The sequence below is a fragment of the Primulina huaijiensis genome, chromosome 13 (genome assembly GCF_012295235.1).
Source record: "Primulina huaijiensis isolate GDHJ02 chromosome 13, ASM1229523v2, whole genome shotgun sequence".
Taxonomy (NCBI): domain Eukaryota; kingdom Viridiplantae; phylum Streptophyta; class Magnoliopsida; order Lamiales; family Gesneriaceae; genus Primulina; species Primulina huaijiensis.
This window is the reverse complement of record NC_133318.1, coordinates 16,354,933-16,409,387: the sequence shown is the minus strand read 5'-3', so window position 1 is coordinate 16,409,387 and position 54,455 is coordinate 16,354,933. Positions and strand designations below refer to the sequence as shown.

General features: G+C 35.9%; 3 protein-coding genes across 8 annotated transcripts; 2 read left to right on the top strand and 1 right to left on the bottom strand.

Annotated features, from left to right (window-relative positions):
* The first annotated feature begins 12,849 nt into the window (after positions 1-12,849).
* Positions 12,850-25,363, top strand: LOC140956284 (villin-4-like). Of its 5 annotated transcripts, none has more exons than XM_073412994.1 (24): positions 12,850-12,941; positions 13,073-13,135; positions 14,521-14,618; positions 14,843-14,942; positions 15,884-15,952; positions 16,038-16,274; positions 16,361-16,538; positions 16,621-16,753; positions 17,038-17,200; positions 17,637-17,784; positions 17,956-18,056; positions 18,375-18,530; positions 19,140-19,208; positions 19,308-19,376; positions 19,470-19,607; positions 19,729-19,857; positions 20,652-20,799; positions 20,921-20,931; positions 22,381-22,521; positions 22,640-22,765; positions 22,830-22,895; positions 23,692-24,022; positions 24,382-24,587; positions 24,668-25,362. In XM_073412994.1, exons 3-24 carry the CDS (start codon positions 14,566-14,568, stop codon positions 24,779-24,781), a joined length of 2,886 nt encoding a protein of 961 aa, XP_073269095.1. In that variant the 5' UTR covers positions 12,850-12,941; positions 13,073-13,135; positions 14,521-14,565; the 3' UTR covers positions 24,782-25,362. The 5 variants fall into 5 exon arrangements, with proteins under 5 accessions (XP_073269095.1, XP_073269097.1, XP_073269096.1 ...); XM_073412995.1 differs by having other exon boundaries at positions 12,861-12,941; positions 13,066-13,135; XM_073412996.1 differs by lacking the exon at positions 13,073-13,135 and having other exon boundaries at positions 12,858-12,941.
* A 665-nt stretch (positions 25,364-26,028) lies between these two features.
* Positions 26,029-29,198, bottom strand: LOC140956402 (uncharacterized). The gene is made up of 6 exons (XM_073413135.1): positions 28,868-29,198; positions 28,548-28,630; positions 27,978-28,139; positions 27,115-27,225; positions 26,712-26,778; positions 26,029-26,639 (listed from the first exon to the last, which is right to left on the bottom strand). The coding sequence occupies exons 1-6, from the start codon at positions 28,983-28,985 to the stop codon at positions 26,362-26,364; spliced, it is 819 nt and encodes a 272-aa protein (XP_073269236.1). The 5' UTR covers positions 28,986-29,198; the 3' UTR covers positions 26,029-26,361.
* A 13,893-nt stretch (positions 29,199-43,091) lies between these two features.
* On the top strand, positions 43,092-47,293 carry LOC140991753 (protein LSD1-like). 2 transcript variants are annotated; one of them, XM_073461892.1, is made up of 7 exons: positions 43,092-43,254; positions 43,395-43,585; positions 45,039-45,149; positions 46,106-46,215; positions 46,412-46,492; positions 46,734-46,805; positions 46,895-47,293. In XM_073461892.1, exons 2-7 carry the CDS (start codon positions 43,474-43,476, stop codon positions 46,934-46,936), a joined length of 528 nt encoding a protein of 175 aa, XP_073317993.1. In that variant the 5' UTR covers positions 43,092-43,254; positions 43,395-43,473; the 3' UTR covers positions 46,937-47,293. The 2 variants fall into 2 exon arrangements, with proteins under 2 accessions (XP_073317993.1, XP_073317992.1); XM_073461891.1 differs by having other exon boundaries at positions 43,092-43,585.
* The last annotated feature ends 7,162 nt before the right edge of the window (positions 47,294-54,455 follow it).

Below are 54,455 nucleotides of genomic sequence, written 5' to 3'. Positions count from 1 at the left end.
TATTTATTTTTTAAATTTTTATTTGTTGTGTAGTCACTCAATATTTCTTATAACACAAAAACTCTTGTGAGACGGTCTCACATATCAATTTCGTGGGTCGAATCTCTTATTTGGGTCATCCATGAAAAAGTATTAATTTTTATTTTAAGTGTATTATTTTTTATTGTGAATATCGGTATGATTGACCCGTCTCACAGATAAAAATTCGTAAGACCGTCTCACAAAAAACTTACTCTTCTTATAATTATATTTTTATAATCATTTAAGTATAAATCAAATAAATTATAAAAAAATATTATATAAACATGCAACACGTACGTGATACATTAATATATATATATAAACTTTACGTGACTACCAGTATATTATGGCAGTTAATGGCGGTTGTTGAACATCAAAATCCACCCCATTTTGGTTTGATTAGCTAGCTAGGCCCAGTGTATAGTACAAGTTCCGTTCAATCAACTCATAAATTTGGTAAAAATAAATGATTTTATGTCAATATCATAAATTTACATTATGTATATAAATTTTTCATCGAGGGAAAAAGATAGATCACCTCGATCGGTTTTACTTTTCTCCCCTACAAAGTCTGTCCCCATGTTCATTATGTGGTGATTAATTAACACAAGTGGGCATGGTTACACTCATATTAAATATTTGACAATCGACTCTACTCCTACAAAAAAATCATCGTGTTAGAAATAATAATTGTCTATATATATTAAGTGACGTTTGAGATATAATACGATTTTAAAATATTTGAGTTACAATGTTATCACAAGCTATGAATTTCGGTAAAAGCGACAAACATTCGATTATTAAAATTATATCAAACTCAAGATCACTTGATCGATTGACATGAATTACAATCATTGAGAAGGCAGACTATTTGGAATCAATAATTATCCAAGCTATGAGAGCCATCGAAATATGATGTTTGAGTTCATGTGCGTTTTAAAAAATTTGAGTTGCATTGTTGTCATCAACTATATATTTTGGTAATGACGTTAGTGCTCGATTCTATGTCCAGTATTTTAAATTTTTTTTCTTTTGTTTGCCTGTCACAACTTAAGTTTAATATTAGTAATATATAGAAAATGATAGATATTAATTTTTTTTTAAAAAGAAATCATCAAGAATTACTCATGCCTTGGACAAAAAAATGATGGACTTAGTCGCCATGTGTGCTGCTAATTTTACTAAGCCACATGTTAGAGTTTGATATCTATCAGGTATCTTATTTGATATAGTTTGTTTGGTATCTCGATTAAAGAGATTTGTGGGAAACCATATGTGACATACCAAAACTTCGAACACTGAAAATCTCATATCTTCATCTCATATTCATAAAACAAAAATTCGTGTGCCGTGAAATTATCGTGAGTGTTCTCGTAATACTCATCTACTACGAGTATATTTTTTTCGTGGTCGAGATACTATACGAGTATCGGTCAAAAGTTATGGATCCACGTAGATCTGTATCATACGCTTCCAACAGACAAATATTGATGAATGACTGATGAATGACGATAAATCACCAGGACACCAGATGGATTTAATCCAGCATTTTTCCACAAATTCTGGAGCATGGTTGGACAGGACGTTTACCAGGATTTCAATAGCTGGAGAAGTAGAGGAGCCTTTCCAGATCATTTGAATGACACACATATAGTGCTTATCCCAAAATGTGCCAAAACAAACAACATGAAGGACTTGAGACCCATCTCCCTGTGTAATGTCCTTTATAAAATCTTTGCCAAGGTCTTGGCTAACCGAATGAAACCGTTGCTGGATAGAATAATCTCAGAGTTTCAGTCTGCCTTTGTTCCGGGAAGATCGATAATGGATAATGTTGTTGTAGCATTTGAAATTATTAACAACTTAAATGCCAGACAAGAGGAAAGGATGGTTACATGGCTTCAAAACTTGATGTGAGTAAGGCATATGATTGACTAAGCTGGGTTTTCTTGGAAAAAATGATGATCAAGATTGGCTTTCACAGACAGTGGTTAGACCTTCTTATGCTATGCATTACAACTGTCTCATACTCCGTCCTGGTGAACAACAGAGCTGTAGGCCCCATCCAACCCGACCGCGGCTTGCTCCAAGGCTGTCCGTTATCACCCTATCTCTTTATTATCTGTGCACATGGCTTGTCATCTATGTTTCTAGATGCTGAGAGACAGGGACATATCCATGGTTGTCGAGTTAGCAGAAGTGGTCCAACCATTTATCATCTGTTATTTGCTGATGATAGTCTCCTATTCTGTAAAGCAAAAGAGGGGGAATGGGAGGTGGTTAAGCAGCTGTTACGAGACTATGAGGAAGCATCAGGCCAGGCGATAAACTTCATGAAATCTGGCATTATGTTGAGTGGAAATCTGGAGCCGGACCAAAAGGAGCTACTAGCCAGAAATATAGGAATCACAAACGACATGCGGTCCGGAAATTACTTGGGACTTCCTTCTCTAATTGGAAAAAAGAAAAAAGACATATTCAACTACCTGAAAGAAAAACTTTAAAAGAAATTTCAAGGTTGACAAGGTAAATTTCTTTCGAAAGCAGGGAGATAAATCCTACTTAAAGCAGTCGCCCAAGCATTACCATCTTACTGCATGAATGTGTTCCTACTGCCGAAATCTAGCACAGAAGAGCTACAACGCATGATGAACTCGTTCTGGTGGGGCTCTAATGCAAGTGGCAATAGAGGCATCAAATGGATAAGTTGGGAGAGCCTATGTGCTAGGAAGATAAATGGGGGGGTGGTTCAGAAATCTGCAATATTTTAACTTGGCTATGCTGGGTAAACAAGCATGGAATCTCATTACTAAACTTGGCTATGCTGGGTAAACAAGCATGGAATCTCATTACTAATCCAAACTCCCTCATGGCCAAAGTCTTAAAATCCAGGTACTTCTCCAATTCGAATTTTCTGGAGGCAAATCTGGGTCACAATCCTAGCTTCATATGGCGTATTTTGTGGAGTTCAAGAGTCATTCTAAAAAAAGGAGTCCGATGGAGAATTGGAAATGGGAAAAATATTAGTATTTGGAGAGATCCCTGGTTACGTGACCCAAGTAATTTCTACATATCATCACCTCATATTACAAAGCTTTACTCACTGAAGGTTAGTGAATTATTCATCCCATTCACTACTCAGTGGGATCATGAGCTGTTGTACGACCTATTTGAAAATCAAGATATACAAAAGATATTGAACATCCATGTACACACAAACACAGGAGGAGACAAACTTATTTGGCACCATGGAAGTAATGGCAAATATACGGTTCGGTCAGGATATAAAAGCGCACAGGAACTATTAGATGTGGGAGAAAGTAATGGGGTCTCCGGGGACTGGAAAAAGTTATGGAACCTGAAAATTCCACCAAATGTGAAGGTCTTTATGTGGGGTGCTGCGAGAGATATTCTACCAAATCGTGGAAACCTCCAAAAGAAACAAGTTACGGTCCCCATATCTTGTGCAACATGTGGAAATGAATGGGAGAATTCATGGCATCAATTCATTTTCTGCCCAATGACAAAACCTTGCTGGGAAGAGCTTGGCAGCTGGAACCAAGTGTTCTCATTATCCAATGAAGCAGATGGTTTCGTCCAATGGATGTTCAAATTGTTTCAGAAAGTAAATGTTAGCACTCTTGAAAATATAGCAATGGTATTATGGGGCATATGGAGGGCTCGAAATGACAAGCTATGGAACAACATTGTCAAACCAGCTGAATCAGTGGTTAGCTCAGCGTTACAACTCTTGACGGATTGGAGAGCGGTACGTAACATCGAAGGAACTCAGGATAGAACAAATCAGCAGGATGGGGAGATAGTTACCTGGCAAAAACCACAAGCTCAAGCACTAAAATGCAACGTCGATGCATCGATACAGAATGGCTCAAGGAACATCGGGGTGAGAATGGTCCTTTGAGGCTCAGATGGACTATTTATTTCAGCTAAAACTAATTGTTTCTCTGGAAGAGAAGGAATTAAAGATGCAGAAGCAATGGCATTCAAGGAAGCCCTTAGCTGGGCAGAAGACATGAATGTTCAAGATGTAATCTTTGAGTCTGATTCTAAAATAGTTGTTGAGGCAATAAACTCGGAAAGAGAAGATAACTCAGAATTTGGTACAATTATCTCAGAGTGTCGAGAAGTTCTTCGTCGAAGACCATCGTTCAATGTCTGTTTCACACGTAGACAAGCAAACAAGGTTGCCCACAATCTTGCTAGTGCATCTTGTTTCTATGCTCGTCCTTCGATCTGAAATACTCCTCCAGATTTCATCCTTGATGTTTTGAATAAGACTGTAATTCTCTTGATTCTTAATAATATTTATGATTTCCGTTCAAAAAAAGATATAGAGGTCGAAAGATATGGAGGGGTGGTTTGGTAATTTCATCTTTTTATGGGCTTTGTTGAGAAATAGAATTACAGTTAACTGGATCCGAGAGTTGGGCCAATTTGTGGACCGGAAGGGTTTGGATTCTACCATTAGTCCAGTGCTAAATCTGAGAGATTTGGATCCAAAATCCGTTTCAAAATACAACCTCCGAATATTCAATCCGACATTCCTACAACCAACGACCACACACACAATCTCTCCTCTAGGCTTCCTCTTCTTTTTTTTTTTAAATGAAAAATATAATAATATTAAAAAATACTTGATTCGTATTCAAAATTATGAAATTTCATTCAAATCGAATATGTTGTTTCTTCCTAGCCGAATTCGAATTCAAATTATTTTATTTGATAATTTACTAGTCATTCATGAACGATGCAATGGATAAATACTCTTACATCACCGACACGCAGCACAGGGGGTGGCCAATAGTGGCTACCGCCTTTTCCCTCAAAAAATTTGTTTAATATGTTGTAGGAGCTCAATTTTTTTTTAAAAAAAAATTGTTTAATTTAAAATAAAGTGAAATAAAAAAATATTTTAAAGTTTTTTTTTTTATTGTTTCAAATCTCAAATTCTAAATTAGAATAAAAAAAATCCAAATCCTAAATTTTAAGTCCTATTATTTTTCATGACTCTAATAGACTATCTAGTTCAGTATGTTGGTATTATTTTGATTTTTAATTCTCAAAGACAATGTACTGTTATTGATAATCGATACATTGCTGGCAATGATCTTATCCAAGAAAATTCTACATTCGTATTGTTTTTGTTTCCACTGCTCTTTAATATCTTTAAGCATCTATTTGCATTGGAAACATTTATATTTAACTTGGCTTTTCGCTCTTGATATGCTCATTTGATCTCTATGCTCTTTTTTCTTATCTACAACGTCCATTTAGCATTTCATCTTGTGATTTTCCTTCTTGATTTATCTTTCTTTGTAGTTCTTTATCTTGTACGACAGATTGTACTTCTTCAAGAGTAATAGATTGTTCTCTTCCTTAGAATCTGATGTTGCTAAAATCGGTGATGGTAACTGGGAGGTCGGATATTCGCTTGGAGAGCTCGGATCAGACCTTTGAATGGTGGCTGGGAGGTCGGATCTTCCCTTGGGGAGCTTGGATTGGACCTTTGAAATATGGCAACACGAACAAGAACGTTAGAAGGGGGCCGAAAGGTTGTTCTGACGTAGCCCCTCCGACGCTCAAGTCATAGAATAGAAAACTGAGAGAGTAATGTGTGTGATGAGAGAATGTGAATATATGAATTCATAAACAATGAATGAAACCTGGTATTTATAGGAGGATGATAGAGTCTTGATTTGGTAGATTTAGATTTTCAGAATCTTGTACAAGATTTGGTTTAGATCTTGTTGGGCTTGATTTATGTTGGCTACCCGTTAATATCTAGGTAAGAGCTCTCAGAGGCATGAGCCCGCGAATGATCTCAGTTTCTTGGGAGCTCGGCGTGGGAGGTCGGCCAAAGCATTCCCAATCGACGTGAAAGCACCCTCTGGGAGGTCGGCTCGGCTTCGCTCTTGGAGGTCGGCGGTGGAGGTCGGCCATCTCACTAATCGACGAGATTGTGAATATGGGAGGTCGGTCTAGATGACCTCCCACCGTCTTCATGTGAATGAGGTGATCTCCTGATGGGCTCTGTCACGAAGATGACCTTCCGAGGCTTTCCGAATACCTTTGTGGACTCTCTCTTTTTGGGCTACCGATAGTGGGCCTGACCCATCTCCGTTCCGCGGGTATCAGGATCCTTGAAGTTATCATAATTCTTTAGTAAAGAATTCAGTAGAAGAATTGATGCCTTTATCTTCATCTTCCAACTTGACTTCAAGATTCTCAAGAGCGTGATGAACTAACTCATCTATTTGATCCATAAGGTTCTTTTCTTCTCGGATCTTGGAAGAGTATAGTCGTTGTTTCATGCATAGCCAATTGTCCAGGGACTTGGTCATGAACAACTTTTCAAGTTTAAGTCACATAACGACCGCAGACTTTTCTTTGGATACCTCGCTAAGAGGTTTATCTCCGGAACACAAGATAATTGAACTCTGTGCCTTCTCCATTATGACGGGCTCGATCTTCTCCTTCACTTTCTCAGAGGTCGAAGATTCATCCCCTCCGTTAAGGACCTCTAACAATCCTTGTTGAACCAGATCGCTCATCCTTCTTCCCATTGAATTTTTTGATATCGAATTTCATTGATCCCATGGTGTATCGATTCCCACATTCGACACCCATTAAATAGTTTTGACCTATTTATTGTGAATAATTTTTAATAAAAAAAAACAAAACTATATTCATTTTTTAAATTTTTTGATGATGAATTATTTTGAAAAAGAAAATATTTGTACCCCTCATAAAGTGTCTAGCTCCGTCCTCGTACATGACATTAGTAAGATCCGGATAATCAGCTAATCTAGGTCTTCAGTCAATCTAGGTAGCCAAATGATCATTCAACACTCCTCACATGAAAGTTTTGTGGTTGTTACATGCGTTACGAACAACAGTAGAAGTGTTAGATCCTCCGATACTCAAGTCATCAAACACCTCAAAAATATACATAAAAAACAATAATGATTTAAGAGTAAAAATGATAGAATATCTTAAAATGTGAGACTCATCCATATTTATAAGGGTGGTCAAATATTTTTAAAAAACGACCTAACCGAATTGTATTACACCGATTTTTGTAATTTATTTAAATTACCAAGATTAAAAAATCACAATGCATTAGATGGTGCAGTACCAATTTTTTTGGAAAACCACATTGACTGCACCACTTATTTAGTTATTTTATAATTTATAATTATATTTATCTTTATGTAATATTTAATGGGGTAATTATTAACTAAACATACAAGTAAGGGATCACTAATTTACTAGGTATAGTTTGATACACTAGATAAGAGAGGGATTGATAAATAATCCTCCTTATCCACGTTTCGCACCTTTTTAGAAAGTCCGTGATAATATCATGGACCTATAAATAATTTTATACAGGGATAAAATATCTCTTTTATGAGATGTGATACTTTTAATTTAATGATTAATGATAAAAAAAACACCACAAATGATTTAATTGTCCTCAGTATATTAAAATCCTAAACCCATGATAATAAACATATGTGCTAAATTAGTATCACTAGATGATAATTATATAAATGATTTTTATAAATATCTGCTAGTAGTTAGAAATTAAAATCAAATAAATATTTTTTTATTTATTTTTATATATTATATAATATGATAATTATATAAATGAACTCGAGATAATTATATAAATTATTTTTATAAATCTTAATAAAATTATTAGTATCACTCGATTAACCTTAAAAATTGATATTTAACTTGACTCACAAAATCAATGACTCAATTATCATATTATATAATATATAAAATTAGGTAAAAATAAATAAATCATGCAAACAATGTCGGCGCATGAACAGAAAAGAAATATGAACTCAAGCAACAACTTTGAAATTATAAAATTTATTATGATAATGTTAATTTTATCATTACAATCTAATATATAAATTTAATCACTCTTATTAAAATCATACCAAACATTAAATATAATATCCTACATCTTATTTATCTTAACTTATCATTATATTATATATCACATGTTTATCCTATCATGTGCACCAAACTATGCATATTGCATAGTATATAAAATGCCAAAATTAAAACGAATGATTAATTGGTTACAATAATTTTGGTGAATTCTTTGGAAAATCGCAATTTTCAAAAATCTTTTTAATCGAACTGCACATGACAATTCAGTTTCGATTTTTTGAAAAAAACCGACCAAATCACGTCGTGATCACCTTGATAGGCTCATAATAGTTGGTATTTTTTGTTGTCATATCTCTCATTGTTACCATTTTCAACATGCTTAATTGACACATTTTTGTGTGATTTTATTGTAGGAGGAAGTTTTCTTCTCGTGAGATAAATCTGTGCTAAAAGGGTGATTTTATATCATAATTAAAGTTGCGAATATAATCTTGGTGGAAGACTTGAAGCAGAAAAAAATTCAGAAGAGGTCTTTCCACAAGGCGTGATCACGCCTTGTGACTATTCTTCATCTACCGGCATAACTAAATCTGAAGTCCGAAAATTGCAAAGATAATATCATATTTTAGACTCCTAATTATGTTATTTGATTTATGGAAAATAATTGGAGAGATATTTTTCTTATTGGGAGAAATAAAGATAAGATAGAGTTTTATTCCAAAAAAAACTAAATCATATCTTTGGTATGATTTTTTAGAGATTATGATTTAAATTAATGAGTTTTTCTATCCTTGATATAACCTACCAAACGTAAGAATAAGGAGGCGGCTGATTACACAAGAAAGAACTCTCCCAATCACCACTCTACAACTCAAGAAGAGAGAAGAAGAAAAGGACTCAAGAATTTCTCACCTCCTCTCCACACCTTTAGGCTAAGTTTTATTTTTTATTCAAGGGATATTTTTACTATTTCGATTTATCACCGTGAGGCTTTTTGCACTTTAATTTAATATTCGTGTTTTGTTCAAGTATTTGTTGATTTATGATTTATTTATATGAAAGTTGTATATTGGTTAATCTGACAATTTAATTCGATATATAATTTTCTACTGTTATCCATGAATTCAGTGATCCGTAATTGTTATGAACGATTGGTACATGAGTAGCGATAGATTAGGTGTGTTGTGATATCATAGCATATTTAATCTAAACAAATCAACGAAACTCGATCTATCAATTGCAGCTATCTCGATTGTTAGATTTTAGGATTAACTGTTTTCACAAAACGAAAATGCTATTTTTAATTTATATGGAACGCTATCGTGCCCAGTTAATTATTAATAAGTTTTGACTGGATGCTGGGTTTGGTCAATTAAATTAGGAAAACGCAAGAATTTTAGTGGCTATCCCTATAATTCTAAGGTTAATTGCTTGTAACTGCATGAATAAATAATATGTTAGCCGATGAACAGTGATATAATTGAATAGTGAAAATCCCTTGAATCAGAGTTTGGTAATTTAATTCTCGTTNGGTGATAAATCGAAATAGTAAAAATATCCCTTGAATAAAAAATAAAACTTAGCCTAAAGGTGTGGAGAGGAGGTGAGAAATTCTTGAGTCCTTTTCTTCTTCTCTCTTCTTGAGTTGTAGAGTGGTGATTGGGAGAGTTCTTTCTTGTGTAATCAGCCGCCTCCTTATTCTTACGTTTGGTAGGTTATATCAAGGATAGAAAAACTCATTAATTTAAATCATAATCTCTAAAAAATCATACCAAAGATATGATAGAGTTTTTTTTGGAATAAAACTCTATCTTATCTTTATTTCTCCCAATAAGAAAAATATCTCTCCAATTATTTTCCATAAATCAAATAACATAATTAGGAGTCTAAAATATGATATTATCTTTGCAATTTTCGGACTTCAGATTTAGTTATGCCGGTAGCTGAAGAATAGTCACAAGGCGTGATCACGCCTTGTGGAAAGACCTCTTCTGAATTTTTTTCTGCTTCAAGTCTTCCACGAAGATTATATCGACAACTTTAATTGTGANCACCTCTACCTATTTATAGAAGTAGAAGGTCTTGTAGGCTTGATCAGTCGGCTTAATGGGACTAAGAAAGTATTTTCAATTGGTTCCTCATCTAATAATAACCCAATCTCTTCTAAAATCTTCTCATATACGATATTCTCATTTCTCCCAAATTGAATAACCCAAGGTTGAAGCACAACAAACTTAATGAGCTCATTCACAAGCCTTGACGACATACTATTGAAGAAAAACGACAATCAAGAAGGGCGAAAATTAGTACAAACCCATATTAATATAATATAATTATATATTAAATAAATATTTTTCGAGATTTAAATTTCGAACAATANGTCTTAAACTCGGAAAGGATTGAATATACACTGACTGAGTCGCCCCCTGTTGAGGCTCCGACTAGCTGCACTCCTGAGAAATTGCAGACCTACAAGGATTGATGTGACCATGACTTGAAGGCCAAGTGTTATATGCAGGCTTCTATGAATGATGAGCTGCGGAGGCGTTTTGAGGATGCAAAGAGTGCTGCTAACATTCATTTGCACCTCAAGGAGCTCTTTGGTGAGCAAACTCGGCCTCTTAGGCATGCTACCGTTAAGGAGCTAATCACTTTGCGCATGCGAGACGGGGCCTCGGTCAATGAGCATGGCCTAAAGATGATTGGGCTCGTGGATAAGCTCGTTGGCATGGATCTGATTTTGCCTTCGGAGTTGACCACCGACGTATTGCTGTTGTCATTGCCTAGCTCATTTGATCTTTTTGTGGTGAACTTCAACATGAACAAGATGGAGCCGACCCTTGAGGAGTTGGTGAACATGCTTGTGACCTTTGAGTCCACCATCAAGAAAGAGAAACCGGTTCTTTATGTAGGCTCTTCATCTGGTACGAAGACCGGTCCACCTAGGAAGGGAAAGAAGCGTTCTTTCCAACGTCCCAAGAAGAACGTGCCCTTGAAGAGGCAGACTCCGAGTTCCGCTGTGGCAGCCACACCAGTCAAGGCTGACAAGACCGTTGATATTTGTCATCACTGCAAGAAGCCTGAACATTGGAGGCGTAACTCCAGGGAATATCTTGCCCAGAGAGTTCTGGAAATGGTATGTTCTATATTGAAGTAAACGTTTCAATTAACTCTACTTCTTGGGTATTGGATACCGGCTGTGGCTCACATCTCTGTAATGATTTGCAGGTGATGGGAAGAAGTAGGAGGCTCAGGGAAGGTGAGACCTTCTTGAGGATGGGCAATGGAGCAAGGGTTGCTGCCAAGGCCATAGGAGATGTTTACTTGTTATTGAACAATGATTTTAAGTTGATTTTGAGAGATGTTTTGTTTGTACCTGACTTGGTTAAAAACATTGTTTCCATTTCTATGCTAGATAAAGATGGATTTTCTTGTTTATTTAGCAAAGATGTTTGCAACATTTACAAGAATGAATGTTTAATTGGTACTGGAAAACTTGAAAACGATCTCTATAACTTAAAATTCAAAGATATTCCACTAAACAATGTTAAAGCAATAACAACAACAAACAAGCGAAAACAAGATACTCTAAATTCGGCACAATTATGGTATGCTCAATTAGGAAATATTTCCCTAAGAAGGATGAACAAGCTAGTGGGAGTAGGCATGTTTGATATGTCTGATATTAATGCTCTCGCGACTTGTGAATCTTGTCTAAAAAGAAAGATGACCAAAATTCCCTTTAAGGGCCATGTGGAGCGAGCCAAAGGGTTATTGGATTTGATCCATACCGATATGTGCGGTCCGCTTAGCATCACCACTAAGCATGGACATGCCTACTTCATCACCTTTACCGATGACTTTTCGAGGTATGGGTATGTGTATTTGATGAAATATAAGTCTGAAGCATTTGAAAGGTTCAAAAAATTCAGAAGTGAAGTAGAGAAACAATTGGAACGAAGCATCAAGACACTTCGATCGGATCGAGGTGGTGAGTACTTGAGTGCCGAGTTCCAAGAGTATCTTAGGGAGAATGGGATTCTCTCGCAGTGGACTCCGTCCGCTACACCGCAGTTGAATGGTGTTTCAGAGCGTCGTAACCGAACTTTGATGGACATGGTTCGGTCTATGATGGGGTTCACGGACTTTCCGCCATCCTTTTGTGGATATGCGCTTGAGACAGCGGCACTGTTGTNATCTGAATAACTCAGATACATGCTCAAAATATTTTAGCTTGATCGAGCTTTAATACAAGCAAAAATGTTTTAACTACTTGAGTTTCCCATCAAACTCAAATTCGAACCTTAAGTTTTTCTTCATATTCAGTTCGGTTCAATTCCTTATATACTTTATCAATGAGAGCCCCCACCATTTTTTGAAATACCATCTTTGGTTTTACCAATGAGTAAGTAATTAGAGCCACTTTGACTTCGACGTGGGATGCATGGGAAATGGCCGCTCATCTCATCCGATCTCTCTCTTTCATTCCCTCACAACGTTAACTCCTTAATCATGGAATTCAGCCAATTCCATTTCTCTAATTAAACCTACATTTTCTTTTTATTTTAGTCTCAAAAAATTTAATACCAAAAAAAAATTTACCTTGCAGAACAGTTCAAATGCTTGGAAGTAAATTATTGCAATATATAATGTAACGTATTGTGTAATCGATGATATTTATTATTTTTTAACAATGATTTTTTCTACTTTTTTTGCTTTTGTGTTCAAATTATTTCAAATGACTGAGATTATAAGTTATTATGTTATTTATGTATTTTGACAATCATTAAGAATTTATGTATCAAGATTTAATTATTTATTGATAATAAATAAGTAATTTTAATCATTGAATTTTGTTTCTATATATATTACTAGGAGAGGTATACCTTTTTTAGCTGTGTAGTGATAGACACGCCTGCCTAAGAACCCAAACTCTTTTCCACACCACTCTGTCATACAAACACGACGTGTAAGACGCATGCTTATTGTTCTATGTATGTCGCTCTCTTTCTTACATCATAGAACTTCTGTCTTTTATTTTTCTTCTGGTTGTTCAATGTATATTGGGAATCCACCTTTTTCTTTTTCTTGAAATTTATGTTGTTGTTTTTTGTTGAGTGATTAGACTGGATCTGTTTGATTTATTCTCAAGTGGGCTCGAGGACCTGTCTATTTTAAGGAAAAAGAGGTGACTGTTTCAATTACATTCGCATGCTTGTACTTTGTTGTGCGTGTTCCATTGTATGGTTGGTTGTAAAATTTGATTTATGCGTCGTATGGTTTCCCGTGTTTTGTGTTTGTGTGAGTGTTGATGCGTTTATATGTGTAAAAAATGAATCTTGATCAAGGGAAGAACCCGTTTTTCATTTTGGAAATGTGGTGATGTATTGGGAACTCAAAATTTCGAGGTTTGTTGTGTATGCATGTGGAAATGCAATGGCCTTTATTGGTGGATCCTGCAATTGCCGTAAAAATTTGTCTTTATTTGTACAAGTGATAAGATTCAGTTTTTATGATGAATGGCCTGGCCCCGATAGATTGGGAAAGCCTACACAATCAGTTGATCAAAGAGAAATGAAATGGACACAGATTTTCTCATGTCATGTAATTTTTTGATTTTTTCTCCATTCCAGTGAGCGACAAGGTAGTTAATCGGTGCAAAGTGGATGTAGTCTCTGTGCCTTGGATCAATATGGATTTCGGGTGGTTGTAGTTGGTACATGAATTTAAGGAATTGTCATTCTAGTTGTTTAATCCAACCCGTTTATTACACAGTTGGGACACTGTAACAATCGCGTTGTGAGTTTGTATATCATTGCTAGCTGGGAAAGCTTGAGCTTTACCCAAATAAAAAGTGAAATGGCTGCACTTTCGTGCCTTGTGGAATTTTCTTTAGCTGTTAAGATATGGAATTGAAGGCTGCTGGACTTACCTAGATACGTGTGGACATTTTAATGGTACAAAATTGTAATTGGGAGTAAGAGTTTCCCAGTCTGCACATAGCGTGAAGTGGTCTAAAGGGGAGTTTAGTCTTCTTCCTACATATGGGATGGACTTATATGCTGCTGCTTTGGACGTACTTATGACACATTCAATATTGTTTTGATCATCTACAATCTCATCCCCTACCGAGATAGATTTATGGGAATTTCAGCCCTTGCTCGGGGCAGTCATCTACATAGGCCAGAAACTCTTCTCGTCTTAACAGTTCCTTTTACATGCAATTTGTGATCTGTCCCAAGGAAATAGTTTTATTGGTTGCTAGGTGATTTCCGTGAGTACAACAGGGAATATCCTAGTGATTGGAGCTGATTATTGCATTGGAGTTATATGGATCTAGACTGTTGCTCGTTATTTCTTTCAGATATACATTGATCTTCTAGTTGTATGTCACACATTTCCTTTAGTAAGTCCTATATATATGGCGCCATGCATTTCATACACACCGTCTTGTCTCCTGCATCTATATGTCAAAACTTGTATGCTGTTTCTGCTTATTTTACCTTTGTCTTTTCTTTTTGGTTGTGATTACTCTGTTAACAACTACTGAACATATTCCTTGTCTTGTTTCAGATTAATTTTGAAACTGGATAGTTTTAAAAAAGCTGAGAGGACATTATGTCCATTTCAAAAGATTTGGATCCAGTTTTCAAAGGGGCAGGACAGAAAGTGTATCCTAATGTTACTATATCAAACTTATCCACATGTTATTGTGCATCATCATTTTTTTTGGGGAAAAATTCACTTTTCATTATGATTTTAAGTAGAGCTTGTTACACAATAGAGATTTAGATTCCTAACATAGAGAATCTCAGCTGTAATCTTAATGGTACATGCGCAATTTCTCATTGTTTATCTAGATTATTTACCTGTTTGCTTTCTTGACTTAGTCCAGTGGCATCGAGATATGGCGAATTGAAAATTTCAATCCTGTCCCAATTCCAAAATCTTCACATGGAAAGTTTTTCACTGGAGATTCATATGTGATTTTAAAGGTAATTTTTGAGTTTTTATTATAACAGTTTCCTTCTGTACCTATGTTGATTAAGTTGTAGAGGACAAGAAGCCAACTTTAGAGGAAATGTGGAGCATTCCTATTTTTGTCCGCTCTTCTTGTATTACGTATTTCTTTTATGGTCACTTTTTGTTGGGAATTTTAAGCTATGTATTGTGGATTCTGGAATACTTTATACGATTGTGTTTGGGTTCACAATATGTAGTAGCTGCTATCTGTGATTTGTGGTCTTTCTGTTTTATCGCTTCATGTTCAATTTACCTTTTCCAGCAATATCCTTTAGAACTTCATGTGTCCCCAGTCGCTATCTTCTTGATATTCTTCAGACAGTTGCTTGTAGATAACCGTGGAACAAGTATGCTACACAAATATGGATACTTGATGGGGTGAGGTGAACCAGAATCAGCTGTTAAGCCCAATACATCTATCATTTCCATTTTGATTCAGTAAAATAATTCGGAACCGGTGTAATCCAGTGAGATTGGTCACAAATTGGAAACTTTTAATGAACTAGAATACCAAAAACCATTCATTTGATATATTTTGGAGATATTGTACCATTGTCGAACTGTAGTTATTCAATTACTCCCTCTCCTCTGTTCTGCTGTTCTATATGTGTTGCACTCACTCGCCATGCTTCGGAAAATATGAGTTTTCCTGCGATGTACAGAGTAAAGGGAACTAACATCTTTTATTTTTTTTGTACTCACTATATGTCATTTGCCTCTGTTTGGTTTTGCAGAACCCGTAACTTAGTTATGACTATTGGTCCCTTGCCCAAGTGTATTTAAACAGGCAGTATCTGGCAAAGTTCAATTAGCATTTTCGAATGCCAGTGGCCCATTCCAATCTTTATCATATTATTTCTATAAGATATTGAAATGGTTGTTTCATTCTAACCCTTGAAACTTTTTTCCTTAGACCACTACCACAAAAAATGGTGCTCTGCATCATGCTATTCATTATTGGCTAGGTAAAGATACCAGTCAGGTATGCCTCTATGTTTCAAACTTTTTAAAGTGAAGGGTTTTGGACATTTTATTATCTGATTGTCTAAATATTTTTCCTTATGTAGGACGAAGCCGGCGCTGCAGCTATCAAGACTGTTGAGTTAGATGCAGCACTTGGAGGACGCGCTGTTCAATATCGTGAAGTACAAGGCCATGAAACTGAAAAGTTCCTTTCTTATTTTAAGCCATGTATAATACCTCAAGAAGGTGGTGTTGCCTCAGGTTTTAATCATGTTGAGGCCGAAGCACACCAAACTCGTTTGTTTGAATGCAAAGGAAAGCACGTCGTTCATGTAAAAGAGGCACGTTGTTCGTCTTCCCCATAAACTTCTGATACACAATACTTATAGACAACTTTTGGTAATTAGCTTTTTATATGGTTGGACAGGTCCCTTTTGCCCGATCATCTCTCAATCATGACAATATCTTTATTCTTGATACGGAATCTAAAATTTTTCAATTTAATGGTTCGAACTCATCCATTCAAGAGAGGGCGAAAGCTCTGGAGGTTGTTCAATATGTTAAAGATACTTATCATGACGGAAAATGTGAAATAGCAGTTATTGGTAATTTTACTACCTATCAGGTGTTCCGAAGTTGATGACCAAATGATGGTTAAATAATAGCTGCCTTTTCTTTTACCTGCAGAAGATGGAAAATTAATGGCAGACGCCGATAGTGGAGAATTTTGGGCATTCTTTGGCGGCTTTGCTCCACTTCCAAAGAAAACAACTACCAATGAGTGCAAAAATACTGAATTGACTTCTCCTAAGCTTTTCTGGTATCTAGTTTCTTCCAATATCATGTTTGTTGTACGGATTAGCATGACATGTTGAGCATTTAGTGAATAATTTTAAGAATTTCTGGAATTGGAAAATTTAATTTCAACTAGAATGATTTCAGAAACATTTATTTTTCAAATTTGTTTAATTTCGCAACATTTCACCGACAAAGTAAATTAAATTTTGTTATATACTGCTATCAATCTATATGATATATAAACCCATGAAAACAATTGATCTAGGAACAATAGACTTTTGACATGTTAGTCTTTATTATTCCAAGCATTGAGAATGGAGAAGCAGTACCTGTGGAGGCTGATTCTTTGATAAGGGAGTTGCTGGATTCATATAAATGCTATCTGGTTGACTGCGGGACGGAAGCCTTTGTTTGGATGGGAAGAAATACGTCTCTCACAGCAAGGAAAGCTGCAAGAAAAACTGTTGATGTAAGTCTTTCTCCTTAAAAAGCATTATATTAAGTAAAACTCTTGTTTTAAAAGTAAAGGAATTACTTAATGTTTGAATATTGTAAAAAAAAATAAGGGTTTGGAATGATTACAATTTGGATTTCAATTGTTTGGGCCCAAAACAGTTGTGGTCTATCTTCTTTATAATGTGGCAGAAATGATCCTCAAATAATGAAATTTTAACACTCAATTGTCACCCACTGTTAGATGCACCTTCAAAACTAGCAGGAATTATGAAATTAGGTCAGAAATGGTCCTCCAACTTATGAAATCTAAATGCTTGACAATCTCTACTGTCAGATGCATGATGTAATTTTCAGTATAGCTTTCATCTAGTGGCGGTACTAAAAGTGTTTATTTCAATTGTGCTTGTCCTTCGTATCAGTTGCTTAACACCTGCATTCTTACTACATAGGAAGTACTGCACGGTCTTGATAGATCCGAATGCCTCATAATCGGTGTTATTGAGGGCTTTGAAACAGTGTTATTCCGCTCGAAGTTTGATTTGTGGCCCCATTCAAACAATGTATCTGTGACTGAGGAAGGTAGAGGGAAGGTTGCAGGTCGGTATTGCACGTGCCATTGTTGGCTACCTTTTGAATATAATTTACAATAGATGCACATATGCATTTATATATATGCCCCATTCAAACAATCTAATTAACTTTTACTCTTATTTTGATTTTGCAATGTCTTCAAGGTCTTATCATTGTCTTTATCTTGATGCTTTTTAGCACTTTTAAATTGCCAAGGGGTAAATGTAAAGGGTCTTCTGAAATCAGAATCTCCAAAGGAAGACCATGAGCTATATATAGACTGCACAGGCGATTTACAGGTGATAATCTAATAGCTTCATATCTGTTACTGTGTATAGTCTGTCAAAAATTAGCATCTCTATAAATTTTGTGCACTTTAATATTCTCTTACTATGTGAAATTGCAAATGAATATTGTTAATGGAAAGATGGTAAAAAATGATCATTTTAGGTCTAACTATTTATCACAGACACAACAATTTATTTGTGTTTGAATTTCTTGAATTTTGATTATTAGTACAGAATGAAAAATATACATTTTTGTTTGTTGTTTGACAGTCATCTCTCTTAAAGTACTACTGAATAACGCTAGGTTATTTTTCTCATTCTCTGCATTAGGTTTGGCGTGTGAATGGTGAAAATAAGTGTTTTCTTCCAGCTTCAGATCAGTCGAAATTTTACAGTGGAGATTGTTATATCTTTCACTATTCTTATCCTGGAAAAGAAAAGGAGGACCATCTCATTGGGACATGGTTTGGGAAGCAAAGTGTTGAGGTGAAATCTTAATTTCTTTCCTCTTGTGTGAGCACTTAGAGAGTTATATCTAACATTATTAGTTAAAACCTCGCCATTTTCTTGGCTCCATGTTTGTAAGTACTCGAGACAATTAATGTCGTGATCTTGTGTTGTATGGATGAGTTATTCGAAATTGCAATTGGTCTATGATTGAATATAATGAGATGGTTTTTTTAGTCGACTTAAGTTTATATTTAAAACAAAGGAAGTCATTCTTTTGCGAGTTTTAAAGTTAACTCGGAGGGTTATATTGAAAATTAGCCTAAACTTGCTTATGAAAATGCACACTTGTTTGTTATTTTCCTTGAGAATTTTTATGTACTCCCCTGACGTGGAGAAAAACAACAAATAAGGGAAAATCTCATTCCACGATGTAAGCTTATACTTTTCAAGGAATTCTGGAAAATGTGTTGCCTAATTTCCTGTTACTGATAAAAACCAAAAGCATTTGCTTTTTCCCCATCGAAAAGCTTCCTTTAAATTTTCCAATGCTATCATCTTTAGTAATTTTTTTGAAGCCATGCATTGTCTATTTGAAAAAATCATTTATATTCATGAATTACTGATAATAGTACTCACGATACATAGGTGGATAGAGAAGGTGCGGCTTCACAGACGAGCAAGATGGTGGAGTCTATGAAGTTTTTACCCACTCAAGTACATTGGTTTCATTGATCACTTCATTTTTAGTTTTTTTCCTAATGCTAAATTACATCTTGGTTTTTATATTGACAGATATTTACTCGTTATTTTTAGGCTCGCATCTATGAAGGAAATGAACCGATCCAGTTCTTCGCCATTTTTCAGAGTTTCATTGTCTTCAAGGTTTGAGAGGATAAAAATATGAAGAGAAGCAAAATTTCTGTTTACTTCGTTTTATATCATTGGAAATGCAATAATTTTGTCGTCATGTCACAGGGTGGTCTTAGTGAAGCATTCAAGAATCACATGGCCAAGAACGAACTTCCTGATAATACATTTGCCGAGGATGGACTAGCATTATTTCGAGTTCAGGGCAATGGGCCTGATAATATGCAAGCGATTCAAGTTGAACCAGTAAGTTGCCAATTTATACAAAATATATATCCTGGAATTTATTTTCCATCATCTTTTCTAACCTGCTTATTGTATATATTCATACAACAGAGGGTATTAATTCGTTATTTATTTGATCCAGGTGGCATCATCATTGAACTCGTCGTACTGTTACATACTACTCAGCGGGTCCTTTGTCTTTACCTGGTCTGGAAGTATTACGTCTCCTGAAGACCGGGAACTCGTCGAGAGGCTGTTGGATCTCATAAAGGTTAGATAGCTGTTATTGATCTTTTATGTATTTATTTATTTATCAATAAAGTAAAAAATTTCCTAAATCAAAAGTATATACAAAATACATTGGGCATAACCAGTTCTTGATCTTTTATTTTTAAGTGTCACACACTAAATTTAATCGAACTTCTGCAGTAATGAGATTTAGTTTGTGAGGAGGATTTAGATGTGATATTACTTTATGGTTTGTAGAGCTCCTGTGTCTTACTAAGGGGGAAATTGTGTCTGGTTGGTTGTGGACCAAACCAAATTCTAATAACCAAGTAAACGGAGCTACTTTTTTGAATTAATCGAACTGATAATAAACCTAGCTGATTTTCAAACTAATCGAACTTAACAAAATTTTTACTGAAACTAAACCAAACAAATTGTACTTCTATAGAAGACGAACTTTCATAAAAAACCGACTTAACAGAACTCCCGATTAGAGAAAATAATCACAATAACCTAACTTATCGAATTGAAGTATGTATGGAAAAGAATTTTTCTCCAGAAGTTTTATTCGGTTGCTTCGGACTTGAAGAAAGATAGCTACAACCATGGTAAACTCACCGGTTTTCTTAAAATTAAAAAACAAGTTACCGAATTAATAGAACCTAACTACCTGTCGGTTATATCCGTTACACTGAACATCTGTTCAAACACTATATCTTAATAGTTAATACATATTAGGTCATTGATGTAATAACTGGGCTCATGCATGTTTTCCCTGAAATTTGAAATTGAATTTGTATCACGTGTCCTTTATTTGTCACATTTTGGTACCTGCAGCCAAATATGCAGCCTAAGCTGCAAAAAGAAGGTACAGAATCCGAGCAGTTTTGGGATTTGTTAGGTGGAAAATTGGAGTATTCGAGCCAAAAAATTGCAAGAGAAGCTGAAACCGACCCTCATCTGTTCTCATGTACTTTATTAAGTGGTATTACATCTTTCTGTTACTGAACTTTATGTTTTTGAAGTTGTTTATTAATGCAAATTAATTAAACTAACATGTTTTTTTGTTACCGTATTACTCTGCTGAATTCACGCCTGATTTTCAGAAGATGTCGAGGTGTGTGTCTCTTGTATCTGTTTATCACCTTTTAGAAAAATGTGATTTGAACCTTATTACCATCTACTCTACATCAGAGTTAGGTATCCGATGATATTTATTTTTGGCAACATAATGTAACATAATGTAATTTTCGGCATCTCTCATCTGATATCTATGTTTTCGTGGAGAGTACGACAAAATTGTCATTTGTAGCGCTCTTATCCTAGCCACTACTAAATAGCCTAATAAGCATGCAACATTAAACTTAATAACAACAATTAAACAGCGGAAACCAAATAACTTAATCATCTTACAATTCAAACGAAAACAGAACAATTACAGCAGTCTTAAACATTAATACAACCATATCGAAAACAGAATTCTGAACGAGAAAACAGTAAACCACATAAAACCTCCACTGGATCACTACCGAAAACCCAACTGCTCTAGCCACTGTCTTGGCCGTCCGAACCGTCCAACCTAAGACCTGCCCGTGGAATAGGGTGTCCAAGATGAAACAAGGACGTGAGCTACAATAGCCAATACGAGAATGTACGAGTATACAAATTGATGTGATGCATGCGAAATGCAATATGCTCAGATATCAAGGATCAAGTCAAGAATCTCATGCTCAGTCTAGAGGCATCTGAGTGTGTAGTCTCTGATCTGCCCTAGGCATGTTTTGGATCCCACACTCATCATCAAAACGTGGACCTACAATATCCAGGTCATCAAAGCCCGCGGGTCCCATCAGACACTGTAGCTCTCGATGCCCCATCGTCCACAATACAGAATAGGGCTGAGCGGCCCAACAAACGAGGTATATCTCAAAAGATATCAGGCTCAACATGATATATCATGCATAATATGCCAACAATATGATATCACCATCAAATCAGATCCTGAATTACCAAACATTCTTCGAAGTTCTTTCTAAAGGCTTTAGGATTATAAATGTGTCCGTCGTCAGCCCGCTAACGATGTCTCGATCCCAGTTCACCGACCCCCCTCGAGTCGACACTAGCTCCGAAACTTCCCAACACCAAAGTACCCTAGAAACTGGCTAGAAAACCTAAGGTATATGGCTAGAACTCTCTCTGAAAGATGCGGTGTAGGAAACAAAAGAATTCAACTTCAATTTATAGGCTACATCCGGACTATTTCAGAAAATACGAATCAATCTTATCTGCCACGTGTCAGAATCTCATTCGTCTAGTTGAATTTCTTGGGATAATGAAATCTGAAGTAGGTCGGGTTTGTCCATTTTAAATTCAGTGGAACCCAACAGATTGATCCCGAATTATCAATTCCATAATAATGTTTAATTAGCAATCTTTTAATCATCTCTTAATTAATAATTCATTCAAAATAAGAATTCGGGTCGTTACATCATTTGCCTGAACATTTCTTTACATTCTCCACAAATTGAAAATCCATTATGACCTTGAATCATAATCTCCTTTTCAGGTGACAGAGATATACAATTTCAACCAAGACGATCTGATGACTGAGGATATATTCATTCTTGACTGCCACTCGGACATTTATGTCTGGGTCGGGCAACAAGTGCAGTCCAAGAAAAAGATGAACCCCTTAAATATAGGGGAGGTATGCCTTAAATTAGATCCATTTTCTTGTATTTGGTAGAGCTTATTTCATCAAGTCTAGATCTTTGTCCTTTATGTTTTAAAACAATTAAACATTTAACAGCAATTTCTCTCAACAGAAATTCTTGGAGCGGGATTTTCTTCTCGAGAAATTATCTCTTCAAACTCCAATATATATAATAACAGAAGGGTCCGAGCCAACATTTTTCACTCGTTTTTTCTCATGGGACTCAACGAAATCCATGGTAAGTTCAATTATTGAAATTTAAAAGCTTTAGAAGAAAACTCGATAACATGTGATTTTTACAGATGCATGGAGACTCTTTCCAAAGAAAACTTTCTGTTCTTTTGCATGGCGTTTCAGCAATTTCTTGTGTAAGTTTCCTTTCCTTCTTAATGTGCGCTTTTTTATTTTTATTCGCGCACATTATACTTTCTTGTTATTTGTTTTGAATTTTTTAAACCAGCAATTAACCAACCATTGGTGCAAATGGTTGATTTCTGAAAATGTTTTATAGTTTTGTTGGTTTATACGCCAATGCTTCAAGTTATCAGGCCATTCAAGATATTTTAAACATATGGCATATAGTTTTTGTCCTGAGTTTTTTATTGTTTGATGTAATGTTTTTCGCTCAGACCAATTTGGTCCTTCATATTGTAGAAGTTACGTAATTTGTCTGTTCTCTTGTCAAAAGAAAGCAATTAGTGTCCCAACCTTAACACGTATGTAAATCATCTTATAGCCTGAATTTGAGCTCCTGATATGTGATTTTACCCAAATTTCTTATACAGTTATGTATCAATTTTCTTGGTCAAATTTTTTCCACAATTCCGCTCAATTTAGGACAGATCTCTCAAAACTAAGATGAGGGCCTAGTTCTGTTATTTGTAAAACATGGGGAAATGTATTCGTTTTAGCACATAAACCCCCAAATTTAGGCCAACAACATTCATTCGTGCAACATATGCAAATGTTGCCGTTAAGAATTGAACTTTGTGTGATGTCACGTAGCATGTCCCATTTTCACAGTATCAGTGACCAAAATTGTTTAATGTTACACGATCAAAAAGAGACATGGAGCAGAATCTAGTTTTTTGTGTTGGATTATTTACACTATTGCTTGATATACTTATGTTTCTTTCTTTTATTTTCTTTGGTTTTGCGCGACAGAAGCCTAAACGGAGAACGCCTATCTCCTATGGTGGGAGATCTGCTGCACCTGAAAAATCTCAGCGTTCTAGAAGTGTGTCATCATTTAGCCCTGATAGAGTTCGTGTAAGAGGCAGGTCTCCTGCGTTTAATGCTATAGCCGCTAATTTTGAAAACACAAATGCAAGAAATATGTCAACTCCTCCTCCAATGGTGACAAAGCTTTTTCCGAAATCCGTTACCCTGGATTCAGCAAAACTGACTTCAAGATCAGCAGCCATAGCTTTGATAAGTGCAGGTTTTGAACAACCAGCACCTGCTCGAGACTTCACCATACCACGCTCTGTCAAAGGTACAATTAACTTGGTAGGGTGGGATATATAAGCAACTAGCTTAAAGAATACTTTATTAATCTTGTCTTTTTAAAATGTTTTAGAAAAGTTAGGAGGAAATTTATGTTCGGATAGAGTTAAAAAAAAATGCTCTTTTTATTTTTCTAAGAGAAGGTAAAGTAGAAGGCATAAATTCACAATTTTCAGCTTCTTAATTTGACTTTTTAAACACTGTTAAATTTCTAAAAGCCTGGAATGTTTTTTCTTTCCCCTTGGAAAAACAATTTTTAACCAAAATGTAATCAATATGAAGATCTTCAAAATATTTGATGGTCAATGTTTTGATATGTTAATCAAAATGTTTCGTTTTGTGTTAAAGTGAGCCATGAGTCACCCAAATCAAAATCTGAGACCAATGCCGATAAAAACTCTAATGACTCACCGAAACCAAAGCCAGAGACAATACTAGAAGACGTAAAGGAGGGTGAAGCTGAAGAGGACCGAGAACTTCCAGTACACCCGTATGAACGTCTCACAACTACATCAACTGATCCTGTTGAAGATATTGACGTTACCAAGCGTGAGGTAAGTGCATATGAAGTTATTGACTTGACAATCCGATGCCTGTTACTGTTTGCCTCACGTTTAGAAATCACGTTTTACAGAAATATTTGTCTTCACAAGAGTTCAAGGAGAAGTTCGAGATGACTAAGGATGCTTTCTATAAGTTGCCTAAATGGAAACAGAATAAGATCAAAATGACACATCAATTGTTTTAAATCTTTGTGAGGTACCAACTCGATATGTTTGACTCTGCCACATCAATGCAACTTTAGCTACTTATGCCTTGTCCCTGCGGCTTTTTCCGGAGATAATTTTCATTTGGGATCTTTTGTTTTTTGAGAATTGGTTTCTTGATTTTCGTTTTTGTCCCATGTTGATTTGAGTTTACAGTTTTGTTTTGCATTACCGCTCTTCATTTTATGTGTTTTAGGCGATTGATTTGGAGAGAGTTGTAAGAATCTTGATTGAGGATAGTTTTAATTAGGGTGCATTGACAGTTCAGACTTCAGTAGATGGAGAATTTGTACAAAAATGTGTAAGCCAGTTCATTCATTATTTAGATTAGTCAATAAATGTGTGTTTCTTTTCATGTAAAAATGTTTATATGAATTTTTTATTTATTGTAAATCGTGTGGTTGAATATGCTAGAAGAGTCCAGTCAACTTTAATGTTGTTCAATATATTATTTTAGCATCCCTATTTTCGGCTCATTTTTTATTCAGTCCCTCACTTTTTCAACTTGCCGATATATAATGTTGCCCGCTTAACGTTCGTAGAACATACTTTAGAAAGTAGGAATCGGGATTTTTTTTGTAGCAATACACAGAAGAAGAATGTAGGTGCGGACATTGTCTTGGAAAAGTTACATGCAAAGGACATACTCAAAACTGCTTTCTGTGTATACAAAATGGAGTACGTACCAGTGTGCGTGTGCGTGTGTGTGTCTGTGTGTGTGTTGGGAAACTGTACTTTGTTTGGGCTCTACTTTGCTCACTAGTTTGAGATGTTTTTGAGTCGTGAAGAAGATGAAAAATGAGAACTTTGAATTGGTCTTCGAGTGACATGTTTTGGAATTTAATATAGATAATAACTGTATGTACTATTTTCAGAACCAGGGTTGTTAATTGTTATTTGTTTTTAACTGCAAATAACCATAATTGTAGCAACACAATGCACGTATTTGACCATATGATATGTTGAGACAAACCCTTCCTAAGCAGCGGAAAGAAACCAGTGAATATATGATTTTTTTCAGGCATCGAACAATTTTCAATACACAATAAGCATTTTTCATTCTCAGACTAGAAATTCCAGTCCTTTCAAAAATTCGTTCAAGTGCTTTAAATGGCCATTCTCGAAAGATGCTTTAAATTTTAGACATCCTGGTAGGACTTCAAAATTCAAAAAACTAAAGAAATATAGCCAATAATGAGTAAAGCTGCAACAGGTTAAAACCTTGACAAAACTGAAACTGAAATACCATGAAAAATTATCAAAGCACAGCGGATAACTAGTGCCAAGACAGAAAATAAAAATTAAAAAAATAAAAACAAATTTTGCATAAACTACAGGATGAAACTGATGAAACTGAAATTATGCCAAAAATCACCATCTCATGACGAATGTCGAGTGAACCATAAACATAAACCTATCCTTGCATCAAAATGAAAGAACAGCAAAAACTGTTGCTCAGGGCACCTCGAAAAGGCGTGTCGATGCTAGAAAAGGGGCAAGCAAATGAAAATAGCTGAATAGCAACACATTTTCTTGAACAAATCGTTTGCCTTGATACAAATTATCTAGCCACACTGGATTGCTGGCTACTTGTTTTGCTTTTGCGATTCCATATTGGAGTGGTCTCGATAAGTTTATGGGGCACGAGTCTTTTCTCTTGTTTAGAAAGCTTACGGAAATTGTGCACCTTCAACCTAGCTATCTTAGCTTCTTCCTCTGGGGTTATCTCCCTGAGTACTACAGTCAGTCTACACTCTGGTCTCACTTTTATTCCAGATCTGCCTTTGGAATGGTATGATACCCTTTTCTTGTACAATCCTTTTCCAGTAAATGCCTCAGCTACAGAATATCAGAGATGACAAGGAATTAATTAAAGAAAAAGAGTAAAATACAACAGAATTGTTTGCTTACCAACAAGAAGACGGTCAGCATCAAGATCATGATTGTGTGTTGCATTGGCACGAGCTGAATGTATAACCTGCATATGTATATTTCAGTCACAAAGCATCCAGCTGGAAAATTGTCACCCTCACACATGAATACGCTCAAGGGTTCAAATCAAGCAGGAGACTTTTTATGCAATTTTTGTTGACTATCTACCTTAGCAAAATTCGCGATTAATGAGGGCAGTGACAGGTCACATGAAACCAAAACACCCTTTAAAAGGTTAAGTTAATTAGGGTGTGTTTGGTGGTGGCAAAAGATTGGGGAAGTAAAGAGACAAAAATGGTCGACAACTCAAGTGAATTTACCTTCCATTGGTATATTGGACTGAAAATTCATATTGTTTAAAGGCCTATAAAAGAAAAATGACCTGGTAGACAGTTTTGGCAGCTCGCTTGACAGTAACTTGCAACTGCAACAATGCATCTTCAACACGCATTCCACGAACAAATTCAGCAACCAAGTTAACCTTTTTGGGACTCTGAAAGAAAGTAGTCTATCAAGAATTAAAACAATCTATGAGAAAAAAAAAGGCCCTCAGAAATCAACATGATTTTTCAATGCTTCGCAGAAGAAAAATGCAAGAACAAAGGGTAACTGTTTCTATAGTTATCTAAACTAAAGAAAAAAAAGAAAACAAAATGAATAATCTCAAAATATCAGGCCACTGCCCTGGCCATACCAAAAAAAGAATAACCGCTTCACAAAGTAATTCCATTGCCATTAGAGTCATCCACTTCAATATGTTTATTCTGCCTTTCATTGCGTGGATTACAAGATTATTACTGTGTTGTGTCATTTCTGGATTCCTAATTTCATGAAGATGATATACTTTGGATGGACAATCAACAGAAAGCTACGTTGCAACTCTCTTTCGATAACAGAAGAATGAAGATCAAACGGATGGGAGGCAATATAAGAGGATCATACTTAGTAAGTAACCTGCACAAGAAGTGTAGCTTATAGCCTCCACGAGATGACTCGGTTAATGAACATAGATTGACGGTACAATGATGCATTTGGTGCACTATGATAAACATCTTGTTCAAATTGATTTGTCCATCCCGTTCAATCATTTTTCGAAGAACAGTTGAGGGGCACCGGCAAACTAAAAGGACGAAAAAATGCTTACATGTAGAAGTGAGTTGCTAGATTTCAAAATCACAAAAAGATTTGGCTTTCTTCGATCATGCTCAGCAACTAGTGTGAACCGAAAAGTTTGAAGAGCTTTACCTGTTTTATTCCCTTTAGCACTGCTTGAACTCTAGAAGCCTTGCGAATAGTCTTTTGAGTTTCAGTACTTCCAGTACTTGCAGGTAAAGCCGATATTAATGGGGAAGATATAGGAATTGCATCAGATGTGTCTGTGAGTAAGCTCCTCGTACTGGTGAATCCCTGTAACAACAAGAACGTACATTTCCCAAAATGAAAGTGTGATAAAGGACAAAGATGAAGCACGAGGAATTAGATAATTAATCCATAAAAAAATTTTACTGCCACATATGAATATTATGAAATATAATAAAATCAATATGATGCGTGAATGAAACAAAAAATTCATTCATCAGCAGAAAATCTGCTTACTTCCAACCAACAATTACATGGCATTCACATTGACCACTGATGCAAAGTCACAATCCTCACATACCTCGCAAGTATTTTTAGTTGAATAATGTCTCACTGACTTTATTTGTTCTCAACAATTTCTCAATACAGGATCGGAAGATTGTAGTCTATAATGTTCAAAAAAATGCAGGTAACAAAATCCTTTTAGTAAAGATTGAAAAACACTGATGGAGTTACCAATTTCTGTAGATATTGATGTCGTGGCCTTGAAATGGTAGGAAAGTATGAATTCCGCAGTCTCGATAAATCAGACACCTCAGCTGCAGAACGGTGCATCAAACACCAAGAAATTTAATACACTTTAAATAAGAAACAGCTCGATATAAAGCAGAAGCATTTAGACCATTTCAGCATGAAGCATAATATATCCGTCTAACAATGGAAAAAACATGGATCCTATCGCAATCAACAGAACCAATAGCTTCAAGCCTTCAAATAAACCACCTGCTAAAATTCTAAAAAAAATACAAAACAAAGCTTGAATTTAAAGTAGTTACCAGACACCCGATAAGCCTCTGACTGATTAAAAGTACTGAATGAGGCACTGTGACTGTAAAGATATCTCTTGGAAGCCTGGCGCACGAACGATTGCAAAATCCGCTGCCAACCCTCCATGATTTCAGGTTTTCAAGATCTTTCGAAGAAGTCCACCAAGGAATATTAAATCATCTGAAGGCAGAATTAGCTACGATTTCAGAATGAATCATAACAAACACGCAGGCAAAAACTGAAAACCAGTCATCTTTCATCAAACTGTACACTGAGATCTGAACCCTAATCTCAAGAAAATGGTAAATGTACTTGGGTGTCAAATTAAGAATGAGTTTGGGTAAGAAGTTATAACTTAAATTAAAAAAACTCAAATAAATTCAGTTTTTGTAAGTATTTTTATTACAAAAAATGAAGCAATTTTTAAGTTTGGATAAATTTTAAAAGTATTTTTATTTTAATTTTTTTTAAAAAAATAGAAGTAAAAGTAAAAAAAAAATTAAATTTTAACTACTAAAAATTAATTTTTTAAGTGTTTTTTTAAAACAAGTTTTATAATCAAATATTACATCGCATGAACTTCTTTGATCAAACGGACTCGTAATCTGCACAATTTGAGGGTTAAAAAAATACAATTTATTTAATAAAATGTATTTTAATAAATTTATATTCAATCGTATCCTAATAAAAAAANTTATTTTATAAAATTTCTAGATAAATAATATACGATGTGGGAAAGACTATAGTATTGATAATTTTATTAAATAATATACCGTGTGGGAAATAATAACTTTAGATTTTATAGAAAAAATATTTTTTATTAGAATTTTATGATTTTCTTATGTATAGTGTGATAATTTTATTAAAGAATTTCATGATTTCGGTTCCAGTAGGTGACGTTAGCTCGAATGCACTCTAAGCCTGAAATCACGAAAGAGACCGTTAGAAGGGAGCCGAGAGGATATCCCGGCGTAGTCCCTCCAACGCTCAAGTCAGATACTTCGAGTGGAATGAGAGAACAGCTAAGGGTGCTGCTAAAAGTCAATATATTGAATTAATAGTGAGACTCTCTAACCTGGATTTATAGGAGAATACCTGAGTTCCATCATAGGCATTTTACCTTGGCTAGGGATGGGCCGAGAGTCAAAACTCCGGTTTGGGCCTGATCTTGACAAACCCATTCGTGGGGTATCATAAGTCTCCCCCTCCCAAGTCGAACTGAATCACAGGTTCGAAATTTGATTAATTGCACTACTTTTTGGCTTACCACATGTGAGTCGTGCATTCTTCCTCTTCCCACAGCTCTGCCTCTTCCTCGCCCCGCCTCACCTACTCCACAGCCTCGCCTCATCGCCCTAGCCCATAGCCTTGCCCTTCGCTCGCCTCGCCTGCAACCCCTCTCGCCCTCCTCGCCTCGCCTCCCTCTCTAAACGACTCGCCCTCGCCTTCTTTGCCCATGCCTCCTCCTTCCACACCCTGCTCTAGCCTCACCCATCCTCGCCCTCTCACATCCAACCCTTCGCTCTCTCTCGCCAACAGCCTCTCGCCCTTTGCTCCCCTCGCCCGCTAGCAGCCTCGCCCCACGCTTGCTCTCTCGCGTGAGTCTTGCCCATCTTCCCCACGCCCGTGATCCTCTCGCTTCTTCATTGCCCGCCGCGCTTCGTCTCTTGCCCGCAGCCTCGTCCCGTTTCCACCTTCACCACCTCGCCTCCTCGCCCTCTCCTCTATCTTCGCCCACAGCCTCCTTTCTCCATCATCTCGCCTCGTCGGCTCGCCTACACCCTCGCCTAGTCCTAGTCCTCGCCCATCGCCATAGCCTCGCCCCAGCACCCCATAGCCTCGCCTTCGCCCATCTCAGTGCCTCGCCTTCTCCCTCGTCCCAGCACCCCACAGCCTCATCTCCCAGCCCCTCACCCGCAGCCTCTCCCTCGCCCTCGCCTAGCCTCTGCCAGCCCCTCTTCCTCGCCTCGCCTTCACCCATCTCGTCCTCGTCTTCAAAGTCCTCTACTAGGCTTTAGGTAGGAGAAACGAGTACTTCACTCACCCTCTATACTTCAAGCACCTCACTCTCCTCACTTCTAGCTTCTCTACCTAGGGTCCAAACTTCACCCTCACCACCTCAAGCTCATATACTTGGCTCCAATCTTCACCCTCACCACATCAAGCTCTTTTACTAGGCTCCAACCTTTACCATCACCACCTCAAGCTCCTCTACTAGGTTCAGCCTTAGTAGGAAAATTATGAACTCTCACCCTCTATACTTCAAGCTCTTTGCACTCACAACCTCAAGCTCATCTAATATGCTCCAACCTTCACTATCACCACCTCAAGCTCCTCTACTAGGCTTCATCTTAGTAGGAAAATTATGAACCCTCACACTCCATAGTTCAAGCTTTTCAGCCTCACCACCTCAAGCTCCTCTACTAGTGTAATCTCCTGGATTCGACGACTGTCCCCACTGTACCAAGACGAGTCTTTCCAGCGTGCTTATGTCCTCACTCACACGCACCCTAGAAAAATTCCTAAGGGGTCACTCATCCCAAAATTGCCTCAAGTCCAGCACCCTTAACCTTGGAGTTCTTATGTGATAAGCTACCAAAAAGAAAATGCATCTTTTTTATATGAGTAATACATATCAAATCTTTTAAACACTCCTCAAGTGCACAGTCTCATACCTGAACAGTTTTGGAATCCCACTCTTTCTGGTGTAAGGTCGGTTCATTTATGTTCTTTTTGCCTAGAAGCCTGCCGAGAGCCACTCATTGTCTGTTAAACCTCATGACAACAGCGATCACCCCCGCCAATTTGGGCCCGGGCCTCACAACTAGGCTTCAGCCTTAGTAGTAAAATTATTAACACTCACCCTCCTCACTTCAAGCTCCTCTACCTAGGACGAGCCATGGTAGGAGAAATATAAATTTCATTTTCATCACCTCAACTCTTCTCCTCTATAAGGCATAGCCGAAGTAGGTAAAATTTAATTTTTAATCTCCTCACCGCTTTTCCTCTACTAGGCATAGCTCAAGTAGGTAAACTTTAATTTTTAATCTCCTCACTTTTTCTCTTCTACTAGATATAGCCCAAGTAGGTAAAATTTAATTTTTAATCTCCTCTCCTCTTTTCCTCTACTAGGCATAACCCAAGTAGGTAAAATTTAATTTTCAATCTCTCCAACTCTTCTCCTTTACTAGGCGTAGCCCGAATAATAAAAGTTCCACCTCTTCACCCCATTACTCATCTGCTAAGCAATGTCTTAGCAGAAAAATAAAAGTTTGACCTCCTCATCCCTGACTTCTCTGCTAGGTGATGCCTTAACATAAAAATAAAACTTACACCTCCTCACCTTCTGACTCCTCTGCTAGGCGATGTCTTAGAAGGAAAATAATAAATTTCCACCTCCTCACCCTCTGACTCCTCTGTTAGGCGATGCCTTAGCGGAAAAATAATAAATTTTAATCTCTTCTCCTCTACTAGGCGCAGCCTAAGTAAATAAATTTAATTTTCAATCTCCTCAACTCTTTTCCTCTACTAGGTTCAGCCCATTAGATAAAATTTAATTTTCAATCTCCCTATCTTTTCCCATCTACTAGCCTCAGCCTCAGTAGGTAAAATTTAATTTTCAGTCTTCTCAACCTTTCTCCTCTACTAGGCGCATCCTAAGTAGGTAAAATTTAATTTTCAATCAATCTTTCTCCTTTACTAGCACATCCTGAGTAGGTAAAATCCAATTTTCAATCTTCTGACCTCTCATCTACTAGTCTCAGCCTCAGTAGGCAAAATTTAATTTTCAGTCTCATCAACCCTTCTCCTCTACTAGGCGTAGCCTAAGTAGATAAAATTTAATTTTCAATCTCCTCAACCATTTTCCTCTATTAGGCGCATCCTAAGTAGGTAAAATTTAATTTTCAGTCTCCTCAACTCTTGTCCTCTATTAGGCGCATCTTAAGTAGGTAAAATTTAAATTTCAATCTCCTCACCTCTTTTCCTCTACTAGGCTTAGCCTCAGTAGGTTTTATTTAATTTTCATTTTCCTCAACCCTTCTCCTCTACTAGGCGCAACCTAAGTAGGTGAAATTTAATTTTCAATCTCCTCAATCATTCTCCTCTACTAAGCTCAGTCTCAGTAGGTAAAATTTAATCTCAACCGTTCTCCTCTACTAGGCGTAGCCTAAATAGGTAAAATTTAATTTTCAATATCCTCCACCCTTCTCTTCAATTAGGCATAGTCTAAGTAGGTAAAATTTAATTCATATCACCCTCATAGTACAACAATGTCCATGAACTGAATAGAAGAACTTTGTTTTATTGAATTTCAACATATTACATATGATAGATTCAAAAACAAAATACATCAACGATAAAATCAAGAATGATATTTCCTAAGGTGGTAAGCATTTCAGGGCCTCTTTAAAGCCTTGTCTTACACATTCTCTAAGTAATAGACTCCAGAATTAATCTTCTCGACCACTTTGAAAGGACTCTCCCACTTTGGGTCCAACTTTCCTCTCTACTCTTCTTATACCTTCCTCAGGATCAAGTCACCCATTTTTTCCTTTCCTAATCATGTTAACATTCACACATGCTCTTTCTCCCTCCTACCTCACTACCCCTTCATAACACCGACACGTGACTTTTTGGTCTTTGCCAAGACTCCGACTCCTTTTCCCACGGGAAACTTAAGCTTCTGATGATATTTAGGACTGGCCGTCACAAGATTTCATTATAAGATGATGGAGTGTCTACCACCGTGAAGGTTATCATCTTGGTTATCCGTCGAAGATCACTCCCCACGGATAAGGGAAGAACAATTTGACCCAATGGCTGAATGACATGTCCCGCAAACCCATACAGAGGGGTAGAGACTGGCTCAAACTCAAATCTTTCAACTTTCATCTGATCCAACGTTCCCTTGAACAAAATATTCACGGAGCTTCCATTATCATAAAGATCCCCGCCACGTCGTAATTTGCAATGGTGGCTGTCACCATCAAGGCATCATTATGTGGAGCCACAATGCCTCAGAGGTCTTCAGGCCCAAAACTGATGATGAGATCTTGTGGTAAGTCTGCATCTCTGGATATCTCAAAGTTTTCCAACTTTCTTCCATGTGCTTTCCGAGCTCGCTCGGAGTCTCCATCGGTAGCACCTCCCGAGATCATATGAATCATTCTTTTCGTAGGAGAGCTGTCCTGGTTCATTCTTTTCCTTGGATCGACAGGCTCTCGAGGGACATCTGGACCCCGCCACTCCTTTCTCGGCTCTACTACCCTATGGTTTATCCAGGGAGGGCCTTGACCTTGCCTAGGGGACGGGCGAGGCCTTGGGCGACTCCCAGATTAGGATCTCTCTCGTCTATCAGGCAGAGGCATTCTAGCATAATTTTCAACCCCCTATGATTTTTCCCACCTCCCTTCTGTCTCACCCACCTCTATCACCTTATCTCGATTCCTATTCAAAGGAACGTGGGATGAGAATTGTCCTTTACTTCTAGCTTTATCCTCTTCTCTCTCACCCGCACCTCTCTTCATACCTCCTCCCTTCGCTCCCTCAACCCCACTTCCCCCAGGTCACTGCTCCATCCTCTTGTGCCATTGTGCATCCTCCAGATTCACTTACTTTTCTACCCGAGCTAAAAGATCATCATAGCTGAACAGAGGTTTCTTGACTAGTGATTTGAAGAATTCTCCTCCAATCAATCCTCGGGTAAAGGCACTGATCATAATGTCAGGTGTATCCGCTGGTATCTCCAGCACTGCATTGTTGAAACGCTGGATAAACTCTCGCAAAGTTTCTGTTTCATGTTGCTTCATCATGAACAGGCTTAGGTAATTTTTTCGATGCCTCTTGCTGCTAGCAAATCGATGCAAGAAGGCTCTGGAAAAATCCTCGAAAGACCGTGTGTAGTTGGATTGCAGTGTATTAAACCACTGTTGGGCTGATATCACCAATGTACCCAGAAACACCCTGCACCTAACACCATCTGAATATTGATGTAACAAAGCTGTATTCTCAAATCTTCCCAAGTGTTCTTCTGGATCAGTACACCCATCATACTCTCCTACTCTTGATTGTCAAAAACTTGGGGGAAGCCCTTCCTCCAGAATGGCGGGGGAAAAAAGACTCTCTTTCTTGGGCGATTGAGCTTTGTTTCCCACATATCCTCCATCTCCGGACTCTCCCCACTTGGGAGGGACCGCGTCTCTTCAACCCTACTTTGATAGCCCTCAACATTCTCCGCTCATTCCTTCCATGCCTGATCTCATATGACGTTTTCAAATGATTTTTATTAATCATTGATCTGTTCTGGGTATAACATGCAGTGTTTACTGCTTCTGCCCAAAATCTCTGAGATATACCGAAATCAACAAGCATTGTTCTAGCTACTTCTTTAATAGTTCGATTTCTTCGTTCAACTACATCATTTTGCTGAGGTGTTCTTGCGGCTAAGAACTAATGCTTGATTCCAGAAATTTTCTAGGAATAGAGAAAGGTTTTGATTGACAAATTCAATCTGTCGATCAGACCTTATTCTGTTAATCCCAACTGATTTTTTTATTTAAAAGTCTTTTGAAAAGTGTAATCAGTTGTGCAGCAGTTTAGTCTTTTGATTTGAGAAAAACAACCCAAGTAAATCTTGAAAAATCATCGACAATTACTATGGTGTATTCATTCCCCTAAACTCATGACTGTTATAGGACCAAACAGATCCATATGCAACAGTTATAAGATCAACAGATACAAGTTACAAGATTTATGATTACTCAGATGAGCGATTGATTTGAAATTCAAGTGGTTCAATCTTTTATTACATAACCAGTTCTTGGATAAATTTGAAGCGACAAGAGGCACTGGTTCATTAGGTTGATTTGTTCAACTTACTTTGTAAGTGTTATCACACCGATTTCCTATCATGATGATATTATCAGTTGAGTTCTTGATTGTGCAGGTGTGCTTGTTGAACTGAACTGAGAAATTATTATCACACAACTGACTAATGCTAATCAAATTATATTTTAAATTATCAACGAATAGAACATCATCAATAATAATGTTATCATGGATAAGCTTATCCTTATCCACGGTTCTACCTTTCGAGGAATCTCCAAAACTGATTTTTGGACCAGAATAAATGACAAGTTGGGCTAACAAATGAGCATCCCATGTCACGTGTCTTGAGCATCCGCTATCCAGATACTAGATTGAGTCTTTATTTGATGTACCTCTCACCTGCAGTCACACACAATGAATATTTTTGGTACCTACATCTATTTGGGTTCTAAACTGATTAGTATTTTAGGAATCCAGACTTGGTCCAGTCTAACTGACTTTCCAGTTGCTGTGTTTTAGATATTTTTTCTCGGTTTGTGTGTGCTTGATGTATCTTTTCTGAACAGACTTACTGTTATAATAATTGAAATATCCATTTCTAGAGTTCTGGTTTTCATAGCTGAACCGTTTAGGTGACCATTTTTGTGAGTCATTTGAACTCGTATGGCTATATCCGATTCCATACCTCTTAGCATTGTTCTTATTGTCAATCGTTTGTTCAACCGGTTCACTCGACTTCGATTGTTCATGTGTCATAACTGATTTTACAAAGTGAATATACTTTCCTTTGCATTTATTCAGTTTTGGCTTGGTACCACTGGTAGAAGATTCATCTTGGCTGTTAAAGCCTAAACCAGTTTTGTCATTAACTGATTTTTGTAAATCTTGCATTTCAGTTAATGCGACTGATGACTTATTCCAAGCTTGAATCAGATCAGTTTGTCTTGAATTTTCAAGTTTCAACTGCTGAATCACAGATTGGTTCTCACTCATTTCAACTTTTAGCTCAGCAATCTCCCTTTTTAGACTCAACAGTTCATTTGATTCATCAGTTTCAGTTTTATTGTTTTGGGGATCAGTTCTTTTTGCTTTGGCCTTCTCAAATGAGAGACCGAGTTTTTGATACTCATTAACCATGTTGTGTAGTGTGGAAATAAGTTCTTTTCGTGTAAAATCAGTTGAGCTGAAATCAAATACCTGCTCGCTGCTTGATTCCAGTTCTGTATCATTAGCCATAAGGCATTTTACTTCTTCTTCATCGCTAGAGCTACTCGAGTTCTCAGATTCTGATTCATCACTATCATTTTCTGCCCACTTAAACTTGCTTTCTTCAGCTAATAGAGCTTCATGGTTCTTTTTGAATGATCTTTTATCATCTTTAGCTCTCCTCCTCTGCTCAAATGACTTCTTTCTTTTTTCTACTAAACATCGACTATTCTTATTTGGCTTAGGTCAATCAGCAATGAAATGTCCAGTCTTGCCACAGTTGTAACAAGCATTTGGTTCCTCCTTGGAGATATTCTTGTGAGAGTGTCTTTGGAAGGATCTCTGGTTCTTTCTCATAAATCTTCCAAACTTCTTGATGAACAATGACATGGCATCATTGCTCAGCTGCTCTACAGATTTTTCAGTTGAACCAGTTGGTTCAAGTTTTAAGGCACTGAGAGCAGTTGAAACTGGTGGAGTCGATGGTTCTCCCTCTCTCGTTTGTAGTTCAAATTCGTATGCTTTGAGATCTGCAAATAGATCGTGTAATTCCACTTTGTTAAGATATTTGGATTCTCTCATTGCCATTGTTTTCACATCCCATTCTTTGGGAAGACCACGAACAACCTTCAGGGCAATTTTTTTATTTGAATACACTTTCCCTAGTGCATTTAGTTCATTTATGATGCTGCTAACTCGTTCATCAAACTTGTTCATTGATTTCCCGGTCTTCATTTTAATGTTATCAAACTTTTGTACTGCGGCTGAGGGTTTGTTTTCCTTCGTTTGCTCGTTGCTCTAGCACAATTGAATCAGTTTTTCCCAAATTTATTTGACTGTTTTGTACATCTTGATTTTGCTGAAAGTAATTTTGTCCAATGTTTTATACAGAATATCCTTCGCAAACTGATTCATATTTTTAAAAGAGCCAAAAATCACCAAGTGTTTATTCAACCTCCCCTTCTAAACACTTTGACCCATCAAACCGATCCTAACAAGTGGTATCAAAGCGGTTTCAATCTTGTTTCTGAATACTTTTTGTCTATACACCTGATAAACATGTCTTCATTCAACAAAATCCCTATGTTCTCAACAGAGGAATTTGATTACTGGAAAATCAGAATGCAGGCTCATTTAACTGCACAAGATGACGATATGTGATACGTTATAACTGACGGACCTATGAAGATCATGAAAGCTAACACGACTATTGCTATAATTGATGGAGCACCTTACCGCATTGAAAAACCACGAGAGGAATGGACAACTGAAGACAAGAGGAAAACAAACTTGGAGTTTGGACTTACACACTGCCAAACTGAAACTCTTATTTTTTTACAACTTATCAGTACACAAACTGATTATCTTTCGTAGCACAACTGATCTCAAAAGATCGAATATTTCAATGTAATGTGCTAGTGATTTTTGCTCAAATGATAGCATGAATGCTATGAATATATCTATGAAGTGTGAGCTTTTGTCTTTGTAAATATCGCAACTGATCTTGAGTAACTGGATCTTTCAAATGTTCTCTCTTTCAAAAATTCTTGATCACCTCTTCTTACTGAACTCCTCAACTATTTATAGGATTTGCTTTCAACGATAACATTGAATGCATTAATTAATACATATCCGTTGATTTGTCCTTTCTGAGTGTGTCAACATTCTTCTGACAATAGTACGATGTTGCAGTCTGTTGTGCGGCACTCCTTCTGTTGTTTGTAGTCTGTTGTGCAGCGCTCCTTCTCTTGTTTGCAGTCTGCTGTGCTGCGCTCCTTTTGTTAGTTGCCATGTGCTTAATATGACTTGTCGGTTTAAAGCTGTCTTAACTGATGACGTGTCGAACTGATCTGAAGTTGGAATATTCGACTGATCAGTTGGACTGATTTTAAACGTCCTGGTCAGTTCTAACTGATAGTTTAGTTGACTTTACTGATTCTGTTAACTTTGTTCAGTTCGATTGCATCCGATCATTTTTCTCATTAATCTTCAGTTCAGATGACTTCAGTTTTCTATCTTATACGATCAGTTATATGTAATTCCAGTTTAGCTTGATTAGTTCGACAAGTATCAATTCTTTATTTGTCGAACTCCGAAAACTTTATGTCTGACATATATGATAAATAAAGTACGAACAAATGTATAAACATTTGGAGCATCTGGAAGTTAGACAAAATTTAAAGTAAGCTATAAATTTAATTTTTTGTAAAAATTTAAAAACAGAATAAAATCTAAAAGCATGTTGTCGAAATTTAATGTATAAAATTTCTTCGATTGTACGCAGATTAATTAAAGATAATGAATGTAAGTTCTCACATCATAACAAAAATAAACATTATCATTAGATAAATAACATTTAGAATCTCAACGAACTCAAAGAAAAACACATAACTCTTTATAAATTTTAAAACCTCATATTTCAAAATTGTAGATGTGAAAACAACCAAAGTAAATTAACCTTATTTTTCAAGAACCATAAGTTATAAAAGAGAAAATAATAGTTCTTGGTGAACCTATATCACATGATTCTATATTCGTAAGACATGTTGATTTAGTCCGTAGATACAAAGAAAAATAAATTTTTTTTCGATAAGATCAAGTTAAATATCTGTCTTATAAAATTGATCCGTAAAATGATATCATGAGAATTTGTATTATGAGTAAAAAACCTTTAAATAGCATATATTTTATTTTTCTACATTTCACACTAGTAATAATATCAAATTACCCCGTTACCACTATATATAACACACGCATTTCTACTATTTTAGGTTTCATGGGTTCCAAAAGACCCTCGCAGTCGCTGCCGCCCAATTCGGCAGAGATCGTCGGTGGAATCGACGATTTACTGATCTAATCTTCCTCTTCCTCCCAGCAAGACCCTTGGTCAGATTCCAATTGGTAAGCAAACACTGGAGATATCACATTTCCGACGAGCGGTTCTCTTATCTCCACACCTTCCGCCACCGCCGCCTCCGTACCCACATTAATCAACCTTCGTTCATCCTCCAGGCAAACTTATGGACGTTTTTTTTACTTCGATCACATGGAGAAAACCTTCCGCCACTTCCGTCTCGGGTTCTCTTATCCTAGGATATTGCAATCTTGTAATGGGTTGTTATTACTCGAGTGCAAGAATTTTCCGTTAAGCTGGAAAAAGTAATCGTCTGCAATCCCATCAATAAAAATATTAGAAATTTGTTTTTGGATAACAAGAAAGATCTGATTTCAGGCTTAGGGTTTGTCAACAATGAATATAGCTCTTATGAAGCTGATGCTCAAATGTTTCAGGAAAAAAAGGTCTAAAATGATATACTTTATGCGGTCCAACACAATATATGAATGTGATAAGTAGAAATCAAAACTAGTCAGACCGTAATAAGTAGAAATCAAAACTAGTCAGACCGTAACTTTTGAGAACAAGGTTAAACATAGATGACTCGATTATGTTGAACTAGAGAGTTCTAAGTCTAAATGGAAATGGAGAATACGAAGACACGGTCAAGCTGGTCATGATCACCATACCAGCTCGAATTGGTCTCATGGAAATGTAAGTCCAACCAGACATTAATTTACAAAATGCAAAAACCTAATTGGTACTATAATTGTAAGCCGGTTCAAAAGAGATACATAAGGAATAGGAAGGATAAAATGTTTAAATAACATTAAGTTAAAGAGAGAACACAACACATGACTTCACATGTTTATGCACATGCTCACGATATTTTGGATACACACTACTAGGTCAGTTAGACTGATTCAAGTGTGGGTCTCGAAAGAGTTAATCCGATCAGGACCCAACTACATATGTGAACCAAGTGTGTTATTTCATTGATTGTCAGCATCAAAGAGAAAGCATGACAAGGAATCAATCTGGTATCTTGATATTGTATGTTCCAGACACACGACATGAAATGTAAGATGCTATCTGAAGTGATTGACTGAAAATGACAAAGAATAACTTTTGGTGATAATTCTAAGAAGGATATGTGAGTAAGTGTAGGATTACTCACAACAATGTTATTCTTAGAAATGTATTGTTAGTTGAAAATCTATGTTACAACCTAATTAACATTAGCGAATTATGTGGTAATAGATATTCTGTTGAATTCCACAAACACACATGTACTATCAAATATGCTAATGGATATATCACGCTAACCAAGTTAAGAGAACAAAAAACCAATTAAGTTATATAGAGTGATGGTCAACTAGTTAACTCTACATGTTTTCTTGCTATGAATGGTAATAATTACTGGTTGTGAGATAAGAGATTGAATCATTTAAATTTTAAGTATATTTGTAGTCTGAGCAAGCAAGAGTTAGTCTCTGGATTGCCAAAAATTTACTTTTCCAAATATAATATCTGTACTGCATGCCAGCTTGGTAAGCAAGTGAAACCTACTTTTAAAAGTAATGGGTATAACTCTTCAACCAAATGCTAGGATTTATTTGTTAGTTTTAGAAATACCCTAGATTTTAATAATAACAAAAACAATATCGAGTTGTTTTAGAATCTGACTGCCAATTTCATATATTTATAGATTACAGGAATCTAGCCGCTAGTCAAGTCAAACCGTTTATCATTCTATCATAAGCTCAAGCTATAGATATCATTAGAAGATCATCACTTGAAGGTGTCTCTAACCGGACCACTTTATCGAAGAACTGTTCAGAGTCAGACCATTCAACTCTAACTGCACTTCAACTGATCAGACATTAATAGATCAGATGTATGCAACAACTCATGATGTTCAATGCTATCAAGATAAAGTATCAATCACATTATCCTACCAACTCCTGATTGACATGAATATTTTCTAAAATGTCAAGTGTCAATCAATTTTTCAAAAACTGAAAGAGCTGAAACCATAAAAAAAAACATTAAATAACATTTAATGGATTGTATGATGAATAGCAGTTAACAATACCAATCTGTCGGGAGCTATACCAATGATCGTTGAAAAGGTTTTTCAACCATTGGAATATTTTGCATATAAGTATACAGATTAAGAACTTCAAAAACTAGAAGATGAATACAAGGTCTCGAGCACACTTGTTGTTCATATATCTATCCGCCCATAGCACACGATGAACCTATCTATCAGATCATTTCATGATCAATCTGTGCTCCAGTTTAGTTAGAAGATTTTGTAACTTCATTTGTCTGAACCAAGGGTTCTACAAACAAGCCAGACATTTATGTATTTGTTGTGGTGATACTAAGTTTCAATTTAGACAGTGTGATAAGTCCTACTCGAAGTGGATTTGTACAAAGATTGTATAAATCAAAATCTTTTATTGATTTACTTCCTAAGTGGAAGAAGAAGAGAAGTACTAGTTGTTATATCTAAACATCCATAAAATATTGTCCATTTAAATTACACACCTACTTCAATATTTATTTATCTAGTCGTTGTGTTAACTTATTGTGTGCATTGAAATCTCAATGTTTTTCAAAGAAGACTATGATAATTGAAAAATACGCATGAAGACACATCTAGCCGCATAAGATAATGACGTGTGATATGTCATCACTGACGGCCCGATGAAGATCCTCAAGCCAATACAACCATTTGCGAGAGAAATGATCAAACGAAGGAGAAAAAGCTGTCTGTGGCAATTCAAAATTTTGACAATGCAAAGATAAGCCCATCGAGGCCTTAAACGAGTTTGATAAATGGTTTAGTAGTATTGTGATTGAAATTTGTTCACTTAGAAAAAAATACTCTAACCGTGAATTTGCATTGAATGTATGAGAGAATTGTTCAGAGAATTAGATATAAAGACGATGACAATGAAAGAATCTAAGGATATCAAAAAACTCGAGATGTATGATTTATTTGCATATTTGAAATCATATGAGTTCGAGCTAAGGATCCAAAGAGAGCCACAAGCCCCACTCCAACTGCCGGAGAAGAATATTCCAGCAGAAAATCTGATGATCGGATAAGCAATTAGACAATGTCTTTATTTGTTAAAAAAATTGGCAAATTTATGAGAAAAAATCTATCTATATTTAATTCTTATCATTAAAAAGATCAAACTTATTATAATCATACAAAAAAAGGTTACAATTGAATCACAAACAAACTTGATATCTCATCCTAAACTTAATGTATGCCAAAGGCATATAATATATCACATTTTCCTATACCGTGTATGATAGTGTAGTTACGGTAAATGCCTGGTTATAATAATACATACAGTAAATAAGTGAAAGGGGCAGGCATCCACCACCATACTGGATAAAGTTGCCAAGAAACTGCCAATACACGGCATTCGCTTCCCTCCCCGGATGTGACAACTTAAGAGAAAATTCCGATTCCGATTCCGATTCCTATTCCTATTCCTACTCCAAGTACCCTATCCTCAATCCTCCCTCTGTTGCCTCATGAACACTGAATCCACCCACCGCTGGCTGTTTATTTGATCAGACCTGTCTCTTTTTTTTTGGGTATATTTTGAGCATATCGATTTCTTTCTTCTTTTGACTTTTAGGTATTGAAGCTCTGATTTTGCCTGTTGGTGGTGAATTTGGCCCTGTTATTTCTTGAGAGATATTAGTGTCAGCGGAGGAATGCAAAGCCAGATCGTGTGCAGCGGGTGTAGGAGTCTGCTGATGTACCCGAGCGGCGCAACCAATGTGTGCTGCGCTTTGTGTAATGCCATCACTAATGTGCCCTCTCCAGGTAAATCTTGAAGTTTGCACGATGATTTGAGCAGTAATTTGTAGCCTTTTGGATGGTAAAAAGATGAGTATGCTGTCATTTGTTCAGTTGTTCATGCGAGAAAAGGGTTTTTTTTGTAGTTTTTGTATTAATTTGTGCTAATAGTGTTGTTTATGACATGATTTGTTCTTTTTAATTAATTCTATCGTTCGAGAGGGTGAATATTTTAGAAGAAAACTCGTTACGTTACAATGCTTCTCGTCTTATATAGTCCTAAACAATTTCAACAGGCAAAATATTGCTGTTTTTTTAAGAGGTCTCGGACGAATTTTCTGTAGCACATGTGAACATTCATATTTCCGCAAATGTATCGCACACAAATTATTAGAAGAATTTGTTCATTGTGCGACTGCACAACTGCATTTTCGATGATAAAGGGCTGCTGTTTGAATATCTATTTGTAGTCATCTATTAGGCGTCAAGCTCCAATGTCTGAATCTTGATCTATGTAAATTCATCTATCTTTGAGGCGCCGTCTCTTTCGGGGGAAAAATTGAAACTTTTACGTGTAATTTTTCCTGAAATTCTAGTTTTTCCCCTACCCGAATCTTATGATTCAATCCCCTCTCTTTATTCAGGGTCCACCCTGCTTCCAAGATGAACATTCTTCTGTCCATTTAGGGCCTTTTGAATAATATAATTACATAAGATCGTTATTTATAGGTTTAACAGAAAGAAGGCAAGCATATACATGTTATTTCTCATCCAAAAGGGCTTTCTGATTGTTTTTGCTTGGTTGATTGGAATTGTCTTTTATATCATGATTATTACCTCTTTCAGTATTATACATGGACTAGTTTGTGTTTAGTAATGGAATATGCACTTTTATTTCTGGATTTGTGTTTTAGAATGAAGGAATTGGTTTGTTGGTTTCTTGATACAACTCGAGAGCCAGCTGTTACTGCTATTATGATTTTTTTCTTCCTAATTTTCACTCCACGCTCTGCAAATGATTTGCTCATCAAACCAACCATTAAGACCTTAATAGTTACACAAAATCTTTGTACTTTTTACTTTTTCGCACCAATCATTATGCTCTTTCATAGTTTCATATAATATATCACGGAAACATTCTAAAACTTTTAGCCAAACAATATCTAAGAATTATTTCCTAATAAATATGCAACTCTTTTAAAAAATCATTAACACCACTAAAACCATTCCCTTTATGCTGTGAGCTGTAGATGTGTGTTTAAATTCAAGATTGATCTTTATGTTTGTCGATACTATGTACTAGAACAAAGAATGAGGTCAATTCTGAATCATGCTCTCAGATTTCTTCATGTGCGTGTACTCCAAAGCTATTACACTGCTTTGTCAGTAACATAGCTTAGAGCAGAGCAATTCTCCATTATTTCCTAGTTTTAGGCTTCAATTTCATGGTTTTTTGCAATATAACATTGTCCCTCCTCAGGAATGGAAATGGCCCAACTGATATGTGGGGGTTGCCGTACCTTGTTGATGTATACTCGTGGAGCTACAAGTGTGAGATGCTCCTGTTGTCACACGGTGAACCTTGCACCAGGTGGCAATCATTGTTTATTGTAGATACTATTTTAGAGACTACTGTTCACTGTTTAGGGACCATGCCTTCAATCTAGAGTATTTTGCCTTGCATATAAATATTACAATACATGTTAGATCCTGGCATCTTTGCTTATCCGGGAAATTTTTAGCTGTATTTATGTTACTGGTGACAATGAAATGTGTGGTACATACAATGATCTTCTTTCAAGTTATATTCGTGGAAGGATTTGATTCATACATTCCCTGCCACTTTATCTCTCTACTCGTGAACATTGTTTTGTTAATCCATCATGTGATTTGTTTACTTCCCGCCCATTGAAAGAGATATTCATGTCTCGAGGCAAAAATTACATCATGAGAATTTAGTCGAGCATATTATTAATATCTTTTTGGTGGGTGGATAGTATAAAATTTGCTCTTGCAATGATTGTTAGTTCAGAAAGGAACGTACATGGCAAATAAATGGTAAAATATATTTTATACTGTAAGGGAAACTCCAGTAGTTGATATTTGATTCCTGAATAAAGCCTTATTGGTTGTTTCTTCTCCAGCAAGTGTGAAGAGATCATGTTTCTTTTTCCCAAGCCGCATTTTACGGCCAATCCATAGCAATTACCGGATAATGGGCTGATGAATATGTTTTTATGCCTCCAAATCTGTGTTAACTCTTTATTTTATGCTTGATGACGCAGAGATGGTGCAATAAAAATTATTACTTTATATTTACTGTCATTATTTATCTCTTGTGATTTCTATTTTATTCTTACAGCGTGATTATATTAGTCAAAAACCTCATAATTATAAGATAATGTGCAACACATCATGTAAATATAAAAGATATGCAACAAAAATAACTTATTTTGTCCATTGGCTATCAAGCATCTTAATGTATTGCTGTTTTATCAAGACTATTTCGAATTTCCTGTGTTTATTTGGACTTTGGTTGTTTTGTAGCATCTAATATCGCTCATGTCAATTGTGGAAATTGCCGCACAACACTTATGTACCCATATGGTGCTCCGTCTGTCAAATGTGCTGTATGTCAATTCATCACTCACGTCAATGTAAGCATCCCAATATATTTCATTTGTTGTTGAGATTCAAAGCACATAAAAGATCAGTGTCAGTTTTCTCCTTTACCTGAATTCAACTAAGGCTTGATTCCCTTGTAGTATGTTAAACTTTCATTTGAGGTCATAAGACAAGAAGTATGTTGTTCCTTTTCTGTGCTGGTACTATCTATTTGTTTTGTGCTGGCAGATGGGAAATGCTAGGGTACCTATTCCCATGCATAGGCCAAACGGAACTCTCTCTTCGGCATCGCCACCTTCAAGTTCAGCCGTAAGTTCCTGATGTGTTTAGCTACTAAGACAGTGTTTGCAAATGCTTAAGAAATTTGATTGTGGACTTTTCTTTTACAAAATTTTGCGAATTTGTAAAAGAAAAATCCATAATCACATTTTTTAAGCATTTGCAGACAATACCTAAGTTAGAGCTGCATATGTGGATCAGGAATACCCTTCATTGGAAAATCTTACTTCTGGATGTTTAATTGTTATCATTTTCATTTTTCTTTATGCAGGCATTGTCCAATTCTCAGAACCAAACCGTGGTTGTGGAAAACCCCATGTCTGTTGACAAGAGTGGGAAACTGGTAGATGTGCTGTTTGTGCCATCTGTCTCATGATTGCTTATTACTCCCTTTCTATATGACCTAGTTTTTAACAATATCTCAAATTTCAGGTTAGCAACGTTGTTGTTGGGGTCACTACGGATAAGAAGTGATCCTGATTGATACTTTGGTGGATTACTGCAACCATCACTGAGCCAAGAAATGCATTCACCATTTTGCTTTTTGGGTATATGAGGTATGTATATTTGGCGGGAATATATCTTAGTGATGTTGCTGCTTTGTGTTGTGGCACTTATGCTATCGAAAACAGAAGTGTTTGTGTGATATTGAAAATATATGTAAATATAATGCGATGAAAGCTCTACCTTCTTCATCATTTGTAAGGAAATCATTTTAGTGGGAAGGAAAGAAACTAAGATCGGTGGTGTCGAAATGTCTAGATTTGTTAGACTGAACTTGCTGTGCGAAGTTTGATATAAAAAATGAAGATAACAGAGCTTCTTGTAATATCATTATCTATAGTTCTATGCTACCAGTGATCCTTGATTTGTGCTGGGATGTATGTCTGCAGTTGGGTAGCAACCTTGTCATGAGTTACGTTTTTGCACTGCTTTACATACAGAACTCAATAAAAACAAAAAGCGCTACATTCACGGTTATGTTCTTGAATTCATTATATGACCCAGTGTGAAGATGGTGGACCTAGCGGCAGAAGCATATCATGCATTTACAATATTGCCAATATTTCCACCTCCTTCAATTTCTCTACTGATCACAAGGGCATGAAATTAAGACACCCATGCGTGCCGCTGCGGGCAGCGGTATATTGAAAGTTTAACTGTGAAATGTGGTGATACAGTCGGAATTTCTTCGCTAGACGCTACTTCGAGTGAGTATCAAACTCCATCGGAAGAAGACAGCGGGTTATGCCCATAATTTTTCTTGAATTAAATCGATTCGATTGGTTGCTCGGCTTTAACCAAATGGCGGGTTCAAAAGCAGTAAAGAATAAACGACGTTAATCATAAAATTTTACGCTACCCATTTTCATATGAATTCTACATATATTTTTATAATTCAATGATTATTAAATACTCGATAAGTTTCTCATGGACTAAAATTCAACATATGATGGAATTGCTATTGCTATTGCTATTGCTATTGCTATTGCTAGTTGCGACTTCACTAATTTCCTAGTGCTGCTATAATTACAGGAACTAACGGTAAATGTCATCATGTTGGGTTTACCCATTCTTTTGTAATTGAAAATCTTCAAGTTTTATTTATAATTTATTTGGATTAATCACAAGGTTTATTATAAGTTGGTGTTTGGATGGAAGAATTTGGATTAATGAGTAGATTTCAAATCAAACAATTTCATATGATTAGGTTAAAGAAAGTGCATTTGAAATTAAAGCAAAAAATATATATATATACTTTGTGCAACGTACACAAAATATTTCAATCTATTTATTCTAATTTTGAACCCTATGCCAATTAATTCTTTGATATATGGATTTGAAATCAAATTCACTCCATTGTTTTTGGATCGAATGATTAGAGCATATTTGAATCAAATTCATTTGGTTTAAGATTAGAGTGAACGATTTAAAATCTCTAGTATTAGTCAAGTATATTTTTATGTTTCAATTCTCAGTATTGCTTTGATTTGAATTCAAACGAGTTCAAATCATTGGATCCAAATACATATTAATTGAATCGTTCCTTCTTATCCTTTTGATTAAAATTTTGAATTTATCATCAATGTTCCTTTAAATATTAATGCCAAGATATAATTGATAGTTTTTTTTTTTTTTGAAACTCTAATCTAGAGGGTGGGGGGAGGGATCGAACCTTTGCCATTTTCATGAGGAGTACAAGTGAGAATCAATGGGTCTAGCCCTGGTCTCATATAATTGATAGTTTAAAAAAAAGCAAGGTCGCCATTTAAATTTTATTTTTACTTTAACTCATAATTTCATATATTATAGAAAATGAGCCATGAACTCTACAGTTACTTTTTTCTTGCTACAAATTCAATTAGGTAAGTTAACCTAACATGCCAGTGTTGGATCAATTTTAATTTATATGGACTTATATGTGAATAATTATGTGTGTGGGTTGTCTGTTAAGTTAAGTCCAAAATAAAGTGATCAAATAAAGTTTCGGGTTATTGGGCTTTAATGTATCTAATGGGTTGTGGGCTTTTAATGTGTAGAGACATAAGTGTAATTTCTATTTTTATGATGAGCTAAAACAGAAATATCAGAAAATATTGATGAACATTATCTATAAATATGGGTCATGGTCCCCAAATCTCGCGTTATCACTTTCATTATTCTCTCCCCCGTTAAGAAAATAGTTCTGAAGAGAAAACTAAAGGATTCTGAAAGAGCGCGTAGATCTGGAAGATCAAGGCACGTTCTAAAGAATTCAGAACTATGGCTTCAGGTACGCTTCCGCTTAAGTTTTCCAGTCAAATTCTTAATGATTTAGCGTGATGGATTCTGCGGTTTATGGGTTTTCCCCAACAGCCAGCAATTCCAAAAAAAAAAAAAAAAATTTGTTACGATTTTTTTTTGTGCGAAGCAAATGGGCACCCCAGCGAAAACTTTATAAAAAAAAGAATAAACTCAGGATTTTCAATAACAAAATCTTTTTTAATTTACCTGAAATAATAGGATACGAGGTTCATGAAAACTTTGATCACGATGCTTGTCTAAGTTCATGGATAACTGACCGATGATTTTGGTCAAGTTATAATATAGTCGGGTTGGAGTATGAGTCGATCCTACATAGACTAATATTTACTTATTAGAATTTTAACTACTTAATTTAAATTTGATTAAAAAAATAAATAAAAGCAGGAGGATATAGTTATTAATCTAAATTAATTATTAAATAGGACAATTTTCAATTAAAGATGACAATGTTCAATTATCAAATTTAAATTCAAATAAAAGGCGATAAAGACACATAACAATACCAAGTTATACTATGTTAACATGTATTAAAATCTATTTAATTATTAAATTATTGAATAATTACCGTGAAATTATCAATTTATTTATCAAACGATTACTTGAGTTAATAAACATATTTAAATCTAACAAGTAAATTATTCATAATTAAATTTAATTAGATCTAGATGCATTCAATATTTGTGTAATTTCAGTTTTCACCTAAAATCGCACATATAAATCGAATATGCTCATAGTCAATTTTACTATGTGTTGATTGATGTCTTTGTTGATATATTTAATAATCTCTCTTCCGATTAATAATTAATCAACTAAACAAATAAATAGGTGATTAAACTATTAACAAGAAATATTAAAATAATATCAATCAATAATTAAAACCAAGAAAAATAATTTATTGAAAACAAACTAAATATCAAACAAACTATCGTCTAACCCTATTGTGGTCTCAAGCCAAAAAAATTATTCCATAAAGTTACAATAAAGAAAAAACAGTAAAACACAATGTTTGAATTCATAAAAATAAACTTTAGGAAGGATAAAAAGATCTATGTGTATTTAGTATGATTCCTCATTTGAAGTCGTCTCTTCTTCCAAGATATATTGTGAACGATATTCATTTGATTGATGTAGATATTATAAATTAAATCTAAAAATTAACTCGTGGTCTTTTTTTTATTGTGAATATATTTGCACACAAATATATTAACTATTTTGATAAATTAAATTTTGCTTTAAAATATAAATGCCTTTTGATATAAGATATTGTGATTAATAAATTTTTTATTTTTTTAGAATTCGTTATAATAAAATATAAGAATATATGGAGTGATATATAAAAATATAAGAATCAAATATCACTTGACTCGAAAAATTAAAGCATTTAATGTTTTAAATAACTTATTTTAGGAATTGGGGCATCATTAATAAATTTACTCAAAATAGAATAATCAATAAAAGTATACCATTATCCATATATACTATAAAAAGTTAAATGGTGTGTATTTTAAAAAAAAAATAGTGCAAATACCACTCTTTTATATATATGAATAGCTAGGGGTGGTATACCGTACCGCATCGTACTGAAAATCATATATCATATACCGTATCGAAAATTACGGTATAATAAAATTCATACCGATATCATACCGAAAATTTCGGTATACCAATTTTCATTTTCGGTATACCAAAAATTTCGATACATATAACTAGCATACCGATTATATCGAAATTGTACGGTATACCGAGATTTCGATACAGTATCGATATACACCGTTTTATACCGAAAAAAACCTTATATTTTAAAATTTTTATAAATTTATTGTTTTAAAATATTATATATTATAAAATTTTTTTATATTTTTTCGGTATTTCGATATATACCGAAATTTTAAAATTACATACCGTTACCATACCCGTTATCGTACCGAAAAATTCGGTATTGTTACCGTACCGTACCGTACCGTACCGTACCGAAATCATCGGTATATCGAAAATTCGGTAAATTCGAAATTTTTTCGGTACAATAATCTCGGTATACCGAAAATTCTGTATTTTTTTCCACTTTTATGAATAGCCGTCGGTTTTTCTAGATTTTTCTTCATTAGCTACATAATTGTCACTTCCATATTCATTTGACATTATCATTAATTAAGGAATAGAGAAAAAGAGACTACATGTTCCCACCACAAAATTATTACGAATCATAGAGTAGGTACAAAATTTTACTTTTTAAATAACTGGTTTATATATGTGTATGTGTTTGTCTTTTATATATACATATACAAAGATATATAATATATATACACACACATGTATGTGCTCGTACCCAATTCAATTTGTTCATTAAATTGGGCTCAATCTCTATTTGATTATTATTTATTCGGATTCTTTACAAAAACTCATTAATTCAACTAATCTCACGAGACACTCCGAAAATCTATAAATTTATTATATTATCATGTTCTCAAGCATATAATATATATATACATACACACATATATACCACATGGCAAACATAACCTCTGCCTAGATTTACTTTGCGCTGGCTTCCATACCCAGCTATGTGATCACCACCATAGATAGATCCTCGCGTACCCCATAGCTAGACCTGGCCACAGGACGCGTTTGACTCGAATTGGAACCAGTCTGTGGTCAATAGAATAGTTGTAGATAGCGCCACAACTGTTTGCAGTTTTGAAACCCAGTTTACTGCTCTCCCTGCAAGTGTAAACACATAACCAGTGGTAGATTTCCTCTTATCAGGATCACCTGCATAATCTGAATCGACATAGCCCCTGAGTGTAAAATCCGATCCTACATAACATAATGCAGCATTCGAGGTACCATTAATGTATCTAATGATCCTCTTAACAGTGCACCGATACTCTCGTCCAAGATTCGTCATATACTGACTAACTGCTCCCACTGCTTGAGCAATGTCTGGTCTTGTACAGATCATAGCGAACATCAAACTTCCCACTGCTGATGCATATGGTGCTCGAGACATCTCCATCCTCTCTACTTCACTGCCAGGACACATCTCGGAGGATAACTTGAAGTTAACAGGAAGAGGGGTCGATATTGGCTTGCTATCTTGTATGTTGAAGCGTTGCAAGACTTTCTTCAAATAATTTTTCTACGAAAGCCAAATTTTTCTGTTACTTCTATCTCGGTGAACTTGCAGCCCTAAAATCTTTTTTTCTGGTCCCAAATCTTTCATATCAAATTTCCTAGCTAACTGTGCCTTCAATCCTTGAACATGATCTTTGTTGGGGCCTGCTACCAACATGTCATCCACATACAACAGCAAAATAATATAATCATCATCAGACCTCTTGAAATACATACAAGGGTCTGCATTCAGTCTGTTGTATCCAAGGCTCATGATATAAGAATCAAATATCTTGTAGCAACATCTCGGCGTATGTTTGAGACCGTACAGAGATTTGTTCAACCTGCAAACCAAGTTCTCTTTGCCTTTTTCTGCAAAACCTTTTGGCTGGAGCATATAGATTTCTTCTTCAAGATTTCCATGAAGAAACGCCGTTTTCACATCTAGTTGTTCTAGATGTAGGTCAAACACCGCACACAATGTCAGCACCACTATGACTGTTGTAAGCCGAACCACGGGAGAAAATATCTCATTGAAGTCAATACCTTCTTTTTGAGCATATCCTTTACCACCAATCCAGCACGATACCGCTCCACTTTGTTATTGCCATCACGCTATCTTAGAGACCCATCTGTTACCAATGCATTTCCTTCCTCGTGATAGTGTAAAGTTTTATTCTTGTCTAATGCCTCCAATTCTTCTTGCATTGCTATCATCCACAAGGATATATCCGAGCTTTGAGTAGCCTCGTGAAAACTCAATGGCTCATCATCCTCTGATAATAGACAATATGCAATATTACTTTCAGTGATATAATCTGAAAGCCAACCTAGTAATCTTCTGTCTCGAGTTGACTGCCTCACATTGGAAACTTCAGACTCAACATGTTCTTGTTCTTCGTGCTTTGGTACTGCTTCACAAGAAATTTGACCTTCATCTGTCTTATTTTCCACCTGAAATATAACAGTTTCTGAATTCAGTGTGCCTTTCTCTCCTTTTATTTTATCTTCCTTGAATATAACATCTCTGCTGATGACAAGCTTGTGAACAGTAGGATCTCACAAGCGAAACCCCTTTAATATATCAACATAACCCAAGAAGATACATTTTCTGGATTTTGAATCTAACTTGGATGTTTCTTGCTCATTGTACAGAACGTACACAGAACTTACAAATGTATGCAAATGAGAATAATATGTCCGCTTCCCAGTCCACAACTCCATCGGAGTCTTCAAATCAATCGCCACTGAAGAAGAATGATTGATAATATAACAAGCGGTTTTCACTGCTTCTGCCCAAAATGACTTTTCTAGACCTGCAGTCCTCAACTTAGCTCTTGTTCTGTCCAACAAGGTCATGTTCATCCGCTCCGCCACTCCATTCTGTTGAGATGTGTAAGCCGTCGTGAATTGTCTTTTGATGCCCTCATGTTGACAAAATGCATCAAACTCGTCACTGATATATTATCCTCCATTGTCAGTCCTCAAACACTTGATTTTCTGTTCAAAATCAAGCTCAACCCGCGCTTTAAAATCTTTGAAGACTTGGAAAACATCTTATTCCTTCTTAATTAGATACACCCAACATCTCATAGAGAAATCATCAATGAACGAGACAAAGTATATCGCTCCTCCTAGGGATACAACCGGTGCTTGCCAAACATCCGAATGAATCAGCTCCAATATGCTTTTGCTCCTGGCAGTAGAAGTGCCAAACTTTAATCTGTGTTGTTTATTGGTAACACAGTGCTCACAAAAAGGTAGTGACACTTTTGTAAGTTCCGGCAGCAGCTTCCGTTCTGAGATAATTTTCAACCCCATTCTGACATATGCCCGAGCTTTCTATGCCATAACACTTTTAATTCTTCTCGTGAACCAATTGATGCAACTAGGGATGGCAATTTTCCCCGCGGGTTCGGGGCTCCGCGGGGAAAACCCGAAACGGGGCGGGTTCGGGGATATGTTAATGGGTTTGGTTTCGGGTTCGGGGATTTTTAAAAATCCCCGAAATATATTGGGACGGGTTTGGGAATCCTATCCCCATACCAAACCCTCCCAAACCCGCCCGATAATATAT

Coding starts and splice junctions, on each gene's coding strand:
- LOC140956284 (XM_073412994.1), top strand. CDS start 14,566: ATGTCCATTTCAAAAGATTTGGATCCAGTTTTCAAAGGGGCAGGACAG. Junction 17,201..17,636: donor CTGCAAGAAAAACTGTTGAT/GTAAGTCTTTCT, acceptor CTTACTACATAG/GAAGTACTGCACGGTCTTGA. Junction 22,766..22,829: donor GGGACTCAACGAAATCCATG/GTAAGTTCAATT, acceptor TGATTTTTACAG/ATGCATGGAGACTCTTTCCA.
- LOC140956402 (XM_073413135.1), bottom strand. CDS start 28,985: ATGGAGGGTTGGCAGCGGATTTTGCAATCGTTCGTGCGCCAGGCTTCC. Junction 27,226..27,977: donor TGCTAAAGGGAATAAAACAG/GTAAAGCTCTTC, acceptor ACTTTCTTTCAG/AGTCCCAAAAAGGTTAACTT. Junction 26,640..26,711: donor TGCTGACCGTCTTCTTGTTG/GTAAGCAAACAA, acceptor GATATTCTGTAG/CTGAGGCATTTACTGGAAAA.
- LOC140991753 (XM_073461892.1), top strand. CDS start 43,474: ATGCAAAGCCAGATCGTGTGCAGCGGGTGTAGGAGTCTGCTGATGTAC. Junction 46,493..46,733: donor CGCCACCTTCAAGTTCAGCC/GTAAGTTCCTGA, acceptor TTCTTTATGCAG/GCATTGTCCAATTCTCAGAA. Junction 46,806..46,894: donor TTGACAAGAGTGGGAAACTG/GTAGATGTGCTG, acceptor CTCAAATTTCAG/GTTAGCAACGTTGTTGTTGG.